The 72,089-nt window shown below is 34.8% G+C and overlaps 6 protein-coding genes across 6 annotated transcripts in view; 5 read left to right on the top strand and 1 right to left on the bottom strand.

The window, feature by feature from the left end:
* LOC143545119 (putative protein S-acyltransferase 4) overlaps positions 1 to 3,266 on the bottom strand; it is an 8,114-nt gene extending 4,848 nt beyond the window's left edge. Inside the window, exons 1-3 of the mRNA XM_077037059.1 lie at positions 3,207 to 3,266; positions 2,089 to 2,283; positions 1,443 to 1,751 (exon numbers count right to left, since the gene is read on the bottom strand). Coding sequence (XP_076893174.1) covers positions 1,443 to 1,751; positions 2,089 to 2,283; positions 3,207 to 3,266 — 564 coding nt within the window. The remainder of the gene's footprint in view (positions 1 to 1,442; positions 1,752 to 2,088; positions 2,284 to 3,206) is intronic.
* Positions 3,267 to 23,827: 20,561 nt separating this feature from the next.
* On the top strand, positions 23,828 to 24,599 carry LOC143545091 (uncharacterized). Its single transcript, XM_077037037.1, has 2 exons — positions 23,828 to 24,379; positions 24,447 to 24,599. Exons 1-2 carry the CDS (start codon positions 23,828 to 23,830, stop codon positions 24,597 to 24,599), a joined length of 705 nt encoding a protein of 234 aa, XP_076893152.1.
* A 3,074-nt stretch (positions 24,600 to 27,673) lies between these two features.
* LOC143545121 (uncharacterized) lies at positions 27,674 to 32,753 on the top strand. The gene is made up of 2 exons (XM_077037061.1): positions 27,674 to 27,714; positions 30,535 to 32,753. The coding sequence occupies exons 1-2, from the start codon at positions 27,708 to 27,710 to the stop codon at positions 32,610 to 32,612; spliced, it is 2,085 nt and encodes a 694-aa protein (XP_076893176.1). The 5' UTR covers positions 27,674 to 27,707; the 3' UTR covers positions 32,613 to 32,753.
* Positions 32,754 to 34,171: 1,418 nt separating this feature from the next.
* LOC143545123 (magnesium-protoporphyrin IX monomethyl ester [oxidative] cyclase, chloroplastic-like) lies at positions 34,172 to 37,430 on the top strand. The gene is made up of 5 exons (XM_077037062.1): positions 34,172 to 34,630; positions 35,304 to 35,368; positions 35,725 to 36,052; positions 36,549 to 36,647; positions 37,040 to 37,430. Exons 1-5 carry the CDS (start codon positions 34,172 to 34,174, stop codon positions 37,301 to 37,303), a joined length of 1,215 nt encoding a protein of 404 aa, XP_076893177.1. The 3' UTR covers positions 37,304 to 37,430.
* An 8,112-nt stretch (positions 37,431 to 45,542) lies between these two features.
* On the top strand, positions 45,543 to 47,120 carry LOC143545109 (uncharacterized). Its single transcript, XM_077037050.1, has 3 exons — positions 45,543 to 45,870; positions 46,527 to 46,756; positions 46,842 to 47,120. Exons 1-3 carry the CDS (start codon positions 45,543 to 45,545, stop codon positions 47,118 to 47,120), a joined length of 837 nt encoding a protein of 278 aa, XP_076893165.1.
* A 4,960-nt stretch (positions 47,121 to 52,080) lies between these two features.
* Positions 52,081 to 55,471, top strand: LOC143545110 (glycosyltransferase BC10-like). Its single transcript, XM_077037051.1, has 10 exons — positions 52,081 to 52,508; positions 53,024 to 53,122; positions 53,210 to 53,310; positions 53,432 to 53,503; positions 53,595 to 53,688; positions 53,791 to 53,871; positions 53,973 to 54,032; positions 54,125 to 54,247; positions 54,438 to 54,476; positions 55,209 to 55,471. Exons 1-10 carry the CDS (start codon positions 52,143 to 52,145, stop codon positions 55,335 to 55,337), a joined length of 1,164 nt encoding a protein of 387 aa, XP_076893166.1. The 5' UTR covers positions 52,081 to 52,142; the 3' UTR covers positions 55,338 to 55,471.
* Positions 55,472 to 72,089: the final 16,618 nt, after the last annotated feature.

Genomic DNA, 72,089 nt, shown 5'->3' on the forward strand with positions numbered 1-72,089 from the left:
TCAGAATGCAACAGTTCAAAACAAGAACTGACTCGATTGGGCACCCTAGGGGGATAGGGACGCCTGGTATGTTTACCAAGTTGACACGACTCACAATGAAAATTAAAAGACGAAAGTGGTAAATCTGGTCGCATTTGCCTCAGAACCGCTGTAGAGGGATGACCTAACTGACAGTGAGCCTCCCTGACAGCGGAATCACATAAGTTTGCTACAGGATGCCAAAACGGGGATATACGATAGAGACCTCCTGATTCAAAACCAGTACCAATTACCCGGTTTGTTCCTAGTTCATGAAAAACGTAGTGAGTTGGGTAAAAGGTCACAGAACAGTTGTTTTGTTTGGTAATCTGACTCACTGAACAAAGACTGGTAGGAAATTTAGGAACAAATAGGATAGAAGACAGTTTTAGGTTTTCCGAGTTACTGATGGATCCTATGCCGAGAACGGGACATGAAGATCCATCGGCAAGACGTACCGGTGCATGGGAAACATTTTGAAGACTAGAAAAAATACCCCGATTCCCAGTCATGTGATGTGTGGCTCCAGAATCAATCACCCATGATAAGTCAAGGCTAGAAGGTTTACCTGAATGTGCCGAGCTGGTTTGAGGATGAGGCAACTGGGAGGTAAGAAACCGTTGAATAAGATCATGCTCCTCTTTAGTAAATGTATACATGTATGTATTTTCGCCCATAGTGATACACAAAACTGAAAATTGACTGTGAACAGTAACAAGTGCGGGTGGAGGGCGGGGAACAGATTCCGGCGTAAACAGTTAATCGTCGTGAACAGTTAATCCCGGCAGCGAACAGTAATTCTGGCAGCGAACAGTAACTTTCCGGCAGTGAACAGAAATTCCGGCAAACGAACAGTAACTTCCGGCAGTGAACAGTGATTTCCGGCATGAACAGTAATTTCCGGCATGAAGAGTAATTTCCGGCGTGAACAGGCTCGTCGGTGAACAGTACTTTCACGGTCGGAAAAAAAAAGATTTCGTGACAGGACAGAACAACAAGGCAGGGGCTTGTTTCAGATCTGAAGGCTGCTGGTGACGGCTGGTCAGACTCGGGTTCGGGTCAGATCGCGGCTAGGGTTTGGATCGAGAGCCGTAGCTCTGATACCATGTAAAGAAGATGGTTGTAGTGAAAGTAATGTTTTTTACTTGAAGGTGTGAGAAATACATAAACAACTACATCTATTTATACACAAATAAACCCTAGCTATCAACCCATAAAAGGCCCATGGGCTTTAGCCAACTATATGGGCTAAAACCCTAATTATAACTAAATACAACTAACAAAATGCAAAAACACACTTTGACCAAGTTTTGACCCGCTCAACCCGCTTTCATTTTAGTTAAATATTTTGGCGTTACCCATTTTGGCCCGTTATGATAAAACATAACCAAAATCTATCTAACTGTTAGATTTAATCAACTTACTAGGCCAATGCATTGACCGACCCACGGACAATGATGGTCAAACTTTTGAACACAGTTGTTGCAGATGGAGCAATGTGAGGCCCGAGGTGCACGATAAAGCATGCACGTGTCACAATATTTGACATTGACCGGATGACCGTTCACAATCACTTCTTTAGTTTTTGGTAATCTCAAATGAGGAGTTCGGTCATTGATCCACTCCATTGAAGGTGTGTTCATATCAAATGCTTCATCAGATTCAGGTGGCTTTGTGTTTCGTGGGATTATTCCTGGATCTCTACTTGATGTCAAGAAAAGAAATAACACATCCTGTATTATTTAGAAAAGTAATTCAATAAAATACATAGATTTATAAAATCCGTTCTAATATGTTACCTCTTAGCAATAACCTTTTATAAATTTTGTATTAACTTTTATAAAAAATACAGTTATCATCTAAAACTTCTATAATTATCTTTTACATATTGTTAAAAACAAGAAATGTAGATTGAAAGTATTAAAAACACTGTAAAAATGAGGGTTAGATAAGAATTATTTATTTTCTCATAAAACATGTGTTTTCTTGCAACTATTAAGCAACTGAATATTTGAGAAAATCATATAATCATTTCATATATTAAGTTTAAAAAAATAAGATTTTGCTTACCAAACAAGTGAGAAGTGCTGCCACAAACAGTACAATGTACCAGTAAAAACTATCTTTACTATCTTTCTCATTCACACTAATGGTGTGATAAACTTTAATACAAAAGGATAAAGCAGGTCCTCCAATCATGACTGTGGTCAAAAATATAGAAGACACATCAGGACCGAAGATCAACCGTCCCCCGCAAAAGAATCTCTGAGATCATTATAATATAAAAGACTAGTTAAGTTTCAGATAACAGAAAACGTGATGCCATTATTTCAAACTATCAATTAAAAGATCCAGTAATGAATCTAGAATCAAATCAAATGACTTTCAATATTGTAAAATGATATATTTTGTGCAAAAATAAGATCTTGAAATCTTACATGATGTATCAAATTTACTTGAAAAGTATCCGGCTTTATATCACTTTTGAAGTTGAGATTTCTATTGAAAGGTACAAGCTTTTCTTGTTTAGAATCTGGGAAACCTTTGGTTTAGCTAAAAATGATTTAGGAACACTTGATTTATTATACAATATTTCTTGAATGATTTTATCAAAATTATCTTGAAAAGTATTTGGCTTGATTTCAAAATTTGAAGTTGAGATTTTCTTTAAAAATGTACAAACTTTTCTTGTATAGATTCTGAGAAAACTTTGGTTTAGCTAAAAAGGATTTAGGAACATTTGATTTGCACAATATATCTTGAACCATACCAATTATCTTGAAAAGTAAAGGCTTTATTTCAAATTTGAAGTTAAAACTTTCTTTAAAAAAAGGTACAAGCTTTTCTTGTACAGATTTTGAGAAAACTTCAGTTTAGTTAAAAAAATAATTTAGGAACACTAGATATGTACAACATTTCTTGAAATCATACATACATGATGTTATCATATTATCTTGAAATATAAAGGCAAGTTGATTTTCTCAATAACTAGAAGCTCAAATAAAAAGATTTATCAATTACCCTTTTGCAATCACATCATTTCCATTCAATTAAATCAAAATAATTGATGTTAGATAATTTGACTAAATAATTTTATAATAATAATAATAATAAATCACACTTGAAAAGACAGAATTTCTAATACCTGCAGTGTTCCAGATAATTTCAAAATCAAAAAAGCAACTTACATTGGTTCCTTTCCAGGTTTGATACAATCTTTTGGGCTTATGATTCCCATGTTCCGCCATCAGACCACAAATTAAGGTTTTTGTTTTTGGTTACAGAGTGTAAAAACTTGTGATTGTTGAAATTAAGTGAGAAGCCATGTGGGAGAGATGAAAGAAATCATGGGTTTTATTGAATTGAAAGATGAACGGAGAAACCCAGAAACAGGGTGGTGGTGGTGTTACTTTACTTGAATGGAATGGAATGTTGAATAATTTATTACAGCTGTAGAAGCAGAAACATCTTCAATTCATTACCTGCACTCACAATATTATTCTCATTCTCTCTCTCTTTGATTCGGCGGGCGGATGTTACAACTTTGTAGCGACATCCCCGCGGTATCCTTTCTGCTTTTTTATTATCTTTTATTACTTTAGTCCACGGAGGCTTTACCAACAATAATATTATTATTATTATTATTATTATTGAAAATCTTTTTATGAATTTAACGGGTTGGGTTCAGAAATGGTGTAACTGGTTGTATCAAGTGGTTCAATCGGTTTAACTATTTGCACTATAAAACTTTATAAAAATATAACTTTTAAATAAAAAGTAATTCAAAACTACATGAATTCATAGTATAGAAAAGGTCATTGGGTTAAAGCTTTTCATTTGAGGTAAGTATGAGTTGCTAACACTCTTTGGTCTTTGGTATAAAGTTTAAACAAGAAAATTTACCTTGGACTTAAACTGGTACGACAGTATAAACTGGTAATGCCAGGGGTTCCAAGTACAAATCGTTCACCCAATTATTGGGCCAAAACATACTGGCCACTTGCCCGACATCCAATATAACCGTTTTTCAAAACACATTTAATACATCAAGAAAAAAAAAATTCGAATGGTGATTCTTCCAACAAATATTATAAACATGAAATACACCTTATCATTAAAGATGAGTTATATATAGTGTGTTGGGTTTGTAGATGCTCGGGCTCAGTTTGAGTTCGGTTACTTGAAAGCACGTTTTTATAGGGTTTAATAAAGATTGAAAATATGAGAGGCTTTTTGAAACGACTATATCTCTTATTATGACTCGTTTAAGTTTTTTTACTCTATAAGATTGTAACTCTGGTTTAGTCACTATTTAAATAGTTTCTATACTTTAATTCATCATCATGAGTTGTGAGAGCAGAAATTTATGGTCGCAGCCCATGGACGTAGGTTTCACCCCGGAATCGAACTACGTAAAATCCTTATCCTGTGTTTGTTTATGTTCTACAACTTATTTGTGTGTGTGTGTGGCAAACCCGACCCTAACAATAGTGTATGCATAGTAATTTAGATGAGACACATGTGTATTGCTATAGAGTAAAAGAGATGATGAGCATATTGCAAGTAGCTCCTTGAACAATTGCAATGCGTTTTAAAAAAAGCTTAGGGGCTGTTTGATAATCTTGTGTTAAACCATTAAAGGTCTGACTGATTAAGATGTAGCATATATATTTAAATGAACTAAGCACACTCTACCTTTAACCAATTTAAAGATAGGCTATTAATTGAATCATTAGGATACCATTTCCAAACAACCTCTTAGTGTTAAGTAAATAACATGCTATGTTGTTGTGTTCAGTAGTTACATCCAGATACCAAAATGAGATAAAAACAGACTTTGGGGCAAGAAAATGTAATTAAAGTTTTATAATAAATGAGACCCACAACTTTATATAGGTGACAGTCTTGGTGATTATATATGCACACTACTCTTATTTATATGTTTGGATTGTTTGATACTATTAAATTATTCATTCCGTCTTTTTTCCTTTTTTATTTCAAAATGAGAAAGAAGAAGCATCCGATCGTGAGGGCACAAAGTGTCCCTACAAATTTAATAATAAATTAGTAAATCACCATTCCGTGCGTCCCCTGCAGCCAACGCCTTTTAATTTAACTTTAACTTTATATAATGTGTGTCTATATATATATATATATATATATAGGGTAAGGTTAAAATAAAAACCCATTTGAGTTATGAAAACTCTAGAAACTCATTCTCAATCACATGTCTTTAATTAAAGATTAAATCTTGTGGTCCACAATTAAAGTGAATAAAAAATGTAAATATAAATATAATTTCTTCTCTCTCTTGAAAACATATATAAAAATTAGTAAAAAAATGTTAAAAAATAGCAAAACATTTTTTTTTGATGTTTCGATATTTCGTATTAAATGTTACAATACATATTACATGTGACAAAAAAAAACGATGTTACATAGGATTTTCACACAGTGGCGGATCCAGGAATTTTTCCCGGGGGGTGCACAGTTGTTAGATGCTCTAATTTCATATAGTTGAATATAAAAAAATTCGGGTCGGTTTAACGATTCAGGTAAGGTTCATCACATGCTATTTCTTTATGCTAAAAATTCATTATATATTTTTGCATCTATACTAAAGCTAACTCTAAGATCAGGGCCTTTTCATGATATTATAAATAGTTTCTCAACAATTAATTCATTGCCTTTATCTTAGTCTAATCCTGGTATGGGTCAAATTGTGCAAATAATAAAAACAATTACATAAAACATATTTACAAATTGAGTCAAGTCGTGCTTCATAGCCGAAAAACTGTCTGTGTTCTTGAGAAAATCTCATTGTGTTTGTGCCCATGTCATGTAGAAAATTGCACAAAATGCTAAAGGTTTGAATGAGATAAGATGGAATTATCAAAAATCAAAGTAACAAAATATAAAAAAAATGATATGATAAATGCTTACTTTGCGACTTCTACCTTTTCTTATATGCAAAGTGCCAAGGTGCAATAGAAAGACAGAAAAAATAAGCTCAAATCGTTCTTTTAACATTCTTTCAAGTAGTGTGAGGATATTAGTATAAGATTAACTGCATAAGTGTAAGATGTTAGTGTGAGGATATTAGTATAAGATTAACTGCATAAGTGTAAGCTCAAATCGTTCTTTTAACATTCTTAGTTTCTTGCATGTATTTAGGTTAACCGGTTTTTGACCGTTATAAAACGGCCATATGACCGTTTGGGTCCTTTTTTGCCCGTTTTTTCTTGATTTCTAGCCGTTTTTTAAACATTTTACCCCCACAAACAACTATATATAGTTTAGGTTGGGTAGGTTAGCTCACACTCGATTATACAACTCTACTAGCTCTAAACGTTTATTTCATACGCGATTATTTTGTTATCTCACACTCAATTATACCACATTACCACTCCATACGCTCTTATTTCGTAGTCGTTTATTTCATACTCGTACTCGTTTATTTCATACTCGATTATACGCTCTTATTATCATGGCCTCCCAAAGTGCTGCTTCATCCGTCAACATGGGTGCCTCGAACACAGACACACTCAACCAATGACCGATGAAGAAGCCGCGTACGACGATTACCTAAGAAATAGCTCGGGATCGGGTAGCGAAGAAAATTAGTTAAAGAAACAGCAAACATGGAGGCAAATCATGAGTAAGAAACAGCAAGTTGTTCATGTAATCGTGTCTAAGCATTCTTTTTCCTAATATGTGCTCTTATTTACTTGTTGATTTGGATTTTTCTAATTTAGTTAAAGAAACAGCAAACATGGAGGCAAATCATGAACAAACTGCGATTGGGAACAACAGGAGCATCTGCTAGTTCACGATTTAATGTTTGTATTTTTGAGTTAAATCATGAACAACAGTTCTTGGCAGAGATTTCTTCAGTGTTAATGATTTAATGTTTGTATTTTTGAGTTACGAATATGCGATAACGATTTAATGTTTGTATTTTTAATGTAAAAACTATAAATGAAAGTTATGTGTTTTTAATCTTTGGTTTGTTGAAAACACATTCACCAACACACACTCATACTCATCTTCCAAGCAAAGAACCCTAACAACGAAAGCAAAGAATGGCTTCGGTCAGTCCGTTTTGCCTTGTAGTTACCGGTTTGTTTATACTGTGAAAAAATAATGGTCTTCATTAAGTACAAAATATAAAAAACAAATATTCGTATTTGAAACCGCGAAATTTAAAAAAAAAAAAAAAAAAAAAAACCGGTTAATAAAAAAACCGGTTTATTAACCGGTTCTAACCGGTTTCTAAACCGGTCCTAACCGGTTAGACCGGTTAGGGTTTTGACAGAAAAAAACCTGTTATTAACCGGTCCGGTTATTAACCGAACCGGTTTTTTTCCGGGCAAAAAAAAAACCGGTCCGGTTAATAACCGAACCGGTTTTTTTAAAAAAACCGGTTTGTGCACCTCTAATTCATACCCTCACATAAAGATTATAAACCAAGTATTGAAGTGAACAAACCGTGGAATGGAGGAGAGGAGGCGACTGCTACGGGCTGTGTTTGAACCCTAAAAATATTAAAACAAATCTTAGACCATGTTAACAAAAAGTAAAATAAATTAAAAGCCAAACAAAACGTCCAGCAATAGAATCGAACATGAGACATCTGTGTTAACATCCAGCGTCTTAACCACCCCACCAATCCTCTAGCTTGTTTAGGGTGGTGCACTTCAATTTTATAAGGGGTGCCCTCCAGATTTTATATATAACATTACACTATAATTTCGGAACTCGGGGGGTTCCCGTGCACCCCCAAACTTCAATGTAAGTCCGCCCCTATTTTCACGGGTTTTCACAACTCAAGTGGGTTTTCATTCTATACTTTGCTTATATATATATATAGGGGTGAGTTATAGTAAAAAAAGATAGTTTTATAGGAAGAATAAGAATAAATCTAGGCCATTGGATCTAGGATCTAGTGGTTAAGATTCGTAGTTTCAAAAATACTAAGTAGTTTCCTAGGATCTAGAATTTAGCCTACATAGTTCCCTAAATAGACTTATATAGTTTCCTAACTCTAAATTTTATATTCTTCATACTCGTCATACAAACTATTTATTTTTATTTTAACCCTTTTATATATATATATATGTGTGTGTGTGTGTGTGTGTGTGTGTGTGTGTGAGGGGGGGAAGTGAATATGAGGCTATTAAGCACCTAACCTTAGATGCGAAACCATCAAAACTACGTAGTTTTGAATAAAAATCAATTTAATCTTAATTTATACCTATTTTTATGTCCAATAAAATCGCTGTGATACATACACAAGGTTTTAATCTTCGATCCTATAGTTAAAATTCTGTTGATACGAGTGTTTAGTGCGCTGTCCATTCATTCTTCATAAATAAATCAAAGGATAGCCATTAATATTAAAAAAAAAATAATCAAAGTACCCCTTAATATATATATATATATATATATATATATATTGTGCTTTCTAGAGGAGTTACATGTCAATAAGTTTTCTTTTTAAATGACAAATTTCGTATGCTTTTCGGGACTCGAGCTCAGAGTCTTTAGGTGTTTAAGAGACTCTAGCTAAGACCAACCTCTGGACAGTTACAAGATCAATAAGTAACGTGTGAAAAAGTTTTAGAAGGTTGGCTGATGCATTAATACCCAACCCTACCCAAATTCCTTCATCTTGAGCCTTTCCTAACTCGTATATTTTTTTTTTCGTTTTAGCACTATTGTAAAAACGTGGGGTATTTGATTGAATAATTTACACATTTTATTTAGTAAATCACTTTGTTCAAACATATGGCCTCACATATCACTATTATTGTCTGCTTTGACCTCACTGGATTGTCGGTTGCCTCGGTGAAGACTTCTTAGGAAATCATCCATCATAGGACTACTCTCAATTAAGCACGGTTAATTATGGAGTTTTCATTACACAAACGTGTTGACGATATTTTAGGCAATGTATTCTTTATGAAACATGAATCTCTCATGTGGGATTTGCTGATAATACTACATGAGCAGTAGTTACCGTAAGAGGAGCTAGCGTTCTAAAAATGTATATACATTTTACAACTTTATTAATCATTACCAAAAATGTGATTAAGATAAAGATTATAACGTTCTAATAAAATATAATAAAAATAATAATAAAAGAAAACTTATGGGTCTACATCTAACACCATTACAAATCTGTCTACATATTCTAATAAAGTAAAATAATTGTGGATACTTGTCATCTTTTGGTTAACTCTTACAATTTTTTCCCTCGACTATAAGATTGGTGGTTAGACGTAACGACCTAGTATAGTTTAGGCTTTAGGGTCCTTATACGTGATGCTTATACGTGTTTACCCTACTTGATTGTTTATTGCACTTATTTATTTATAAACTTGATTAAAATTCATTTTTAAATCATAAATGTACACATACACACACTTTCATAGTATTCTAAGGTATCCTTACCTTAAAACGCAAAACATTAGTTTTTTTTTATTATGTTTTATGGATCACAAGCTTAACTTGGATTCCGTTGTTTAAAATCTCCTTAAAGATCGGCTCTATAATATTCGTTGCGATGACCGTAGGGACTGAACACTTGGAAGCGGCCTTTTGACAAAAAGATTCCAAGAATCGAAGGTGATATACTTACCTGGGAAGGTCGAGTTTAAGTGTTCTTTTCTAGGCCAAACGACTTACGTTATATGAGACGACAACTTTAAGTAGCCGAATGCAAGCGTTCCGGTTGCCTCCATATTTTGGTGTTGAAAACATGAAAGCCACGGTGATACGTGGACTAGTGTTTTTGACATCTCGTTGTATCTCCGTTTTATTATATGTTATTATCGCAATTTGAGTCAACGACATAAAAGACGCGGTGATACGTGCATATGTTCGACTCCATATATATATTACATTTATATACAAATTTTATTGTCGTGATATCAAATCATGGTGGTTCATGTACGACTTTCCCGACTATATGTAAATTTCTATACTTCAAAACCTCCCAATTTTTAAACTCCAAAACTTTGAAACATATACTTATACACATTTTATCATTTGGTTTATGTACAAACTAAAATAAATAAATAAATAAATTTTTCTTACTAACATCTCATCCTCACTAACTCTAGGAATTCACAATCAAAACTTGAAATTTTATTTTATCTTTATACACCCTCATAATTATTTCCAATTTCTTCAAACTCATTCTATTTTCTTTATAAAATTTTTTTAGAATGCCTCCACTACGACGTCAACCACGCAAGAACTCCAACCGGCGTATGGCATCTTTCGTCGTCAAGTAAATGGCCGCTGTGATTCCCGAACTACTATCCGAACTTCAAGCTATCCAACCTCCTCCCGTTGAACCCAAACCCGCATCCTATACTTATAAACAATTTACCGGTGCTAACCCAACCAAATTCGTCGGCACGAACTGTGCAACTACCTTGTTGCAATGGTTTGAGAAAATGGAGAGTGTGTTCCGACACAGCGAATGCCCCGAAGCGAAGAAAACTAATTTCGCTTCAAGCATGTTTGAGGAAACTGCTCTTACATAGTGGGGTAGTGTTATGCATCTCCAAGGGGCGGAAATTGCCATGGCGCTTCCATGGACCGAACTTAAGGAACTCATGATGAAGAAGTTTTGTCCCAAACACGAGCTCCAAAAGCTTGAAGCCGAATTTTGGGAATTGAAACAAGAAAGTGGTGATAATGCCGCTTACTCGCTCCATTTCCATGAATTAAGCACCCTTGTACCTCATTTGGTTACCCCGCTCGAACGTAAAATCGACAAATACATCGGGGGTTTACCCATGCTAATTCGGGACTCAGTCATGAGTAGCAAACCCGAGAACCTTGAGGATGCAATTACTCTAGCCTGTGCGCTATCGGAGAACCATGTTAAGGCGGGTACCCTAACCATCAAGAAGAAAAGTGATAAAAGCAAAACCGAACCCGCACCTCAAGCCAAAGTTGACCCACCACCTCAAGCCATCAACTACTCAAACTCTTCCTGCCACAACAACAAAAAGAAACCCAAACAAAACCACCGAAACTATGCCGTTACCCAACCGCAACCGCAACAACAATCCCAAGCTCCCCCACAAAATCGAAAACCCTATACCGGTACTTTTCCACTATGCAACAATTGTCAACTTCATCACCCATCTCACTTACCTTGCCGCCATTGCACCATTTGTAACCGTTTTGGCCATCTAAATAACACATGTCGTTCCGCACAACGTACTCAACCCAACCAACCAAGAACCACTCCACAAAACACCCAAAACCGCTTTGCACCTTATCCACAAAACCCTCCTCAACAACCCCGAGCTTGCTTTAACTGTGGTGACCCAAATCATTTACGCAACAATTGCCCACGACTCACTCTTGCAAACCAAGCCCAAACCGTAACCATACCCTACTATCAAACCCAAGCCTACCAAGTCCAAACCTACCAACCTCAACTTCCCCAACTCAATGCACCACTCATCCAACCCATGCAAGCCATCCAAGCACCTCCTCCTCCACCACCTTATGCACCTCAAGGAAATCCCGGTAACCAAGGACGAGCTTTTATGATGAATGCTAATCAAGCTCAAGTGGCAAACGATGTTGTGAATGGTATGTTTTTAGTGAACGAGCATTTGGCTTCTATATTATTTGATACGGGTGCCGATAGAAGTTTTATTTCATTAAAGTTTGAATCTACTCTTGCCGTACCTCGCACTAAGCTTTCTCGACCCTTTTCTGTCGAAGTCGCCAATGGAAATTCTATCACCATAAACTCAGTCCTTCGTAATTGTTCTCTCACTCTTTGTAAGCGTAAATTCTCCATCGATCTCATTCCGATGCAAATGGGAAGTTTCGATGTCATAGTAGGCATGGATTGGTTATCTTTGCACCGTGCCGAAGTCGTTTGTTATGATAAATTCATTCGGATTCCGCTTGTCAACGGTAAAACTCTCAAGGTCTACGGCAAAATGTTTCCTAAAAGGCTCAATCTCATGTCGTGTTTTCAATCGCAAAAATACTTACGCCAAAAGTATGTTCCGTTCTTAGCCCAAGCGGTGGTAAAAGACCACAAGGAAAGAAAAATCCAAGATATCTCCATTGTTTGTGATTTCCTCGACGTCTTTCCATATGATGTTACCGGTCTTCCACCCATTCGTCCGGTTGAATTAAGAATCGATCTTGTGCCCGGCGCAATGCCCGTGGCCAAGGCTCCTTACCGTTTAGCCCCGTCGGAAATGCAAGAGTTATCAAACCAACTCGAAGAACTTTCCGATAAAGGTTTCATTCGTCCAAGCTCTTCTCCTTGGGGCGCTCCCGTCCTCTTCGTGACAAAGAAAGATGGCTCGTTTCGCATGTGCATCGATTATCGCGAACTCAATAAACTTACTATCAAAAATCGTTATCCTTTGCCACGAATCGACGACATCTTCGATCAACTCCAAGGCGCAACGTGTTTCTCCAAAATCGATCTTCGATCGGGATATCATCAGTTGCGTGTTCGCAAAGAAGACATTCCAAAAACCGCATTCCGTACTCGATATGGACATTTCGAATTTTTGGTCATGCCCTTCGGGTTAACCAATGCACCCGCGGTATTTATGGATCTCATGAACCGCGTTTGCAAACCGTTTCTAGATAAATTCGTTATTGTCTTTATTGATGACATTCTCATCTTCTCTAAATCCAAAGCCGAGCATGAGCATCACTTGCGTTCCATTCTTGAACTTTTAAGGCAAGAACAACTTTATGCCAAATTCTCCAAATGCGAATTTTGGTTGGAAGAAGTTCAATTTTTGGGACATATCGTAAACGACAAAGGTATTCATGTTGATCCCGCTAAAATTAAGGCCGTTAAGGATTGGAAGACTCCATCAACTACCATGGAAATTCGATCCTTCCTCGGTTTGGCCGGATATTATCGGCGTTTCATTCGAAATTTTTCCAAGGTCTCTTTACCCCTCACCTCCCTAACTCATAAAGGAAAACCATTCGATTGGGGATCCAAACAAGAAGAAGCCTTCCCGACGGAAACGATGGAAATTTTTCACACTCTCAAGGACATGCTTTGCAATGCTCCCGTTCTAACACTTCCCGACGGAAACGACGATTTTGTTGTATTTTGCGATGCTTCTCATCAAGGTCTCGGTTGTGTTCTCATGCAACGAGGACAAGTCATCGCTTACGCATCGAGGCAACTAAAGGTCAACGAGAAGAACTACACGACTCATGATCTCGAACTGGGTGCTGTTGTTTTTGCTCTTAAAATCTGGAGACATTACCTTTACGGTACGAAATGTGTTATGTTTACCGATCACAAAAGCCTTCAACATATTTTTGACCAAAAAGATCTCAACATGAGACAACGACGTTGGGCCGAATTACTTAGTGACTACGATTGCGAAATTCGCTACCATCCCGGTAAAGCAAATGTTGTCGCCGATGCCCTTAGTCGAAAGGTTAATGTCAAATCCGTTTTGCTCCTTTGCGTCATTATTCAAACCGATCTTCAAATTCGTATATTTCAAGCTCAGCGTACCTCCGTTGAAGAAGGCAACATGTATGATGAAATGTCGTGTGGAGCCGAACTGCAACTTGAAACCAAACCCGATGGTCTTTTGTACTCTCTCAATCGTTTGTGGGTTCCCGATCGCGATGACCTTCGTACTTGTATACTCGACGAAGCTCACAAGTCGCGGTATTCTGTTCATCCCGGTGCGGATAAGATGTACTTTGATCTTCGTGCTACCTTTTGGTGGCCGGGTATGAAAAAGGACGTAGCCTTGCATGTATCTAAATGTCTTACTTGCTCAAAAGTCAAAGCCGAACATCAAAGACCTTTTGGTTTACTCGAGCAACCACCGATTCCCGTTTGGAAATGGGAAGACATTGCTATGGACTTTATCACTAAACTACCCAACACCCAAAAAGGAAACGATAGCATTTGGGTGATTATCGATCGTTTAACCAAATCTGCTCATTTCATTCCGATCCGCGAGAAGCATTATGTCGAGCAGCTTGCTCAAATCTATGTTCGGGAAATTGTGTGCCGACACGGTTTACCATTGACTATCATTTCCGATCGCGATGCTCGTTTTACTTCTCATTTTTGGCGATCTCTTCAAGAAACCTTGGGAACACGTCTTGATCTTAGCACCGCTTATCGTCCTCAAACAGATGGACAATCCGAACGTATGATTCAAACACTCGAGGATATGCTACAAACGTGTGTTCTTGATTTCGGTGGGAATTGGGATTCCCACATCCCTTTTATTGAGTTTTCTTACAATAATAGTTTCCACTCTAGCATTGGCATGGCTCCCTTCGAAGCCCTCTACGGTCGTAAATGCCGTTCCCCGATTTGTTGGAACAAGATTGGGGAAGCTCAAATCACTGGTCCCGAACTGGTTCAAGAAACCACTGACCGTATCGATCAAATCCGTAAAAATCTTCTGGCCGCTAGAAGTCGTCAAAAGAGTTACGCCGACAAACGACGGAAACCTATTGAGTTTAATGTTGACGACCTTGTCCTTCTCAAAGTATCTCCTTGGAAGGGGGTAGTTCGTTTTGGAAAGAAGGGAAAACTAGCTCCTCGATTCGTTGGTCCTTTTAAAATTCTTGAACGGGTTGGAAAGGTGGCTTATCGACTCGAATTACCGGAAGAGCTTACCGGTGTTCATCCAACTTTTCATGTTTCGAATCTCAAAAAGTGCTTAGCCGAAGGTAATCTCCATATACCTCTCGACAAAGTACAAGTCGATGAAACGATGATCATGGATGAAAGACCTGTCGAAATCGTGGATCGAAACGAAAAGAAAACCAAACGTAGTCGCATCCGGTTAGTTAACGCTCGATGGGAATCACGGCGTGGCGCAGAGTTTACATGGGAACGAGAAGACGCAATGAAAGAGAAGTATCCACATCTATTTGCCTCATCATCATCATCATAATTTCGGGACGAAAATTCCTAAAGTAGGGGATACTGTGACAATCCTCGATTTCGGGTCAAATTGTATTTATTTTGTATTTGTTTTTATGTTGTAAATCGACCCGATTTATATCCCGAACATTTCAAATATATAAAATCTTGGATTTTATGTTACTAAAACATTCCCGCTTGTCTAATTTGAAAAACCCCTTTTACGGATTCGAAAACGGACTTAAAACGCTCAAGATACATCAAAAACGAACTTCCGGACGCGAACCGACGTGCTAGCCAGCAGCAGACCAGCAACCCATTTTTTATTTTTTTGTTGTTGTTTTGTGACTTGTCTTGACCCCTCTTGCATGCAAACCTTGATATCACACCCCTTGCTTGACCCTTTCAACCCACTCTATATATACACCCCTATCCCCTTCATTAATCCTTGCTCATTCATCTCTTTCTCTTCCAATTCTCAAGCATTCAAAGGTGTTCTTCATATTTTTTTTGGCAGTTTGACTTTCCAAAGTCAAACTAACCATAGTCTTACATTATAATCAACTTGTTAACACTTATTTATACTTGAAGATTGTTATACAACATATATATAATAGCACCCTTTGTACCTTCGGTGGGCATTTCTCCGGTCTCGGTTGGTTAAGTGTCCGGCCCATAAGACAAAGCTACATGGAGGACTCGTAGTAGTCCTTGATTATATATATTTTCCGCATCTAACTATCAAACTAGTTATACTTGTTTAACTTCTGCTCATCTTAGTTTTATTTTACATTTTGAGTTCCATGGTTATGGGTTTGTAGAGACTAGCCTCGGTTATTCCGTAAATAGCTCCAAACCGGAAGCCGAACTCTTGTTTACTAGTTTGTTTAAATAGTTGTATAAACATGTTTTATGTAAGATTTGAGTTTCTAAAATCATTTTAATTAGTTCCATGGTTATGGGTTTGTAGAATCTAACCTCGGTCTTATCCTGAAACAAGATCCGAACCGGAAACCGAACTTTTGTTTAAAGACTTTGTTGTTGACTTTTTGTATGTAAAACTTTGGTATTATTATTTATAAATTATTTTACAAGTTCTATGATGTTTGGACATGCGGTAACCATTCTTGGCCTTATTCCAAGATAAAAAAAAAACGAACCAAACCGAACTAAACCAAGTTTACTCGCTTAAGACACACAAGTGTGTTTTTTAACCATTAAAGCTTATATATTTCTTTAAAAATACTTTATAAACTGATTTTAATTATTTTCACAAAGTACTCGGAATGTTGAATCCAACTTGATCCTATAACAAAGTTTGGACCGACTAAACCGAACACTCGATTAACGGACGTTGTTAGTTCTAAAACAATATAACTACATACTTGGTTAAGTCTCTTTAAGATTTATTGAGTTCTCATACATTTATTATTTTGGGAAAGTTGACTTTGGGTTTGGTCAAGTCACCAAGACCCGAACCGACCACCCAAACACTCGTTAAAACCCGTTTTAGTATCTATATTATAAGGGGACTTGTTTTCTTGCATTTTTACCCACCTTATTACTTAACATAGGTTGAGTAAAATTAAGGGCTAGATACTTTAACCCGGTTTCGAGCAAACTTACATTTTTAAATGACTATTATTATAATTTCTTAAATATTTACATTTTAAACCTTAAACTTTAAATTGTTTATATTTCTTATCATTTATTTTCATTTAAAGACTTCAAAGACAACTTTTCTAATACAAGACTTCTTCTCCTTTAGGCTTCGTTCGTTAAACTCATCGTTCCGGTTAATCTCCAAATCATCAGATCTTTCAAGTTTATTACTTGAATGTGAGTACTTTCATCCCCCGTTTTCATTCTTTTATATTTTGGGGGTGACATTGCAAACTTATTCAAATCCAAATGATTTATACTTGAGTCTTAAACTACAAACTTTATTGTATACTTCACTTAAATAAATGCTCGATTTGGTGATTATATGCTTATATGCTTAAGTGCTAATGTGTTTACCGCTTTTGGATGGTTGATTCATAAATCCGAGTATATCTGGCATCCCCTTATAGAAAGGTGTCGTTAATGTATTCTTTTTAACGATTTCATACAAAATCCGAGTATATTTGGCATCCCCTTATAGAAAGGTGTCGTTAATGTATTCTTATTAACGATTTCATTTATCTAAATTGTTGCTATTATTTATTATTTGATATACAAGTTGTGGAATTTCATATTATATATCTATTGTTCAAAAACTATGAAATTGCTCACCAACCTTTGTGTTGACAAAATCTATTTATGCAATGTTACAGGTTTGACTTTAGGTTGACTCAAGGACTTGAAGAGAAAAAAACGTTATCGAGACTATTAGGATATTAGCAAAACGAACAATATATTATTTACTATGATTTGAATTCGGTTATTGTATGAACAAGTTATGTGACTCTTTGTGTTTTTATGAATTTAAATGAGTTGATTAAATATTGTCACTTAATAGTGTCGTGTGCGATGAACAATCGGTTGCGCCCCGACGTTTCCGTCATGGTCGGAGTGTGACACTATGCTACAATGAAACAAAATATTCACAAAATTGAATGAGTTAACATGTTATTTTTTATGTTGTCATTGTGATAAAGTCGAGAAGCCCTCTAAAACTTAACAAAATCTTTTTCATGGTGTAGCTTAGAAAAACATAGTTCTTGAAGAACATCGGTCGTTACAATTTAATGTTCTCATTTCCTTTGATGGGTGGTAAATTGATAAATATATCAATAAAGGTAACGCTCATTTTGTATTTAGGTTGAGTGGTTAGAGCTACTATCGTATGAGAAGTTTTATTTCCGAAATTGGTTCATAACCAAAATTCTTTCAGTTATACATATATGGCACTTTTCAATAGAAAGAAGCATTCTTGGGTACGTTTTTGCACGGACATTTTTTTATTAAGTTTATTTAAAAAAATCGTTTTGTGATATAAATAAAATCAATTTATGTACACATAGTATAGATACAAGCATAGATGTAATACATTTTTTTCATTTATGCTATGTAATTATTTGCTTTATTTCTAATTTTATAATTTGAATTATCCCGTGTGTGACACGGGCTCTAAAACTAGTTGAATTATATTTTCGAATACATGATCAACTGTTTTTAAATAGGCACTAACTTAATTATTTATTTGTGTATAATATGTGATGTTTTTGACATTAAAAAAATCACAACGTTAGAAGAATATTTATAAATGATTATTATTATTACTAGCAAAGAGCCCGCGCTTTGCAGCGGGGTTTTATGAGGATGTTGAAGATGGCATTTGTTAGCTGGTACATCCATAGTAGCAGTCAGATTATTCGAACCCAACTCAGGAACTGGATAATTTACAAATATTTATTTATTATTTAGTATAGAAATTAATACTGATGAACCGTTAAATAATACCATAACTTTATTTATAGTAAAAGTAATTGAAAGTAACATTACTCGCGTGCTGTAACGGAGTACATCAAGTTCATAACATGTTTGGATAATTTTTTGAATAGTAAGTGTAATTTATTAAGGAGAGAATTTTACGAATGGTCCCCGTGGTTTGAACCAAATTATATGCAGCGTCCCTAATGTTGGACCGTAACCTCCAACTTTGGTTTTATTGTTGGTCCAAAAAGATAACTCAGTTAACTTTTGTTATTAAATGCTGCACGTGAAGGGGTAGTTTGGTCCCTAATCTTTTCTACTTTTCCTGGTTGTGCATAACCCCTTACAAGTGAACAAAGTGTCACATAGTTTGGCTTTATCCTCTCGGATTACATTAATGTAAACAAAAAGTCCATTTGGGTCATATCCCCAGCCTGCCCAAATGCATCAATGACAATATTGTAAGTTGCAAGTGTTCATAAAAAATGGTATTTCTGCATGTACTCCATTACAGCAATCATCTTCTTATATTTCCGTGTTTTACCGTATGAATCCAAGAGTATGTTAAAGGTTTTAACATTCATAGCATTTTTCTAATGTTCTATTTGGCCACTGCCATCAAACGCTCTAAGTGTTGAATTCATGGTCCATACATCGGGTTTACATTCCCTTTGTCTCAGTATTTCCACCGGTGTTGATTCCATGTCCACAAATGTGTTTGCAAAACTTAATAAGAATAATGATATGTTTGTTCACATAATAGCGTGCAGTGAGTTGTTAGTTCCATATATTGTTAAACTATTACAAGTAAAGCTTGAACTTTCAACTAATTAAGAATTCAAATACAAATTACAACTTAAATTTCGGTGAAGATTTGGGAGTTGGGACACAAACGAATTAAACGAATCATTGATGGTAGTAAATGAAACAAACGAACACGGATGGGGCATGCTCGTGTGCGTTCATTTAATTTTAACCAAACAAACAAGCGAATTAAAGATAAAACATAACATGGATCAACGAGCTTTTAAGTAAACGGGTTACCTTTTTGCTTTCCGTATGCATCAATAAGAATATTATAAGTAACCGTATTGGGCTTAATTTCTTGTGAGGTCATTTCAGAAAGCAAAGATTGCACCTTGTCAAATTCATGAAAATGAAGACATGATTTTATGAGGATTGAATATGTGTATACATCAGGGTGACTGTTAGGAGTTTCCCTCATTTCTTCAAGTTTTGGAAATGGTTTTCTAAATAGACCACTTCGATTGTAAGCAGTGTAGGATTCTTGCTTCACGATATAACCTTCATCAATCATATACTGCAGGATAAGACTTGTACCAAGCCTGCTCATGCAGTAGGTCAAAAACATGTAAACAAGAAGTAAATACATTAAATTATAAAACATTTAATAACTATAAGAATTGTTATGGGTGAACAATAATTGAAAAGAAAAAAAAACCTGATATTAACCGAAATTCAGTTACGGTTATTTTTGTGCATCCTCGGTTAACCGAACTAACCAAAACCAAACCATTCATATTTAAGATGCATTACATGTTCGGATAATTTATTAAGTGTGTAAGTTTCTCATTAAACCAAAATACAACAACCGCTGTTAGTTGACTTGGTCACTGGTTCGATCGTTGCCACCTGGTCCTGAACATGGATTAAAAGTTTCCTTTAAAACCCACTTTAAGGATCCATTTTGTTGGTCCCACATCGCCTTTCAACATAAAATTAGAGGGTTGGGTTCACTTGTTGATCTGATCCCATGAATCCACTCTAGTTTGCTCTATAAATGCCAAAATAACTACAAACCCACGAATTCGATTCAATCAGTGACCCAAAATCAGGTATGATCAGATTAAAAATCGGCCGGTTTCTATAAAAGCGGGTTATATAGTGCAAACTGGACCGTCATGAACATCGATTTCCAGACCGGTCCGGGTTTCAAAACATTACCCATTGGGAAGGATGACGCATAGAACTTGGATCAATTTCAAACTGATTTACGTTAAAAATATGGCCAGTGTGAGTATTAGATAACAGATGAATTTTTAGTTTAAAATCAAAACGATCAAAACCTACTTTGGTTCTGTCATTAAATCGATCACTAGTAGTTTTAGTCTTTCACCTGCTTCTAATCAGTCACTTAGCTTGCTTCTAATTGATCACATAAGTTGCCTTCACCATGTAGATATTAAATCATTTTGCTTCTAGTCAGTTTGGCGCCTTATGAAACTTCATGTTTACCATTTACTTTTTTTCAAAAGGTAAGCATTAAGCAAAAGTAGAACCAACACTCCCAAAATGTGTTGACCCAAAAATAAAATATGGCAACAACTATACAAGCCATACAAATTATTATATATAACGGCAGTATCTAGGTATAATAAAGGTTATTTAAAGTTTTTTCATGTTTACCTTTAATAGCTGAATAAAAGAGGGAAGTGTCTGCCTTGAGTCAGGTGCTTCATAATGTGAACACTCTGTGAAATTCTTAAGCAAGTCTATTTTCTTCTGGAACCTGAAAAAAAAAAGAAATTAATAATTACCAACTAAAACATGATTTATATTGAATGATATACAACAAATTTATGCGCATCAAGATCAACATGACCTTCAAAGCTGTTGAAGGCGCTCAGTTTGATCTTTACTCTAAATATGGTCATAACTTTTTAAGAAGTCCATGAACATCTTAATGACCGATTAAATGTAGACGCCAGGTTAAGACTCTGGCCATTGAACGGTGTCCCACATTCATCATTGCCCTAATTCTCTACATCATCTCTCTCTCTGTGCTGCATAACTATACTTGATGATATCTGCTTTGGAAGGAACTGGTGTCAGTAATTGGCTAATACATGTAGTGAAATCTGATTATGATTGCACATCACAAATTGATCTTTCAGTTTCATCTAATTTTGTAATTAACTAATTTTGCAGTTCAATATCCCTAATCTTCGTGTCAGTACACTCAATTCGCTTTTAGCCCTAAGGGATGATCTATGTGAAAGAGATACTTGTTTTAGATCCAAAGATGGAACTTGGTCAATTAAAACCTTCACGTATGAAAGTATTAGAATTTATTTAGAATGTTAAAATATAAAATAAAATCGTCAATAGGGAAAAAAAGGGAGGGGGGGGGGGGTTAGATTAATACCAATTACTACTAATTGTTCTTGAATCATTTGTGCTATTGATAATTGATTATTTTAAATCTATAGTGTAAAGAAATAATTACATGGCATATAAGGTCTCCAACAAAAGTCAACGTGCAGATGCTACAGCCTTTGTCCACATGGAATATGCCTCAAGACTCAAGCACCTGTGATTATTTGAAACTGAGTTTGACTAATTAGAGGTCGCACAATCAATTTAAGAATAGCCACAACAAACGAATTTTGGTATAACAGTTTTTATTCTAAAATTAGTTTGTGCATGACACTATAAAAAGGGTGCATCAGATGAGAACAGCCTATTGTATATCGCATGTACATCATAGTTAATGTAATAGATATAACTATTTATACGATTCTTGATTTCTTGTACTTCTTAACTTAAAATTGTGTTAAAATTGTATTTGTATTAAACAATCGTTTATATATATTACATATTATTTAATTTTAGAGGCAGATGTTAAATTTAAACAACATTGACAATTCGCTAAATATGTTATTGATTTATAAGTTTATAACAACCACACAAGTAAAAACTATGCATGGTTCATTGACTTTATTCCAAGTTATATAAACGTGCTGTCACAACTTTTAGTTAGTTTTAAATGAAATTGATTTAAAAGCTTTGTCTCTATTTTCCATAATTCTCATCTAAATAATTCATTGTTTATTTTGTTTGATTAAGTTATCATTTCTCCATATCTCATTAAAGTATTTGTCGTGATATATCTGCTCTTCTAAACACTAATGGTATAAGACAATATGTCGTTTTTAGTGGACATGGCAATATGGCATATTTTTGCATTTGTTTTTTAGGCAAAATCATACAATAAATATCTTTTTATACATTTTAATTATAACTATATATAAATGTCCTCATTTTGTTTTGATAGTTGTAAGTTTTTACACAGCCCTGTTATGCTAATTGAAAATCTTTTGTTCGTATTTGAATTTGATGATTAAATGCCGTTCAAATTTATTTTTTTGATAATTAAATATTTTTTTTTCTCCTTGCCTGTCTATTATATCTTATTATAGTTTCGTATTTTAATTGTCAAAACGTAAGCCCCTCGTAGTTAAATTACATGTTTGGAACTTTCATTTGGAACCATGATACGCAAAGGAATTACATAAAACACATTATGAACATTTGGTACAAAAGAAAACATGTTATATTGTGTTGGCTCTCCATTGTTGCTTTCTTTCGACCATAAGGGCACGCTCGTTTCATATAATGTAATGAAATTGGAATTGGAATTTGCATTGGATTTGGAAGTGGAATGAATTGGAATTTGAAGGAATTGAAATCCAATTTCATTCTTGGTGTGTTCGTTTGACAAATTAATTGGAATTGAGTTTTTTTTTTACGAGGATAACGGCAAAAACATTTTAGTTTTTTTAGGTTTTTTTGTTTTTATTTATATTTTATATAATTTTTTTATTTTTTTGACAGAATTACAAATTTTGTCCTTTAAAAAAAGCCAAATTACGGTTCGTGTCCTTTTCTAAGTTTCCTTGCAGGCGGTGTACTTTAAACTTTTTTTTTCTACACGTTATGTCCTTTACGCTAACTGGGTTAGAAAAACTCAGTTAAATGCCCTCACGTGAGGCGCATGTGAGGGCATTTTTGTCTTTTCACCTGTACCTGCAACTTCTTCTTCCTCTTTCTTCTTCATTTTTGTTCTTTCATCAAACACCTGGCAGACCTTTCAATCTCCATTGCTACCAATAACCCCAAATCCTACCAACACACTCTTATAACAATCAAACCCACAAATTACACAAACCCCTCAATCTCCATTGCAATTCTCACATACCTTTCATCCTCTTGAATCACCTCATTAAAGAGAACCAACGCCTGCATCTTCATCTCAACTCGCCCAATTTTAAACCGACACAGCAAATCATTAACATAAAACCTAATATCGTCTCTTGACGCACCAATCCCAGGTTTCGAAACCCTGTTATGCAATTTCATACGGTTTTTGCCTCCAGATTATGCAATTTCATACGCAGATGCATTTGCCTAGGGTTTTGAAGTTATAATCCGTACGATTGCGTGTTATTAAGCCATTAAAATGATGTGATAATCGATTGTGACGTAAATAAAGCCAACTGTTGCTGTATTCGATTGATGAACCGAGTGTTGTTGATGAATCATTGAATCCTAGGGTTTGTTAAGAGTATAAATCGGCAGAATTAGGTTGTTGGCGGTTAATTGTTGTTCATTAATCTGATTATCAACAATTTGATGCATATGAGGCTTCAATTTCCAAGTCTGCTAATGTGCATCTTCTGGTGGCCACTTGTTGAGTCTCAACTATCTAATCCTCTACCAAAGCCTGCAAGAGCTCTTGATGCAACCTTACAGGACTATGCGTATCGCGCTTTTGTTCATCCGAAAACCGGTGTTCCATTCAAAGGTACTGTGCCATCGTATTTGACCGGGATTGAGATATCGGCGATGAGGCTTAGAAGCGGTAGTTTGTATCGGAGAGGCGTTGAAACGTTTAGGGAATTTGTGATTCCAGTTGGGTTAAGAGGGCAACCGTATGTTGAGAGACTTGTTCTGGTGTATCAGAATTTAGGAAACTGGTCCACAACTTATTACTCTTTACCTGGTTACATTTATCTAGCTCCGGTATTAGGTCTTCTTGCTTACAATGGTTCGGATTTATCGGCTTCTAATCTACCAGAACTTGATTTTTGGGCTTCTGAGGATGCCATTACAGTTAAATTTGGAAGCATTGGGCCTATACCGGACGGTTCAGTTGCAAAGTGTGCTTGGTTTGATCTTCATGGTCAGGTTAACTTCACAAACTTGTTATCTGGCAATGTATGTTCAACAACTGAACAGGGTCATTTCTCCATTGTAGCTGAATTAGCTATTGCACCTGTTCCAGTACGATATTAGGTTTTATGTTAATGATTTGCTGTGTCGGTTTAAAATTGGGCGAGTTGAGATGAAGATGCAGGCGTTGGTTCTCTTTAATGAGGTGATTCAAGAGGATGAAAGGTATGTGAGAATTGCAATGGAGATTGAGGGGTTTGTGTAATTTGTGGGTTTGATTGTTATAAGAGTGTGTTGGTAGGATTTGGGGTTATTGGTAGTAATGGAGATTGAAAGGTCTGCCAGGTGTTTGATGAAAGAACAAAAATGAAGAAGAAAGAGGAAGAAGAAGTTGCAGGTACAGGTGAAAAGACAAAAATGCCCTCACATGCGCCTCACGTGAGGGCATTTAACTGAGTTTTTCTAACCCAGTTAGCGTAAAGGACATAACGTGTAGAAAAAAAAAGTTTAAAGTACACCGCCTGCAAGGAAACTTAGAAAATGACACGAACCGTAATTTGGCTTTTTTTAAAGGACAAAATTTGTAATTCTGTCTATTTTTTTTGAATTTTTTAGAGGTTTTCTATTAAGGCCAAAAAACCTCTCAAAAAAATATTCAAAAATAATAATATAAAAAATTCATAACTCAAAATATAAATCGAAACAAAAAAGTAAAAAAATCAAAATATTTTATTTGTTGTTCTCGTTAAAAAAAACTCGAGAAAAAATTCCAATAAATTCACTTGAAATCCTCTACATTTTAGGATGATTTAGAATCCCTTTATTTAAAGGAATTTGAAGGAATTGAATTCCAATTACTTGACAACCGAACGCACCAAAAGGAAATTAAAATTCCAATTCCAACGAAACGAACACGCAATGCCATAGGATTTTAATTCCAAATCCTTTGAAATCCCACGAATTCTGTGAAACGAGCGCGTCATAAGTTCTTGAAGGAGTCAAGAGCATGGCTCGTGCAGATTGAGTTCTACCCTAAGAGAGTAACAAACAAGATGTTTTGGTTTATTGTTAAGATTTGTGGAATCCATCTTAACGCCACTCAAACTCTTATAGAAATTGCAAAAACAGCTAAGTAAAATAAGAACAATTTACCTTCGAGCTCAACTGTACATAACACCCAAACTTGAAAAGGTACAAAGGAATACTTGACTAGGATCAATAATGACCGTTGATCCTAGAGCTTAGAATCAATGCAAATCATTGACTTTAAGCATAAAGTTAACCATAAATATCTATTGCTATTGGTTTACAAAAACGAACAAATTAGGACAATACCGGCAATAAGAACTTTCGTTACTATACAATGCATACTTGAGCATCTTGTCATGTAGTGTATCATGGGCGGCACGTTACATTAGGAGTGACATAAAATCTTCGACACTTAATCTGAAATTTAGCCTTTAGAACTATACATTATTGACCATAATTAACTTATTGTTAAGGATCAACATTGTGCATCAAAACCAATCTTGGACTTCATTACTAAACATGTACATTTAGAATTAAACAAAACCTTAGTTGCTCTTCAAACTTTAACATCATCTTCAATATTACAAATGACTTGTCTTCGGAGCTGTAACATACTTAGCATATTAGCGAGTATCAGCCTCAAATGATCTTAAAGCAATAATTTATGGTTACTTTTGTACTCATTTCAATGTGCGTTGAGTAAGGTTTAACGTAAATACAGTTTAATATTGTACACCAAACTTTAATGTCTTACAAATTTTCAGTTGCACTTAATATATTCAAGAAAACTTGATGTATAGTTTAGTAGCTTGATGGCAGAGATTTTTAAGTCACGAAGGAACTTGTGTAAGTGTTTAGGCTAGTATAGTTGTTTTGATATGAATTTAATGAGTGGTTAAAGGTCATCCTGGTTTCCATCTATCTTGATATACAAATGGGGTTTGTTTGATGATGTAGCATATATTACAAATATAAATATTACTAAACAATTTTCTCACAGTTTGAATAGTTTTTTATTTAATTTATCAGAAATTGATGCTCCATTGCGTATCTTATTCAATTTCGGGTTTAGAATGAGTACTATAATATAAGATGATATACTATGACTTGGAGCTAAGATGCATAAAAGAGTTATAAGAAGATAATTGCAGCAGAAGGTTATATTGTCAGCATGAGAGATACAATCCATATTCATAGCATCACAAAATAGTTGACTACTGATAGCTGATGACCATAAGGGCCGACATGGTTCAAAAAACAATAGAAGGTTGAGGATAACTTTGGAGGGTTTTGGGAACATAACTGAAGACTTTTGAAATTGAGTGAAGACAAACAAGGTTAATGTGTGTGTTACCCCACTTGGTTTAACATTAGGTCTCTCTCTCTCTCTCTCATTAGTAATTGACATGGTTAAGTTTACTTTATTTTTCACTATGAGTAGCTAAACTTCTGTAATCATCTAGGTTTAGATGATTCTTTATATGGTTTGATTTTTTTATTTGGCATGTGCTTATGAACAGGTGTTTAGTAAAACTTTGATTATTTTTCGAAAAGGAAACACTTTCATGATTACTCCGTGACACCCTTAACCCAAATACGCACCGTTTGTCGAATTTACATGTCACATATAGAGTTGAAGGCTTTCAAAGCATTACTCTGGTCCATTACAATCTAAAACTTTAACAAAAACATGATTCTTATCTAATCATGAAAACAAAGAAGACAAAACTATGATTACAAGAAAACCATAAACCAAAAAAGATGAAACCTTACATATAAACAAAAAAGAAAACGAATCAACAATCATCATACCATTACCACATGCAACCCTCACTAAAGAGAGACTCTTTTCAGGATGTCTTGGAAGAACGATAACTACATGAAAACTATGAGGCAAGAGAATATAAAGAAATAGATTTAGATTTTTTCTTTCTTTTCAATTTTTTTTATCTTTATTAAGTGGGACATAATATTCATTTTTATTCAAATTTAACATAACTTCTAAGTAAAAAAGAAATAAATAGTAAATATAAATTCTTCTAAAAAAGTAAAAACCAAAAGAAATAATCAATTTGACAACGCAACCATATCTTCATCTCATCTCATCTCATCTCATCTCATCTCATCTCATAAATACATATACATACAAAAAAAGAAAGAAAGAAAGAAAAATAATAATAATATTAACGGAGGAGCAGACGAGAGATGGTAGCAGTGCGATCTTGATGGTGGACCGATACTAGACTTAGACTTCCATTCAAGTAATGCTGCTGCATTTTCTTCATCTTCACACACCATCATCTGCTGCAGCTGCCAATCAACTCAATTCCCAATTTATTACATCATGGAAGGTACACCATTTATTATTACCCACTTTCTTCAGTCTTTACACACCCAATTGACTTCGAGATTCTCTAAAGCTCTTTAATTTCTTCTCAATTTCTGCTTCTTGTTCGAAATTGGGGTTGCCCTTTTGCTCGATTTACATTTGGGTTGACCTAATTTGACAAGCTGAATTGTTTCTATTGATTTTGTTTAGAGTTAATAGAAATTGGGCTTCTTTGTCTTCTGCAAGTGTTCTTGGTTCCATGTGTAAGAAAACATAGATCCATAATTTAGGTTTACCCTGTTGAATAGAGTAGAGGTAAATTGTTTCATGGTTATTATTTATAAAACATAAGAGCAAATCTTGACCTAGACCGAATAGTTTGCTTTGAAAGAGCCTGACACTTTATAGGACATGAAATAGATGTTGCAATCTGTGTGCAGTATACCTGCACTGTTTCGTACGAATTATTGCAGAAATTGTTAGGATTAAAGTACGCACGAACCGAACAAAAGCACGAAAGCAAATAAATGACCACGAGATTGAACGTGGTTCAGTCTAAACTTACCCACGTCCACGGGTGGCAACCAGGTATTCTTTTATTAAGTGATAATAAAACTAGCTACTGTGATTCCAAACAAAACTCGGCCTAACCAAGGCCTATGAACCCAACAGAAATAGCATCTTATTAGGCTGTGTATACCTTATGTTTGCTGTAAACTAGCTACTGTGGTTAGAAAGTTAGCACCACAGGAACAGAAAAACCACATCAGACTCTTATAGAAGCTTACACGTTCTTGATAAGTGAACAATCAAACTCATACTGAAGTTCTTCTAGGTCTTATGACGGCCAGCAACTGTCATACTATCAAAAGAGAATAAAAAGTGGCCATTTTTTGAGTGTGTTGTACCTTTATGGTCATGTCAACAGTTTCACGCATATAGGCATGCGATATGCAAATCTTTGGTTCTGTATCAGCTTTTACATCCGATAATAATACCGAAAGTCATATTCTATGTGAATCAAATTCAAGTATTTGCCTTTTGTACTCATGTATCCCTGAGTTATACTTATGCCTTTTCATATCCCATGGTAAATGATATGCAAACAAGATCTGTGTTGAGTAACTCATGGTTTATGTACAATTTTTGGACTAAAAATGATATGGGGGTAAAGATAGATAAACGGATATAAAGTCACGCATGTCGTAGCTATAGATGTGAGTTTGTTTTGACATGACTATGGAGGTACAACACACTTAGAAAAAAATGCTTACGCTCGTGATTTTCTCTAATATTAGCACCCCAGTTTTCATAGGCATATCTTAATTGAAACAAACCTTGATAATAATAACAAGACATAATTAAAATTCTACAACTCGAGTTTGGAGAAAGCTCAACCTTGAGTTCAAAGGATGTGACAAAATACTTTACAAGTAACTTACTCTATTTAAAGACAATTTGCTGCTACTTTAGGCCAAACATGATTTGCAACTCTATGGTGATGAAAAATTGCACCAGTTTTGTACTTTGTGTTGCTTATTTTGTGTTTTCTCCCTTGTTTGTGAATCAGATTAATATGCTACTAGAGTTGGCTCATTTATAACCTTGATATGTTATTAGGACTCACTCCACTAAATTATCAGGAATGATATTAGGGCTCGCCAACTCGGCTCGTGAACAAGATCAACCGTGCCTTTTGGAAGTACTCTGGGCTTGCTAGAAAACTTAACACATGGTCTTAATAGATTACCTAAGTCGCAATTAATGAAATTTTGAGCTCTATTTCTAAAGATCGAGCTCGAGTCGTGAGTAGGTTTTCAAGCTCGACCTTGGCTAGGGCTCAGCTCGTTGATTATTTATTAGTTAATTTATATACTTTCTTTTATGTATATTAATAGTTATAGTTTTAAATATTTATATAGCATAGTATATCATTTAGTTATCTTATCAATTATATATATAATACTAGTTATTATATATATTTGAAGTATTTAATAAAAACAATATAAATAATAGGCTCATTTAAGCTCGCGAGCCAGCTCGAGCTCGATAAGCGAAGCTTGGACTCATTTATTAAACAAGCTTATCTTTAAGCCCGGGCCTGTTTAAGCTCGGATCGAATCGAGATTTTAGCGAGCCAAGCGCCCTGACTCGTTTACACCTCTAAGCACTATGCTATGGTCTCCTCATAATTACAAAATAGAATTTTGAGATTGATGGCCATACTGAAACTAGGTCGTTAGGAGAGCTGAAGGTTGCCATGGAAGTTGTAAACCTAGATTTGGCCCATGTCTCATGAAACAAAAAAAAAGCCCCATCGCCTTTCGCAAGTATTAGGGTATCATTTTTCTCACCCGTGTCTCATATGCTCACTTGTGTAAAGTATAAGATGTTTAATAGTCCAAGGTGGCCCTGGGATATGCCTGTTATTTTGATTTCCTGTTACTAATCATCTTTTATGGCTTATCACAAAAATCAATTTTCTGATGAACTAAATTGAAACATTCTGACCTTTATTTTACGGCTCGAGGCCTGACTCATTTTTCTTGCAACAAATCCCGAAGCTCCCATCAAATTTGTTTGCTCTGATTAGTGAATGTTGTTGATTATTTTGAAATCAATACATTATAGATTCTTTATGTTTTGCCTCATAGAGGTTAACCTCCAACCAAACGAAAATCTGAGGTCAACTGCTAAATGAGGTTAGGTTTAGGCCCATATTTTTTTGGTCATGTTGTGGGTGTTTCTGATGATTTTGAGGTTAACCAAAGTCTTTTGGAAAATGATATTCTATAAGCAAAAAGTCAAAATGTGAAAATTTGACCATGCCTCTCCTATGCAGGTGGGTCAACGGACCATGAATCAGTAGTCTCGGGGACGGAAAAGTCAAGTGTTTCTTCAGGTGGTAGAGCTCGGGAACAATTCCTCCATAGATTCACCGACTGTCAGATCTTTTCTGCAAATCTTGAAGACTGGTTTCAAACTTTATCAGAAAACTCGTATGACTTTGATGTTCCTTTTGACCTAATCAATCTTCAAAAGTTTTATTATGCATTAGAAAGCGTTTCTTTTCAGCAGCTAATTCGAATGCCCAATGCTGCTTACACATCACCATCAAGCACCATAGAAGCCACTGCGTTTCTTGCATTAGAAGATTTCCTACACGCGAGTGTAAAAGCCTTATGGGATGCATTTTGGGACCCAAATGAACCCATGCCATTAAATGTTGCAAGTCTTTATGATGCAAATTTCAAATTCTATCAAGCCGAAAAAGCCATTGCTAATGGAAAACTTGGCGGTCTTTGTGCCACTGCAGTCATGGTCAACAACCCGAGACACCCACATGGTAAATGGCATGATATTCTTGAAGTAGCACTTTTAAGGCCCGATATCGGAAGCCTTACAACGGAAGGCGAAATTACATTTCCGTCCCTGTCTGCCTTGGGTGAAGCTCTGTTTTACGGATTACGGATATTGTTATCGAGAAGTCTTCGAAGATCGAGAAACCCTCCGGTTTTGGATTCGGTTTTTGTATTTCTAACCGATTGTCAGTATGGTGGTGTTGTGAAAATCGAAGGGGATTTGACAAAGTTTGACTTTGACGTTAGTAATATTTATCAGTGTGCTGCTGAATGGATCATGAATTATTCACGGATTTCGGTGACCCCGTTTGATAGAATCTGGAATAAGCTCGGGAATGCGAATTGGGGGGATATTGGTGCGTTACAGGTGCTTTTTGCTACTTTTAACACAATGGTGCAATACGTGGGAATGCCCCGAAACTCGATTGAAGATTTAGCTGCTGATCATAGTTCCCGTCTTCAAGCAAGAAGAACCGAAAGACGGTTGGGAGAATTGGAGATTGGAACAAACGGGAACGGATTATTTAAACTCCAACAACAGCGTGTTTCATCAGAAATTGTTGAAGTACAAGATGAACCCGCTAACACCGGGCCTAGAAAGCCGGTTAAACTAGAAGTGGGGTCCGTTTTGTCAGTCGAAGATTCACATTATCAAAAAAGCTATCAGATTATTGAAGTTTTAAGCGACAGTGAAACACCGTACTATGTCGTTTCTCTAATCGAAGACCCGGGAAAAAGTTTGTTTTTATATGTCGGCTCACACCCGTCTCAGATTGAACCCGCGTGGGAAGATATGAAATTATGGTATCAAGTACAAAGACAAACTAAAGTATTTTCGGTTATGAAACAAAACGGTTTATCGAGCAAGTATTTACCACAAATAATCATGTCGGGTAAGATTATTCACCCGGGACCGTGCCGAAAACTGAGTCCGAACGGTAACTGTGAGAACCCGTGGTGCGGGACGCCGGTGCTCGTCACGAGCCCAGTTGGGAAAACCGTAGCCGACATGGTCCGGTTGGGTCAGTTCGGGTCAGACGAAGCGATTAAATGCTGCCACGATTGCTTATCGGCTCTGTTGGCCGCTGGCACTGCCGGCATTCGACACGGGGATATCAGACCCGAGAATATTATTTATGTGACATCGGGCATGTCCCATCAGCCTTACTTTGTGTTAGTCGGGTGGGGCCACGCGATTTTGGAGGAACGGGACCGGCCCGCTATGAATCTTCATTTTTCATCCACATACGCGCTTCAAGAAGGAAAGCTATGTTCTGCATCGGATGCAGAAAGTCTTGTTTATTTGCTTTATTATTCGTCGGGTGGTGAGTTACCCGAATTGGATTCGGTTGAAGGGGCGTTGGAGTGGAGAGATAGTTTCTGGTCAAAACGGGTGATTCAGCAAAAGCTCGGGGACATATCTGCGGTTTTGAAAGCGTTTGCTGATTATGTGGATAGTTTATGTGGGACCCCTTACCCTATGGATTATGAGATTTGGATCCAAAGGTTGAAAAGACATCTCCAAGAGAACGGGAAGGAGGCGGTCTCATCGGGCTAGACGGGTGGTGAAAGTAAGTAGAAAATGGTAATAATTGAATGGTGAAATGAATCATCAACAAAAGATTAAATTTTGTGTGGTATATTTGTTGAGAACATAGGTATATATACATCATCAAATTTAGCTTTTGTTGTGGGTCTAGTGGGGATGAGTTTGTTAATTTATTATTGTATCAACCAACTGTGATTGAATTTAGGTTAAATATTTCAGGACATATTAAATCTGTTTTAATGAGTTGTATTTGCTATGATAATGTTTGTTTATTTGTTTGTAATGTAAAGATAGGAGGTGGTGTTTTTTGGTTTGAGTTGAGTTGTGTATAAACGGATGATGATCTTGTGATTTAATTGTTTGTTATATGATTCTGAAATCTGTTTTGGCGTGACAATGAAAGCAATACAAATACAACATCCATGTTTGGCAAGCATGAACATTGGACTATGATTTGAGTGCTTGCCAGTTGCCACTTTTGTCTTTTGAATACATGTGATCAATAACTCATATTTGTTTCATACATTATTTCTCATTTTTAATTGTTCCATATAATTACGTAAATGGTATTCCACACACATATTTACATAAGGTACCCCAACTTTAATTTAGTTACACAATTAACTCACACAACTATATGATACCTCATAACTTTCATATAGTTACACAATTAGCTCAAGAACTTTTTAATACAATATACCTCAAGTTTCATTAAGTTACATAAACAACCTCCAAGTTTTTAATACTGTACAAACCAAGACGATACTAATCGAGTTTCCATCACATCTAGGGGTGCAAACGATCCGAGCCGATCCCGAGTTTGGCTCGTTTAACTTACACGAAGCTTAAGCTCGGCTTGTTTCGAGCTCTATTTTCAAAGCTCAAGCTCAACTCGTGAATAGATTTTCAAGCTCGAGCTTGGCTCGCGCTCGGCTCGGCTCGTTTACTATTATTGTTTTTTATATATCTATAATCATTTTTATATATTTTTTAGTTAAAATTTTATGAATAAAATAAAATACATTATTTAGTTATTTCTAGTTTTTCATAACATTATATATATTATTAATAATTATTAAATATGTATATATATATATATATTAAGAAGTTATATAAATGACAGGTTCGTTTAGGCTCGCAAGCCGGCTCGAGCTCGATAAGTAAAGCTTGGGCTTGAGCTCGTTTATTAAACGAGTTTACTTTTACACGAGCCAATCTCGAATAGCTTATGAACGACTCGACTCATTTGCACTCCCTCCATAACGTGCGGCCGCTGGTTTTATGTGCCAAAGAAATAAACAATGGGCCATGAAAAATAACTGAATACTTCTCAGCCGCATAAATAACATAATATTATTAAATTTACAAATTTATTTGAAGCCAAAGAACAAGTAATAATCTCAGGTCCATCTGGATCCATCCAACGTGTCACCTTTCCATTCATAACCCTGGATTTCATTGGATGAGATTCCATATCACCTGCACTTTCACTTCCTTCATATATTTTCATAATTTTCATATTATCATATTCACATTCACACTACCATCAAACCCACCATTAACCACCAATGGCAGCCGAGATGTCACTACTCAAGCCCACCTACTACACCACCATCTCCACCACCCGCACCACCATCCCGCGGCGGCTCACCACCACCACCATCCGCATGTCCGCCGCCACCACCAGCACACCCACCAAGAAAAGCAGCGGCGGCGGGAAGAACAAGAAGGCCATCAAGGAAACCCTTTTGGCGCCAAGGTTCTACACCACTGATTTCGATGAAATGGAGCAGCTGTTTAATGTTGAGATGAACAAGAACTTGAACGAAGCTGAGTTTGAGGCTCTGTTGCAGGAGTTTAAGACTGATTATAACCAGACTCATTTTGTCAGAAATAAGGAGTTTAAAGAAGCTGCTGATGAGATTCAAGGTCCTCTCAGGCAAATTTTTGTTGAGTTTCTTGAAAGGTCTTGTACTGCTGAGTTTTCTGGCTTCTTGCTTTACAAGGAGCTTGGTAGAAGACTTAAGGTACTTATTTTGACTTTTTTTTTAGCTATTTTGACTTTTCAAAATTATTGGGATTTTGGTGATTTTGGTTTGGAAAGTTTGATGCATGTGCTGATATTTGGAAAAATGAGTATGGATTGCTAAATGTAGGAGGTGAAAATAGGATAAAGTTTATAGCTTTAAGGTTAAAGACTGTTGTTGACCTCATGGCTTATGGGTTGACTTTAAAATTATTGGAATTTATGTTACTGTTTTGGAAAAATTGATGCATTGATTTGTGGAACAAAGAGTATGGATTGCTAGATATAGGAGGTGAAGATAATATAAAGTTTATAACTTTAGGGTTAAAGACTGTAGTTGACCATAATTAACCTCATGGCTTATAGATCTACTTCAAAATTGTTGAAAATTTTGTTATTGTTTTGTAAAATTTGATGCATGCATTGATTTGTGGAACAATGAGTATGGATTGCTAGATGAAGGAAATGAAAATGGCATGAAGTTTATAGCTTTAGGGTTTAAGAGTGTTAAAGTGTAGTTGATTCATGGTTTGTGTGTTGATTGGTGTCTAAGGTAGTCAAGTTTTGTTGTTTGTGATTGTGTGTTCGAAGACTTTGAACGGGTTATTTGGGTTTTGTTTTTTCTCTAACCGGTTGATCTCAGACTCGCAGTGAATTCTTGTTTTGATATGCAGAAAACGAACCCAGTGGTTGCAGAGATCTTCTCCCTCATGTCAAGAGATGAAGCCCGTCATGCCGGGTATGTAAACGTGGATAAAAAGTTGAAAACTTTATGTTGCAGTTTCGACACGTGTACCTATAAACGAGCTATTTGGGGTTTTCTTTATCTCAAACGGGTTGATTAAACACCTTTAGCTAAAAGGGACCGGTCAAAATGGTTTTTTGACCCACTGAAAGTTAACTAAAGTCAATTGTTAACCGTAAACAACCTTTACATCAGTTTTATTCTAAGATTTAGATTATTACTAGCGCAATTTTCTTGTAAACACAGTTAACATGTTATTGAAAATGTACAGAAAAGTGTTTACGGGCCAACCAAACCCAACTTGGCTCGTTTTAAGATTTGATATAAACTAAATGTACAAACTGTTGCAGATTTCTGAACAAGGGATTATCAGACTTCAACCTGGCATTGGACTTAGGGTTCTTGACAAAAGCAAGAAAATACACCTTTTTCAAGCCCAAGTTCATATTCTACGCGACATATCTGTCAGAAAAGATTGGATACTGGAGATACATTACAATATACAGGCACCTAAAAGCCAACCCTGAGTACCAATGCTACCCTATTTTCAAGTACTTTGAGAACTGGTGTCAAGATGAAAACAGACACGGTGACTTCTTTTCTGCACTCATGAAGGCCCAGCCTCAGTTTCTCAATGACTGGAAAGCTAAACTTTGGGCCAGATTCTTCTGCTTATCTGTATACCCTTTTCTTTATTTGGTTTTATACTTTTATATTTTAGCCCTGCTTGCGGTGCGCACATATGATGTATATATGTGTGAACCCTCGGGTGGGCAAAAGTGAAATTGCACTAATTTTGACGTTATTTTACTACTCTCGTGAAAATAACGTTAAAAGTGACGGACGGTTAATCAGGCATCATGTAGTGGCGTTGATAGCTGAAAGATAAGGGTACATGCACCGATCAGTTGGTGTCCCGATGATTGAGTGCTATGTGCCTTATGTCCAAGGCTTGATGCAAAACTACTATCGAGCCGGGGGTCTCACCGGAAGCAGCCTCTCTATCCCAATGGGGTAGAGGTAAGGCTGCCTACATCTTACCCTCCTCAGACCCTACCATAGCTTTGCTATTGGTGGGATATACTGAGTACGATGATGATGATGATGATGTTTTATACTTTTATATAAGAAAGCCTGAGAGCATTTTGTTATTGATTTTGTGTTGGGGTTGCAGGTGTATGTTACCATGTATCTTAATGATACACAGAGAACTGCCTTCTATGAAGGTATTGGGCTGGACACAAAGGAATTTGACATGCATGTCATCATTGAGGTTTGTGTTTACTGCAGCATTGTTATCTTGAAAATCGAGTCTATCAAATTGACCCGTTTGGATAAACGGGTCAACCTGAAACATTGTAATCTTGAAACTTGAGTCTATCCAAATTGACCCATCTGGATAAACGGGTCAATCTGCAACATTGTAATCTTGAAACATGCGTATATCCAAGTTGGCCCGTTTGGGTAAACGGGTCAACCTGAAACATTGTACTCTCGAAACATGAATCTATGCAAATTGACCCGTTTGGTTAAACAGGTCAATTGGTCAAACCTGAAACATTGTAATCTTGAAAGCTGAAACACGAGTCTATCCAAATTGGCCCGTTTGGGTACACGAGTTATTGGGCTGTTTCAGGGTCTTACATTTTGGTTGTGGCATTGCAGACAAACCGTACGACAGCAAGGATCTTCCCAGCTGTACTGGATGTAGAGAACCCTGAGTTTAAGAGGAAACTGGACCGAATGGCTGATATTAACTCCAAGATTATAGCAATTGGTGAGACTGATGACATTCCATTGGTGAAGAATTTGAAGAGAGTTCCACATATTGCTGCTTTGGTCTCAGAGCTGTTGGCTGCGTACCTGATGAAACCGATAGAATCGGGATCAGTTGATATTGCAGAGTTGGATCCTCAGCTTGTTTACTAGATGATACCATGATTTTGTAGAGAAGTGAATTGAAGTGATGGTGTTTTGATTGAGCATGATTGTTGTGTAAAAAGAAACACTGATAGTTCATGTTCTAATATTATTTGATAGCTATCTATCTCCATCCTCCAGTTGATCTAAAAAGAAAATAATATATTTTTTTTTGGAACTTTTTAATTGTCAAAAGCAATTTTAGTATATAACATAATGATAAGTCTAATGAAATGTTTGGATCATTATCATGTCCATGGTACCCATATTATAAGGGCATTCGTAGTGGAGTGACTGACAAAATGGGAAAGCCTCAGTCTTGTCGATGTTACGTGGGTGGCAGGCTTTTTTCACGTCAATGTTACTTGGGTGGTAGGCTTTTTTTCACTTAGATGCGTTGTACTTTCAATTGATAATAAAAGAATGACAGAATTACAAATTTTGTTCTTTAAAAAAAGCCAAATTACGGTTCGTGTCCTTTGTTAAGTTTCCTTGCAGGCGGTGTACTTTAAACATTTTTTTCCTACACGTTATGTCCTTTACGCTAACTGGGTTAGAAAAACTCAGTTAAGTATGACATGTGCCAGACATGTGATGGGCATAATTGTAATTTTAGTGTATCTTTAAATTAAAAAAAAAAAAAGAAAATATATATAATCCCCTCCTTTCTCTCTTCTTTCTCTCTAAGCCACCACCATCACCATAAACTCCGGCCACCATAAATTCCGGCCACCGCAAACGATCCCTATCACCCGAACCCGACCCATCCTTTTCCAAAACCCGTATCCCTATCACCCGAACCCGACCCATCCTTTTCCAAAACTCCGGCTACCATCCTTTTATATTATAGATAATATAAAATTATAAATACGTTAAAAAAAATAATAATTCACCCAACCACCCTGCCGGAAGGCCACCCACCACCTGTCACCCACCCGCCGGTAGACCACAACCAGTCACCCACTTCATCGGAATGCCATCATCTGCTGCTACATCGCTGACGGGAGATCACAAACGTCGGTCGATTTTCGCTTCAAATTGGCTTCGACCATCGGCAAATTATCCACGAGTTGCAGGTTTCCGGTAGTCGATGTCCACGCCGGAAAAAACGGGTATGTATAATACGATATGCCATCGCCGCCAACAACCCTCACTGTCTAATTTGTTTAAAAACTAAACCTTTCAATTATTGAAAACATCAAAATTAAATTATTTATAAATATTCTTTATCCAAACCCTACCTTCCATCTTCCATTTGTTCCTTCACCGCCACTACACGTTCATCTCCGGCGAGTCGCCACCACCGTCTACTCCGGTGAGCCACCACCACTGCAACTGAAAGTCACCACTACAGCTGGCTCACCACCGCAACTAGCTCACCCCATCTTCAAATCCCAGAAACCCTAAACCACCGCAGGAAGTCCATCCTCTTCGACACCAAGCAACCCAAACTTAAACCTTAAAATCAAAAAGAGGGGAAAAAGGAAAACCTGCAACATCGCCGGTGTTTATGGAGGTCATAGATCTGGGTTTTCGTCATCATCTATCGCCGGAAAAACGAAAGAGACGGTGAGGGTTGTTGGCGGCGATGGCATATCGTATTATACATACCCGTTTTTCCGGCGTGGACATCGACTACCGAAAACCTGCAACTCGTGGATAATTTGCCGATGGTCGAAGCCAATTTGAAGCGAAAATCGACCGACGTTTGTGATCTCCCGTCAGCGATGTAGCAGCAGATGATGGCATTCCGATGAAGTGGGTGACTGGTTGTGGTCTACCGGCGGGTGGGTGACAGGTGGTGGGTGGCCTTCCGGCAGGGTGGGTGGCCTGTGGGCTGTGGTTGGAGATCGGATGGTTGTGGTTTTTTGGTGGTGGTGGTGGTGGTGTTCATGGCTGTTGGTGGTGGATGGAAAGGGAGATTAAAGAAACACTTGGAAAGAGGAAGAAGAAGTTGCAGGGTAGACGAAAAGACAAAAATGCCCTCAAATGCGCCTCACGTGAGGGCATTTAACTGACTTTTTCTAACTCAGTTAGCGTAAAGGACAAAACTTGTAGGAAAAAAAAGTTTAAAGTACACCGCCTGCAAGGAAACTTAGAAAAGGACACGAACCGTAATTTGGTTTTTTTTAAAGGACAAAATTTGTAATTCTGTCTAAAAGAATAGTTACAACTTACTTTATAGCATGATTTTGTGTAAAAAACAACACTAAAAGACAGTTGCATCTGGAATATGCCATATCATAGTTCTTACATGTCTTATTTTTAGGATAAAATGGCAAAAGACGTCCTTTACGTTTGACCTGATTTTCATTAGACGTTCTTTAATGAAAGAAATAGCAAAAGGCATACATCATGTTTCAAATTTCTTTCATGTTACGTCTTTTGGCACTAACCAAGTTAATTTTTTTCGTTAAATCCGATTATGTGCCTTGCACATGAGGGTATTTTTGTAATTTTATATATAATTTATTTTATAATTAAAAGTCACAAATAATAAAATGCATAAAGGACAAAACTCTCTCTCTCTCTCTCATACGTTTCACTCCCTAGCCGCCACCACCACCGGATCCGCCACCACCACCTGATTCAATTTCACGGCGGCCATCGCCATCGTTCTCCAACGCCCCATCCCCATCGCCATCGCCATCGTTCTCCAATGCTAGCACACGACCGCCACTCTGAGCCACCACCATCTCTCTCTACAATCCATCCACCAACCAAACAACAACCACAACTTGCTGCCGATTGTTCCTGCCACCACCACCTAATAACCAATCAAACACCCTCCACCACCACAACTTCCCCGCTGCCGCCATTAGCACCAGCCAAAATTCAAACCCTAAAACGGAACTAAGGTTTGAAATTTGGGGCTTTTTTTCTGGCGAGATTGTATGGCTCCGGGTTGTTAGATGCTGGTAAAAAAAGAAAGGAAAGAGTAAATGGTGAGAAGATAACAAAGTCCACACAAGAAGGTTGAAAAAACCCACCAAGAACCGCTGTCTCCGTTGCCAGCGCCGCCTCTCCCACAGCCCCGAGACAATTGAACTGAAGCTTCACGAATCTGGATCTATGCGGGTGGTTGTGATAGGTGTGGTGGCGGTGATAGGCGTAGATGGTGGTGGTTGCTGGAGGTTGGTTGGTGGCAAAACGAGGTGGTGGCGATGGTGGGATCTTTGTTGCCGGAAATCTAGTCTAATCCTCCAATAAAACAATCGGGTTTCGGGAACCACCGTAGTTGGTGTTTGCAGGTGTGGTGGTGCGACGGTGGTCCGGTGGAATCTATGGGGTAGAGAGGGAAAGAAAGGGAATAGAGAGAGAGGGAGAAAGAAGAGAGAGAGTGTGTGTGTGTGTGTGTTCGGGAGAATTATCTTTTATTTTTAAATATATTATTTTCCTCTTAAGTATTAAATAATTTGTAAATTACAATACTACCCTCACATGCCCTGCACATGTCTAGATTTAACAAGAAAAATTAACTTGGTTCGTGCCAAAGAACGTAACGTGAAAGAATTTGAAACATGATGTATGTCTTTTGCTATTTCTTTCATTAAAGGACGTCTAATGAAAATCAGGTCAAACGTAAATGACGTCTTTTGTCATTTTGTCTATTTCTAAACTTCATAAGTATGTAGTCATAATGCTCCTCTCTAGGGCATTTTGCGTCATGTGACGCCCAATCACCTTTTCTAGTTTTTGCAAAAATGGTGTGTAGTCAAAATGCCCCTTATCTAGGCATTTTGCGGCACATGCACTCAATCAGTTTTATCACTTTTTGTCACACCCCGACCAATGAAGGCGAAAACATCGAGGCGCGACATGATTGCTCATTGCACAATGACACTATAAAGTTACAATATTTAAACAACTCATTTAAATCCATATCATCATAAATAACACAACAATTGTTCATACAAAATGCCAAATAGATAGATAAACAAATAACTTGTTCTTTTATTTTCTAATATCCTAAAGTCAAGATAATAAGTTTCTTCAAGTAACCCAATCAAGCTAACATCAAACCTGTAACATTGCATAAAATAGAGTTTGTCAACACGAAGGTTGGTGAGCAATTTTCATAGTTTTGGACAATAAGTATATAGTATGAAATCCACAACTAGTATATGAAAACAATAAATAATAACAACAATTTAGATAATAAAACCGTCAATAAGAATACATTAACGACAATAATGAAATCGTCAATAAGAATACATTGACGACACCTTTCTATATGGGGATACCATATATACTCGGAATTAACGTATGATCATACTTTGATGAGGCTACCCGCCTTTGCATTCAAGAGGCTACCCGCCTTAGCATTCAAGAATTTGCACATAATCATGTAAAGCATATAACACCAAATCGAGCATTTATTTAAGTAAACATATACAATACGTGTTGTGGTTTAAGACTCAAGTATAAATCATTTGAATTTGAATAAGTATGCAATGCCACCCTCAAAATGAAAGATGGAAAACGGGGGATGAAAAAGTACTCACATTAACAAGTAACTTGAAAGATAGTGTCGTGAATAATCGGAGAGATCGGTTTAACGAGCAAGACCTATATTAAACGGGTCTTGTGTTAGTAGGTAGTCTTGGAAGGGTTTAAAATAAAATACATGACAAATAAAGTAAATAAATAAAGTTTAGGATTTAAAATGTAAATATTTGAGAAATTAAAGAAACGAGTTTTGTAAAATAAGTTTACTCAAAACCGGGTCTCGGTATTCTATTCATTAGTTTTTTTCTTTTTTTACTCAACCTATGTTAAGTAATAATGTGGGTTAAAATGCGATATTGCAAAACCCTTGGTTGTAAGAATACCCAAAACAAGGTTTAAACGAGTGTTCGGGTTTGTCGGTTTGAGACTTGATAATTGACCAAGCTCACAGTTAACTTCCCAAAATAATAAATGTTATGAGATAACTCAATAAAATCAAAATAGACTTAACCAAGTATGTAGTTCTATTGTGAAGAACCTTAACGTTCATTAAGCGAGTATACGACCTTATCGGTTCGAACTTGTTATAAAATCAAGTTGGTTACCGACATGCCAAGTATGTTTAGAAACTAACTAAAATTGATTTAAAATATAATCTTGAAGAAAAATATGAGTTTTGGTGGCTAAAATCACACTTGTGTGTCTTAAGCGAGTGAACTCGGTTTAGTTCGGTTTTTGGTTCGGTCCTTGACTCGGAATAAGACCGAGGATGGTTACCACATACCCAGTTACCATGGAACTTGTAAAATAACTTATAAATAATAATACTCAAGTTTTACATTCAAAAAGTTAACAATAAAGCTTTTAAACAAAAGTTCGGTTTTTGGTTCGGTCCTTGACTCGGAATAAGACCGAGGATGGTTACCACATACCCAATTACCATGGAACTTGTAAAATAACTTATAAATAATAATACTCAAGTTTTACATTAAAAAAGTTAACAATAATGCTTTTAAACAAAAGTTCGGTTTTTGGTTCGGTTCTCAACTCGGGATGAAACCGAGGCTAGTCACCACATACCCAATACCATGGAACTTGACAAATATGAACAATAAACTAAAATATGTAGAAGTTAAGCAAGTATAACAAGTTATATGGTTAGGTTTGTTAAATATATAAACAAGGACTACAAAGTCCTCCATGTAACCTTACCTTACTAGCCCGACATTTCAACTGGCCGAGACCGGAGAAATGAAAGACCGAAGGTAAACAAGGAGTGTATATTATATATATGTTGTAACATCAAGCTTTAAGTGTTGAGAAGTTAGTTATAATGAAAGATTAGCTTATGAAGAACAACCTTAGAATTCAAGAATTTGAGAGAGAAATGAAGAAATGAGCAAGCACAAATGAAGAAGATGGGTGTGTATATATAGAGTAAGTTGAATGGGTCTTTCATAAAGGGTGTTTCATGAAAATGGGTTGGTTATAGACCCAAGAAGCACAAACTACAAATGGGTCCTTCAAGTCTCCATTTTGGTAGTTTTAGTCCCTGGAGTTCGTTTTGAGCGTTTTCGGGGAATTTTAAGAACCGAAAAGGGTGTTTTTTTTATCCAACAACTATAAAACAAATATTTAACATACAATTCATCATTTTGATAATATCGAAAGGTTCGGGATACAAAACGGGTCGGGTTTACATTAAGAATACAAGTATAAAATAACCCGAAATTAACAAATGTCACACTTTTGTTTTTTTATTTTTTTTAATTAAAACTTAACAAACAATAATTCGATTAAAATAAAAAAAACTACTTTAAAAATTAAAAATAGGAAGTAAGATTAAAAAAATATATATAAAATTACTTAAAACAAATAAAAACTACTCAAGGACGTATTTTTTTGTAAATTTCATTTATTCTCTTTTCGGCTAGGCGCTGGATTCTCGGGCCAGATTCGGGGAGATCTCCTTAAAACCTCGAGAACGGTGTCAATTTGCCTCACTAAAAAAACATTCGCGACCTTTTTATTGACTTGAAGACGTTACCAAGGTCGCGTATATCTTGTTGTCGACGGTTCGTTTCTTCGAGCTGTCCTGCCATCTCGGCACCAGCACTCGCCGACGATGACCCGACCCCTTTCCCTTGCTTCTTCTGCCCCCCCCCCCCCCGATCGAGAAATCTCAAAGACATCTTCAACAACATGCTCGACATCATCATCGTTTAAGTTAAAGTTACTAGCATCGGACGTCGGTGTCTCTGGATCAACCGAAGGCGAGGTCATAGACCTTTTTTATGGCCTCTGACTTCTGGAGGCGGCGGTGATTATGGAGGCACCACTTACGGTGAAACTTCAGACGATTCCAACCGCTCATGTAGCTGAATCTCCCCGACTTGCTTTGATACTCTATCAACGACTTTTTAATGGTCTTCGCATCACCGGCGCCACTACCCCACGCCTCTCTATTCCGACCGTAAACTGAATGAACAAGTTCATTTCAAGTTTATGTCGGCCCATTTTCACATTATTGAGTCTTTTCTCCGGCGTGACTTTCCTTCAATTTCTTTGAAGATCTCCAAAAATTATTTCCAAAAAATGTCGGACGCTTGATAGTTGGCTACAAAAAATAGTTAAAAAAATATTACTACAAATTTAATATTATTTTTCAACAAAAAATAATAAAATAAAACAATAAGAATGATTTTCAACTCTTACAACATTCGGGATCTTCTGATACCGCTAGCCATGCCCATGAAAGGTATTCACACTCGTATGATGTCCATGCTATAATTTCCTTTTTTATCCCGAGGTCCGCCGGGAGGTTTCTTGTGTGTTTTCTCTCACGTGCGCCTCATTGGGTCGTGTCTCCGGCACCATCTCTTCTTCCTCTTGTTCTAAACCGACCATCGTGTTCGGGAATGGAAAACCGGAACCAAGTAATTGCATGTATGCCCTCATGCTCAGGTCATGATTAACACCGACTGGGTACGGATATTGCGGGACACGTTGGGTGGGTTCGGTTGTGGATTATTTGGGTCGGGATTGTTTGAGTTGGACCGAAACTGAGCTTAGAATTGTTTAATGGATTCGTATTTGTCGGGTACTAAATAAAAGTGAATAAGAAGGTATAAAAAGATGGTGAAGTTGATTGTTTATATAATAAAAAAAAGTTTTTTTTTTTAATATTACCGTTAAACCAACAATTATTTAAAAAAAAAACTCGTGTCATACGAACATTATATAGGAAATGCTAGGGAAAATAATTCACCCAAAACGCCGGGAGGGGGTGTGCCCTGACATTTTTGGCCTCAAAACGCCACCCAAAACACAGCCACTACGGGTGGTCTAAGAACTATAGATGCATCACTAAGTATATGCCATAATATTTTTATATAACTTTATACTTTTTTTTTAGTATCAGATAGTGGAAAAAGATACAAATAAAAGTAACATATTCTAAATGTACAAGTACCTAGAAAAATCACGATTATTTTATAATTTTGAACTAAAATAATAACACTAAAAAATTGAAGCCGATAATAACAATTATTACTCTAGTTAAACCTTTACAAAGAATATAACCATGAATAAAAATGTAAAACCATAAAAGAAAAGAGAAAAGCCACCAACCAAACATGCATTTGTCTTGTACGAATAATCTAACAATATCTTTAACTTTCTCCCATTAGCCCACAAACACTGACTAAAGTCAATAACCCATCTCTTCTCTAATCTATTCAAACAAGACTGCTCAAGTATATAAAACCACCACCTCCAAACCCACTTCCTCACACTAACCATGACGACCCAAGCCGAGACCATTCTTGAGCCATGGCACGATCTCACCGGCAAAGTGGTCTTTGTCACCGGAGCATCGTCCGGCATCGGCAAAGAGTTCTGTCTTGACTTAGCCAAAGCTGGCTGTAAGGTCATTGCGTCAGCTCGGAGAATTGAGTTGCTGAAATCACTGTGTGATGAGATTAACGGATCCGGGTCGGATCCGGTACGGGCTTTTGCGGTGCAGCTGGATGTTAGCGCCGATGAGAAGACTATTGAAGCTGCTGCAGACAAGGCGTGGGAGGCTTTTGGACATATTGATGCTTTGATTAATAATGCTGGCCTTTCAGGTAATATGTTTGCTTAGGAAATAATAATACATTTTAGGCAACTTTAGACTTGTTTCCTTTATTATTACTATTGATATTGATATTGATTTTATTAATCTTAATCTTAAATATCTAAAGTATCTCAAAGCCCTGAATTCACATGTATGGTTTCACCAAACCCAAATAGCTTTAAAGGGTTATAACATGTTATTATATTAAAAATTAATCTTATCAGATATTTGATACGAAAATCCTATAAAGTAGAGATATAATAAAAATTAATATCCAATTTTTTTAAAAGATATATTTTATAATTAAGAAACAATTTTATAATAAAGACAATAAATGGGTAATGGGTATCCCCAAACCTAGATAGCTTTTAAACCGAATTATAACATCTAATTTATTTGTAAAACCATTTTATCATCAAACCTCAAGTATACTAATTATTAAATTTCTTATAATAAATAAAATTAAAATCCAAAAAAATATATAAATATTAGAAACGAATAATGTAAAACAACCTCCATAACGGGGAATAAAATCTGGTTAACCAATAAATGACACTCCATAATGACCCTTTTTTCATTTCATGTGAATAACACTTAATTAATCTTATTATAGTCAAACTCAAAAACACCTAAATTAATTTCAAAGTAATGATATTTGTAATGTAGGTAAACCCAAAAACCCCTTGGACTATGAAGAGAAAGACTGGGAATACATGTTCCGGACAAACCTAACCGGATCATGGCTGCTTGCAAAACATGTTGGTAGACGTATGCGCAAAGCCAAACAAGGCGGCTCAATCATTAACATTTCATCAATTACCGGCACTAATCGCGTTTATCTCCCGGGAGGGGTTGCTTATGCTTCTTCAAAGGCGGCAGTTAATACTATGACTAAGGTACTATATTATCTTATTAAATAAAGATAATAGATCTTTATTTTGTGTGTTTACATGATGTATTAACTTAATTTATTGGATACAGGTGATGGCAATGGAATTGGGAGTAAACAACATAAGAGTAAACTGCATAAATCCTGGGATTTTCAGAACTGAGATTACTCAAGGATTAGTAGACAAGGAGTGGTTTAATAATGTGACACTGAGGACAATTCCTTTGAAGACACTAGGCACGATAAATCCTTCACTGACAGCTCTTGTGCGGTATTTGATTCATGATTCTTCGGTGTATGTGACGGGAAGTTGTTTTATTGCTGATGCCGGTACAAGCTTGGTAACAATTCCTATTTTCTCTTCTCTATAAGATTCATCAAATTTGCTGCAATGAAACATTTATTAAGGGCGTTCTTGTTGTTATTGTATATCTTTACGCACATGAATTGAGCAATTTGTAAGGACTATTTTGGACATGGATTGTTGGTATGCTGGTTAATCCTTTTTGCTTGTCGTCCGAAATAGATATTGCTTTGTTAAAAGATTGTAAGTTTGTAACGACTAATAGACGAGCTTACAAGTCATGTTTGATATGAAAATAACTAATCTCCACTGGTTTTAGTTGTTGGCTAAGGCTTAGCATGCGCTTTTTGCCGTCGGCTAACGGGTACCTCCGACTTTTAACTGTCAGCTAAGATTTAATCTTTGCTTTACGTATGTAGTATTTTGATTGGTTGTTTTCGTGTACTCCATTGTATTTTTGAGGTTTTTTTGCCGGTTATATTCTAGCTTTCTTAGCTAGCACGTCTCTTGGTTTAGCTTAGCTCGTACATGCGATATTTAGTGTATCTCTGCCCAAAAAAAAAAAAAACTTTTATAAAATGATTATTTAAGTTTCTTAAACTTTGTGCTATTGGATCGTTGATGAAGAAAATTTATAGTATTTGTTTGAGTTTCTAAATAATTTTTAAAACCATAGTACAAAAACCAAGAAGATGAAATACATTTAATTCCTCATCAAACAAAAAAAACAAAGAAAAAGAAAATAAAAATAAGAAAAGGAATCATATATATATATATATATTATTTATTGTTATAATATTACCATAATTATAACAAGATTGAATATATTTAAAGAAACTTTAGGATGGTATTCTAAATTCATCAATGCAATTTACTCTTACATTTTATCTACTACATATGCATTATAATGATTTACTATTGGGGCTTTGGGGGAACATGAACATTAAATGCAAGTTGAAAATTTTTATCCATACATCAAACATGTTTATAATTCTCCAACACGTTTATAACATTTATTTTAAAGTAGAACAAATTTAATTTTATTCTTTATAACTCGTGCCTTAAACCAAGAAAACTGCCAAAATCAAAGCAAACCATTTAGTTCAATAAGTTTAAGATTTATACGGTTTGAAAAATCAGGATGATCAACTATTCAGTTCATAATTTTCTTAGAATGTATCATCTCATCTAAAGATAAGAGTAAACCAAGGCATGTTGAAAGACTTTGCAACCGTGATCACAACTCGTACAACCAAGGGTGTTAATAAGATCTCACATCTAATTCACAATCATCTTGAATTACATCATTAGAAAAATGTGTGATGAAAAAAGTTGTGATTTTCGGAACATATATAAACAACTCAACATACATGTTTAATAAATAATAATATAACTTTAGGCATGCAACTAATTTTCACAATAACATGAAAATCACTAGGCTTTATATGCTTATTTATTGGGAAATTTTCCAAACTAGCTAATTTTAACTCATTTTTTCCAGTTTTAGCCCAAGATCAAAATAATTTCAAAAATACCCAAACTAATCCATCGGATCCGATGGAAACCGTTTCTAATCCGACGAATTATTGACCCTATCAGACGCGCCACGAAGCATACTATTCCGTCGGATCCAACTGTTTACAGTTTTATCCGACGGATTAATGAAAAACCGACGTAATAATAAACAATCGGATATGATGGTTCGGCATGCTTCCGTGGATTCGACTGCTTAATTTGTCTGACGAATCCTAATTTTTCAATTCAGGGGTTTTTCATTTTGAGTTCTAGAGCAAAATTGAACACCATGGTTGTATTCTCCTCGAAAAACTAAGCGATTTGCACTATTGATTTGCTTGATTTTGTGGAGAAACAAGAAAGATGGAGATGAAGGTTGGCTATGGAGGTTTAGGATTTGAGAAGTAGAAGATAAGAATTCCGTCGGACTCACTAAAATTCCGTTAGATCTGACCGAATTTTAAGAAATTCCGTCAGATCGATTAATACGTTGACACGTGCCTCGAATTAAAGGTCCAAAAACTACATCGGACGATATTAAAATCCCGTCAGATCTGATATAAAAAATGACTATTTTAAGGATTTTTTGTAAACCTACACTATCTTTAAAAAAATTTAATCAAATAAGACTATTTTAAGAAATTTCCCTTATTTATAAATCTACCACCCATGGGAGTCCCCATATGTCACAACATAGACAATCACAATTCACAAATACGTTACCAACATGAATTGATTAAACATCTCACCCAACCTAGTTAAGTGCATGCCATGTTACCGTGCTGCATTGCCTTATAACCAGCATGATTTTATGCCAACCACTCGATAGCATCACGCTCGGCTCCAAGTTGTTCTTTGATGATTAAAACAAACAAAAGCTTTTCACAAATACCATCATCACGTTCTGTCAATCAAGACGTGACACAATGTGATGCCTTTATTGTTTTAGTCCGGCTCTTTATCAAACACAACAATACCTAAGCTCAAAAACGTGTCAAATCAATCTAGCTAATCTATCATATCATCAAACAATAATTAATCAAAAGTTTTTTATTACATCAAAACAGAAGGCAAGAAGGCAACAAACTGTGCCGCTACCCATTTTTAAATTGCAAAACCCAATATTAAACCTACATGTCCAAACATAAAATTGTATATATCCCTAACCATGTAGGCAATTACAACACAATATAATCCATCCATTTAGTATCATTTAATTTCCAGGTCAAGTTATCAACGAAAAACCAAAAAGATGAAACATAAAATAATCAATACTTTTCAAACTTTGATCTGTAACGTTTGCCACATATGACATAAGTCACTATTTTCTATCTAGAACCCTCTTTTATCTATCTAGAAACGATCGGTGTTTGGTAAAATGACTCATGTCTGATTTTCTTATCTCGCTTAGTCATTCTCTAGTTTCGGACCTCTAAGATGTCATATTTGCAGCAATGGTCCTTCAAATTAAATGAAAACACTCAATAGCCCTTTTAGTTCACAATTTATAAACAAGTTAACACCAAGATTAAAGTCACTCAATATTAGGCTAGTAAACGAACTAAACAAACATGATATGGGTTTGTTTGTTTGTTTCATTTTAACCGAACAAATAAACACGAATGAATAACTTTTCCTGCTCATGTTTGTTAAGCAAATGAACATGTTTGTATTCATGTATGCTAGCTCATTCGTTAATATTATAAATGAATACAAACATACACCAATTCAAGGTAAATTATATGTATCCAAATTAAAGTCTAAATATAATCATCATCAGATGATTCACCAACACCCAAGTTTATTTTTTTTAAATACAAGAATATACAAGTTTTAATATACAACAATGATATTCGATAAAATTTGAATATCAAATGGTTTAAAATCGAAATGGAGTAATGGACACTAGTAAGTTAATGGGTCACGATGACCTGCTCTCTTAAACATAAAATCAATTTGGTTTAAAAGTAGTAATAGTATTCAATAAATTTGAATACACAAACGAGCGAACATACATAAATGAACCAAAACTAGCATGGTTTTTTATATTCATGTTCGCCCGTTGCATTTATGACCCACATAACACATATTCTTAGTCAAATAGTTACAAGGAAAATCAAACATTTGTTATAATTTGAAGGGTGAAAATGGTATCTTATGTAATAACCAGAAAGGTAAGCAAGTTGCAAACTCTTCCTCATCCGGCTGCTCATAAAAGTCAGCCACTTTAACAAAACACATTTCAATTTTTCAATTTCTTGTCCTAAAAACCCACGCCTCAAATAGATACCATCACTCACTCACTCTTCCATTCGATCTGTCAACTCATTTCTGCAGCTGCCGTTGACGACGACTCACCACCGCGTCGCCACCGCAGCTGTCACCACCACATACGTATGTTCATTAACCGTCTACACTCTTCTTCTTCTTCTCACTAATATCATTATTGTTATTATTATTATGTGCATTAGATCAGACGTGATTTGAATTTAACGCAAATTCGGATCTTCGTGTTTTCTAATTACAGATCTCTTGATTCGAAGCTCATATTCAATAACCGTACTGTCTCAGCTACAAGAGGATCTTTGAATATTCGAGTTCGGTGTAGGTTTTTTATTTCAATTTCTATTTTCGATTTTGACTTTTTTAATTCACGGTCAAACCTGTTACTTACGGATCTGATTTTATACGTTTCATTTGAATATATACAATATGATCATGTGATCTGTAAGATTTAGGTTTAGATTTGATCTTGTATAAGCTGAAGAACTGTACTTACAAATGCACACTTAGTTATGTTAAGTACTGATTAATAATTATATTGAAATGACTAATCTGGTTATTTAAGGAACTATCAGGTAGATTGATTAGAATGAATATTATTAGGAAAATAGGAGTCCTTTGTTAACAATTGGTAAATAGTTGATGCTTTTTTAGCCTTTAAATAATCAGTTTTGTTTCAACCAGTTCAAAATAATCAGATTGTCATAAGCTGAATTTGTTAATTCAAACACCACGTCCTTAGAATGTACAAGGAAAAGAGCCGGTTCAGCTTATCATTAGTGGCAACTTTCAGGTTTTAGGACACTTGTTTTAACTTCTTTGGGATAGTGACATCACTGTCACACGGTTGCGTCTTGAGATATATCGACCGACTAACCGAAAAAGTAGGTTGCATGATGTATACTTTTCAATACGGTTATCCTTTTTTATGCATGGTTATGAAAACATATACTTTGATATTTTGTAAACATTCTTAAGTTTTCCCGAATAAACAAGTAACATGTTCACATGTTCTGACAGTGTTTGGTGGTGCAAAGGTACCTAAGGGCCTACAAGGAAGTGTAATATATGCCTTTCAAACTAAGGTATAGAACTATAGATTGTATGGTAGACATCAAGTGGTTGTATTTCAGTTGTTAACATCAACATATTGAAAACTTACTCAAGCGCAATAACTTGATTATTTTTATGTGCCTTTCAGATGCGGGCGTGACTTTGGCTTCACGAGTTCTAAATAAATAGTGACTTTTTATAATATTATCACGCGTGTGATGCGTTCATAGTATACTAAATGAAGACAGCTAGAGCATGGCGTGGAAGCTTAAAAGACTATGTTCGACAACGACCAAATTTGAAAGGGCCAAACTGGGTCTTTATATTAGTATGCTTAGTCAGCATATTCTTAATCGGAGTATATGTATACCAGCCTAGGAACACTGCAGCCTGCTATATCTTTTTGTCCCGTAGCTGTCCCGATTATGGCAACGCTCCACAAGTTCCTTCCAGACAATTAACAGATGAAGAAACTGCAGCTCGGGTGGTTATTACAGAAATCTTGAAATCATCTCCTCCTGCTCCAAAGAACCCGAAAGTTGCTTTCATGTTTTTGACCCCGGGCCCGCTACCATTTGAAATGCTCTGGGACAAGTTCTTTGAAGTGAGATTCTTTCTTTTATTTGTCTAGGATTGTTAACTGTACCAAATATTGTTACAAAGTTATGTTACTTCTATGATAACTTGCTATTATATGTTAAAAGGATTATGTATAGGGGTCATTTGATGTTGCAATCACATGAAATTGAATAATAAGAGTCAATGGCTATATCACAACCGATTAATAGTCAATAATGCTTACATGAATATGCCTAAAATGCTTGGACTAGTTGTACTTATTTTAGTTGTATACTGTGCATAATTATATGCTACCACTTAATAGTCTTGTTTAATTTTGTAACTTATAAGACTTTATGGATGGAACCAACTAACTTGCTTTCAAACTTAAACTAAGAAAAAGTGCTTCCTTTCAAGTCAATAGAGAGAAAAAGTTAATGTTGCTTATAATGATAGTTATGTTTAATGACTTAAGTATTTAACTTGCATGTTGAACAGATGCAGTTAATGTTTGTATTAGTTTTCCAGTAAAAACTTTATATTTTTAAAAACCGTTTGCAGGGTCATGATGGTAGATTCAGCGTTTATGTGCATGCCTCGAGAGAACAACCACCTCACGCTAGTCCATACTTCAATGGTAGAAATATTAGAAGCGAAAAGGTATCTATTCCTTTTTAAAATAATTATAGTAATAGAAAAGCAATGATTTTGATCTTATATCGGCTGATTCTATTATGCGATTTTTAGGTTGATTGGGGAAAAATATCCATGGTTGATGCAGAGAGAAGGCTATTAATGAATGCACTTCAAGATCCAGATAATCAACAATTTGTATTGCTATCTGACAGGTATACAAATAATTAGATTTATTTCATACAACCTCCTAAATTGTATTATGTAACATACATTATGATTAAAATTTACAATGATATTGTTTTTTGTACTCAAACTGTTTAATTTCTTTTGCAGCTGTGTACCATTGCATAGCTTTGATTTTGTGTACAACTACCTAATCTTCACAAATCTTAGTTTCATTGACTGGTAAGAACATTATACTTTCTAAAGCACATATACTTTCTTTTACTTTTGTTAAAAAAACATTTTACCAAATATCTGTTCGTGTTGTTTGTAGCTATGATGATCCGGGCCCACACGGAGCAGGTGGTAGGTATTCAGAACATATGTTACCAGAAATCGAATTCAAGGATTTTCGTAAGGGTTCACAGGTATTAAATATTAATCATGCATAATATTGTTTTTACTATAAGACCCATGGTTTACGAGATCTTTATTTAAATGAAGTAATTTTTTTGTATGCACATTTGTAGTGGTTCACTATGACTCGAAAGCACGCTTTAATAATAATGGCTGATAGTCTTTACTATAGAAAGTTCCGGCTTTACTGCAGGGTAAGTATAAATATACTTATAAGTTGTAACTAATTTGCTTCAAAAAATAATAAAATTTAAGACTTAATCATGAAGTGATAGTTTTTTTTTAAATTCAACAGCCAGGTTTCGAGGGTCGCAATTGCTATGCGGATGAACATTACTTCCAAACGCTTTTCTATGTTAGTACTTATTAATAATTATAACCAGTTGTTTTTTTCTTTTATAACTTATAATTTTATTTGTAGTTGCTGAAAGATTTTTTCCTTTTTAGATGATAGATCCAGCTGGCATTGCAAATTGGTCTGTAACATTTGTAGATTGGTCAGAAAGAAAGTGGCACCCGAGGTCATATAAACCTCAAGATATTACTCCCAAGCTTCTTAAAAACCTCACGGTACGCTTAATTTTGTTTTCTCATATACTTGCAAACACTTGTTCTGTTAAAAAAAAAATAAAAAAGAAAAGTTGTATGAATGATTAATGCATTAGTTATAACTAAAAAATATAATTTTGAAATTTTTTTAGCCACTAGGCTAACTTCTTGTTATTCTTGAGTAACCAATTAACCTATTTTTGTACTGCAGTCCTTTGATACCAGCCTGCATTTCACAAGCGATGAAAAGGTAAAGAATTTGTCACTTTTTCCACTTCATCATGATACTTTTTATTGGGTCGAGACTTTTAACTTTTTGAATTCAAGTTCGCTAGGCTCGGCTCGTTCAACTTACGAGAGCTAGAGCTAGGCTTGTTTCTAGCTCTATTTCTAACGCTCAGCTTGTTTATAATTATATATTACTGCATTTATATTATATATTATTGAAGTTAATTTTATCATAATTTTATATAAACTTAACATTATTATAAAATATATATTTAATATATGAAATAAAAATTATATAAATATGTATTTGCTATATAAAATAAAAAATTATATAAATAATAGGCTTGTTCAGGCTCGTTTATTAAACAAGCGTTATATTATTTAGTTATATTTATCACAGTTTTATATATACTGATAATTGTTATAAAATATATATATGTTTAATATCTGAAATAAAGATTATATTAATATATTAAAAAAGATTTATATAATTAATAGACTTTCAAACTCGTCAGCCATCTCAAGCTTGATAATTGAATCTTGGGCCCTGACTCATTTATTAAACAAGCTTATTTTTAGGCTCGAGCTCGTTTTAAGCTTGGCTCGATTCAAGCTTTTAGCGAATGGACCTTGAGTAGCTCACGAGCGGCTTGGCTCATTTACAATGATTCCACAAGTTTCAAAATTAAGATCTATATAGCGCTACTGCTTCTCATAATGGATACTGATTCATCACATCTTGTTGACTTTGCAGAAAACCGTGTTGACTACACCCTGCATATGGAACGGAATGAGGCGGCCCTGCTTCCTGTTTGCAAGGAAGTTCTTTCCAGAAACACTGGATAATTTGCTGCAACTTTTCTCGAATTCTACGTCAGTTTGAAGATAACTTGAACATTGTCATTTATGGGTGGATTCACAACAGAATCTAACCGTTTTCTTCCCATTGATTCCTGTATAATAACTTGTGATGCCCCATGTTGATGAGGCTTGATTAAGTTTATGGATTTTGTTTTTAATTGTATTTAGATTGTTAAAAGTTTTCACCTTGATAATGCTTGTGCCTTTATCTATTTCTTAACTGGCCCAGATTGGCTTTTACTTTTTAACTAATTTTTATATTGTATTTTGATTACTGTTTTAGATAGTCTTCTGGATCTATCACTAATATATATGCATCTTTATCATTGTAGAGTGATGTTCAATAGCTTCAAGTAAAATTGTTAGAACAAATAAGCGCTTATACCTTTGCTTTAAAACTTTGATGTATAAAATGCTTTTTTAGCTGACTCTCTCTCTCTCTCTCTCTCATTGTATAATCCATGCATTATAAAGATATACCGTTCTCATAGTCCTTTACTTAAAATTATTCTTGCAATTATTCAAATTATTTGTATTGAATGTTTAGTGTAAAATTAAAAGATTATTATTATTATTATTATTATTTGTTGTAAGCAACTTTTATGTTTTAGAGAGAATTAAAATTTTGCAAGTTTAATGTTGCAAAATCTACACATAAAGCCATCGGATTACTTTCTCACTAGCAATTGATCATAATAATTATCAGTAATATGAATGCATCATCTGTCAGGCTCTGGCATTGCGTGCAAGTATGCATACATATTGCATTGATGGTTTTGTGTAATTATGATGGCTTATATCTCGTTATATTTTACACAACCATCCGTATATGCGTAGTTTTGTGTCATTATGATGTTTTTTTTAACGACAAATATTACTCATACTTTATCCTAGTATAAAGGTGCACAAACCGGGTAGTCTTAGGAACCGGAACCGGGTATAGTCAACAAAAGTCAAAACCGGGTTTGGGTATTTGACCGCGTTTTGACCGTTTCCATCGGGTTTTTTCGGGTTTCGGGTAGAGTACGGCCGGGTTTTGACTGGGTATTGGCGGAACTGATTACACCGGGTCCGGGTCGGTTCCGGTTCCGGATACAGTTTCAGAGGGAAACCCAAAACCCGGTCCATACCCGCGGGTAGGGTAGGGTCCCCAAAACCTGGTCCATACCTGCGGATAGGGTAGGATCGGGTCGGTTCCGAGTAGGAACCACCGAGTCGGATCCAGAGCCGGTTATTTTATGCACCTCTACCCCATTAATTATAGAATCCTCTTTTGTTCAAGTTTGAACCTCAGCCCCAGTCAGCCCAATATATTCTCAAACTCAAAACTATGAATTTTACCATATTTTTTTAATTGCTAAAAATAATTTATTATACTTCATATAAAAAACTAATTTTAAGTATAGCTATAAATAATTTTATTGGAATTTCCTAGAATAGTAACCAACTTTCAAAAGTATTTCAATTAGGTCACTCAACTTTAAAAAGTGTTCTAATCAAGTCACTCAACTTTCATGTTTGATTAAATTAAAAGTTTTAACATGTTTTTTTAGCCTTTTTCTTTTATGTTTCACATAGGAAATGTTTTTATCTCTTTTTTGAAGTTGACGTTGACTGGTGACGTGAATTTTATTTTTTATTTTTAAATTTTAGTATAATTAACGTTTTTTAATTTTTTAAAATTTTAACTACATATATTGCAAATTTCGACCCCCACATCTTTCCTTCATTTCTTTCTTGATGCACAAAAAAATCAGTGAGACTTGATTTAAAGATTTAATGACCCGATTTAAAAAAAACATGCATCAGTGACCTAATTGGAACACTTTTAAAAGTAAATTACTATTCTATTCTACGAGATTTTCCCATAATTTCACAACAATATTACTCGACTTACAAAAATAATTGATGTTATGTTTGGAGAATATTTGGAAAGCAACAGGAAGCAGTCCGTATACGACCCTCCGTTATTATTATTATTATTTTATTATATTATATTATATTTAAATTAAAATAAGGATATTAATGGCTCCGGCCACCGGCACCGGTAACGACACCGGCTCACGCTACGCCGACGTCATTCCAATTCCACTTTGTATTGTATTATACAACAAAATGATATTCATATTTCGTCTAGAGAATGAATGTTCCAGGAGAACCTGATCGCTAAACAGATTTTAGGTACATATTCGTTGATCCACGATTCTGATAGATAGATATAATAAATCATACATTAGGTTTCCAAATTGTTTCATGCATACAATATCTGCAGCAGTTCATAATTCGTTATTGATATAAACCACGCATTACGTATCAAAATTGTTTGGTATATAATTGTGCAGCAGCAGCAGCTCATAATCTGTTGATTGATTCTGATACAGCTCGTATAACTCTTACTCTCGTTTTCGAAACTGTTTGATACATATAATATCTGCAGCAGCAGCTCATAATTCGTTGGTTGATTCTGATATTATAAATAAATCATGCATTAGGTTTTGAAATTGTTTAATACATCTATATTTCTGCAGCAGCATCTCATAATTCCTTGATAGATTCTGATATAAATCATACTTAGGTTTTCAAAATTGTTTGGTCCCCGCCGTGTAGCTCAGTTTCTTAAGACTTGGAACAATAATTCGTTTACCGATTCTGATATAAATCATTATACATTAGGTCTTGGAATTGTCTGATACATATAATCTTAGCAGTAGTTCAACTGAAATCGCAAATTAGGTTTAGAAGTTGTTTGATGCATACATATTTTTGCAGCAACTCATAATTCATTGACCGATTCTGATACAAATCATGCATCATGTTTCGAAATTGTTTGATACATATACATATCTGCAGCAGTTCAGGATTCCGTGATCGATTCTGCTATAAATTATGCTTTCATTTTCGAAATAGTTTGATACATATAGTATCTGCAGCAGTTCATAATATGTGGACTGATTCTGATGTAAGTCATACTTCCGTTTTCAAAATTATGTGATACATATTTGCATATGTCTGCAGCAGTTCGTAATAGGCTAAATTAGAAGCTAAAAGGGGGTGGATTTTGGAAGTTATAATGGGGGTTGACTATGTGAGAAAGCGTGTTATCATTGCATTCAGAAACTGTTTTAGAGCAGCTTCAAGGCATCCATTGTTGGCGTTCATGGCTTGTGTTTTGTTTTCGACACACCAACTGTTTCCTGCTTTGTTTTCTCTTCTGGTATATGCTTCTCCAGTTTTCGCATCCACTCTTATTCTCCTTGGAACTCTATTATTTTACGGTCATAAAAATGCACCTCAAATCCAAAAGGAAGCAACATCACACCATCATGAAATCCATAATCTTGTATTTGGAGGTATGGGAAACAATGAAAGTGATCATCAAACTTATCTTGTTCATAATGTTAATATCAATGATGGTCATAAATTTGGAAGCTTCATTAAACAAGAAGCAAGCAGTGGATTGAGCAACCGAAAGCCCGTTATGGTGACTCGTGGTGGTCGGTTTCAGTCGTTTGGGACTGGAAATGTTAGATTAAAAAGTAATGATGGATCAAGAAGGAGTTCATTTGATCATCCACATTCTGTTCTAAGGCATTTAGAGGATGATAGTAAAGGATGGGAAACAGGATCTTCTGCAAGTACTTCAGTGACTGATATGTTTCCCATGCTTGGTGAAATTCATCCACTGATGCAATCAGATGACGATGTTGATGATGTTCATTATGATCATGAAGGTATAGAAGTTAAAGATGATCATGACGACGACGACGACGATGAATCTGATATTACATGGTCAGGAAACCACAGGAATATGATGAATTTGGAGGCATTAGAAGTACAGAGAAACCAAAGACTGGAGTCTCTTATTGCTAGACAAAAAGCAATAAAAAACATGAGAATGATGGCTGAAAAAAATATGGTAAACGTTATTGACACTCATATTTCAGCTGCTAGAAACTCTCCATTTGATCTTCCTAATAATATTATACCAAGAAGAAACTCTATAGATATTCCTTACGACCCACGACCGGGCCCCACTTTACAAACAAACCACACATCGGGCTATCGCCAAAGGCGTTCGGATATTGGGATTGCGGGCCACACAACTATAGACCCGTACCCGGTACCTAAAAGGATTCGCTCTGAAACAATATCAATTGGTTCAACTCATACTTCTGGTTTTAATGAGCATATTATTCCAAGAAGACGGGTTTCTGAGAATGATGATATTGTGAAGGTTCATCAGGCTGCAAAAGGAGATGACAGAAGTAATGTGGTTAAAACTGTTAGAAATTCATTTTATAAAATAATAAATTATGCTTTTCATCTTTTAGGTATATAGCAAGTTTTTCAGGTTTCGTCTTTAAACTAAGGAAATAGCAAGAATTGTCATTTATATTCAAATTCATTTACACATCCCGTTTTTTCCACTAGCAGGCGTTTGTTTTTTCCGTCAAGTCATGTGCATTGCACATGAGGGAAAATGGGTCATTTAAGATTTTTTTCATTAAAAAGGGTAAAATGACCGAATTGCCTTCATGTGCATTGCAAATGAGGGCAATTTGGTCATTTAAAACTTTGTTTCATTAAAAAGGGTAAAATGACCAAATTGCCTTCATGTGCAATGCAAATGACTTGGCGTAACGGAAACAAACTAACGCCCAATAGTGCAAAGGACGGAATGTGTGAACGCATTTGAACATAAAGGACAATTCTTGTTATTTCTGTAGTTTTAAATACAAAATCTGAAATTTGCTGTATAACTAAAGGATAAAAAAGTGCAATTTTTTTTTAAATTAATAGTGTAACTAAAAGAGCTAATGAAACACATTAATGATTTACATTCAGGTTATGAAGAAAAAACTAGCGATAAATCGAGCTCGTCATCATTTTGTGATGTAACTGATGACATGCACGATGAGGAAGAAGAGTTTGGGTCTGTAGAAAACTCACCGACAGCAAAGTCAATAGATCTGCAGGTAAGCATTTATAATAACTGTTGACTGTTTTATGTTTCTTGTTAACTCTTCTTTTCGTCTAACATAAGTTACATAACTCACCATATGTTGATGGAATTGATGATCAGGTAAACATTTGTGTTCTTTAACATACTCATGTTGTAATCATCTCAGTTGGCACCAAAAAACTTAAAACTAAAATACAGGAAAGTTTAAAATTTTCCTGGTAATTTATCCTGGTTCACTTTTAACTGTTTAATTTTTTGCCATTAGTAACTATTTCTTGAAACTAATCACTTATGAGACGCAAAATCGGACACATTGGGTAGCAAGCCAAAAAGAGTCGAGTCAAATAACACGTTTTTGCTATTTATGTAACTCTATAAAATAATTAGTGCATTAAATATGGTTAAAGATATATAATTATGTAGTTATAGAGTATAGACTACATAATTATAGACTACAAATGTCATCACTAACAATCCCATAGCCCAGTTACATGCATATATAAAAAATATATATAATTTGAGCTTTGGTAAAGTGGAGGCCCAAAGCCGTTGCTTTATTTCATTCCCCCTTAAGAAGCCCTGCATATTGATCTATTGTAACCTGGTCAACTTTATCACCTATCAGGATTTGGAGAATACAGGAGATACGGATACCGACACTGATAGTGATTCTGACACTGAGTCCAGCACTGAGGAAGCTGGAGGATTGTCCCAAAGGCTAAAATCATGGTTTGGATGGAAGGCATGAAGGTCATCCATGCTAAGGTCTAGTTTGTGCTCCCACCTTTTTCTATTTATTTTTTTTTGTTTTTACTTATTCTTTCCTGAGTAAATTTTGAAAGCATTTTATGTTCTAAGCACGATTGTTTAACAATAATAAAAAAAAATAGTAAAGTGTATGTAAAGAATGTATTTTTTTGTAAAAATAAATAAGTGATGATTTAATGTATTTCTTCTATTAGAGGGATTTTTTTTGGCTTCAGTTTGTATTTATTCCTCATTATAACAGGATGAGATGAGTATTTTAAGGGGGTCTTTATTTTGAGGGATAGTGTTGGGATTGTAGGAATTAAAACATTATTAAGTTTTTGTTTTGAATATATGTTTAAATAATGTGTTATTGGAGTTTAGTTATACCAACTTTCACGGGATTAATCCAAACTGAATAAATGTTTTTTGATAGTCCTAGCTTTACAACCTATTTTCCTCCGACAATCTTATACTAATTGAAAAGTAACTTGTTAGCTTTTGATGACATGTAAAATGCGTATAAGATAAATGGGTTGATTCTTCTTACATATATTTTCCTGAATGGCAAATACTTAACTTCTCTAAGAATGAACCTTATATAAAGATATATTTAGATATCCATTTAGTGGTTTAAATTAATGCATTATCTAAATGGTTATCAAATTTACAACTTGAATTTTATGCGATTTTTGGCTTACGTAATGAGATAGAAAACATATTCTTCCAAGGTATCATATTTAGTTTGGTAATAAGGTGAACTTAGTTCCTAAATTATTAATGACTATTGGAATAACCGAATAAGTGTTGAACATCATATATCTTGTGTTTATACAGAGATTGCTTTTATTGAGACTATCGGTGAACATCTATTAAAGAAATATAAAAATCTTATTCTAGAAGTAACATAGTTAATTGCAATTGATACATCGATGTTTCTCGCTAGTTATATGCGGACAGCAAATGATAAATTGATCGTGCCCAATGATGAGACAATAAAATATCGTAAACAAATATATTGATATCCTTAACATATGAAAGACATAGGTTTATACTTTCCTAACTCATCAAGACAAGTTTAGTTAATCTTGTAGATGCAAGGATTGTAACACACCATTGTCTACAAAGTTTTGAACAACTTTCATAGAAAATCAACACCAATTGCTTAAAGGATACATACTAACACGACATGAATACCATGCACATTGGACTTTTTTCCCTTCACTAAGTTTTGTTTCATTATGGTTTTTTATAAGGTTTCCAATGAGCCAATATAACTGATCAAGAAGTACCAATGGAATAAAATACACATAACACTATTTTCCCTTTAGTTATAGTTTGGTCCTACTGAGTTTTTCTAACAACGTTTTTAACAATAAAACATCATTTCAGCAATAAAGCCGATAACCAAAGGTGTTATAAATATACAGTACAGTGGTTATCAACAACTGTATTGATATACTTTATTATATAATAGATATACTTTACCGTTGTATTCAAATGATTGTTAGAGCCATAAGCTGATTAGTCTTTGTACGCCTGTTGTGTGTGCATCACATTTATATCTCATTTATTTGACACTTGATCAATGAAATAATACGTATCTCTTTTCAATACATTCGTCCCATACCCTTTGTCAATTAGGCTAGCTTCATAACATATAAAAATATTCATTAATCAGTCAAATAAAAGTGTTCACCTTAATCCTTACCTAATCTCTATAAAAAAATTAAAATGTTTTATATGATGAGATAATAAAAGAAATAAATGTGCATATAAAATGGCCATTAAAAAAGACATAATATTTGGTTGAATATAAAAGAATTGTGAAAATAAAACATGGGCATAAAAGAAGTAAAAAGAAGTCAAACATAGAAGGTAGAATTATCTATAAACGAATATAAAATATAGAGTTGTATATAAAAAATATCTAAAATGAAACAAATCATTGAGACATTGACTACTGTAAGTACATTAAAGGTTAAGAAATATATAAAAGTAAGATGAATTATTAAGCTATAAATATATATAAAAAAAAGTACGATAATGAAATGACAAATGAAATATATAATATCAGCCACAAGAGATAGTGGAGATAACCATGAATTGTTGTTCCTGATTTACGGTGAGAGTGTGTTGATACACATTAAGCAGCGTACTGCAATGAGACGTTAATAAACATAAATTTACTAAAGTTTAATTTTGCATGTTATGACGGCTCTAGTGTTTATAAAACTTATATCGACATGTATATAAACTTTATGTTATAGTACTCTACACAAATTGAACCCTTAACCTCCTATTTAATAACTTAGCCATCCTATCACCCACCAAAGTATGGGAAACATATATAGAATTTAAGATGTATTTATACAAAACTAAATTTTTGTGAAGAAAACATATAAAAATTTTATAAACGACCAATGTGCTTTGGTTGTGCATTACGTGAGCTTGGTATTAAATAAAATTGATATCAAAGCGTGCGTATAAACATTGTTGTTTGTATTCAAAATTTAGCGTAACATTATGTTAAGAAAAAAGTTAAAAGTATGTTGTATATGGCCCGAATCGGTTTCGAATGAAACTTATACTGAAACTCGTTTGTATTTGAAATTTAAAGTAAAATTACGTTGTGAAAAAAAGTTAAATATATATTATATATGAGCCGGACCGGTTTCGAATTAAACTTATTCTGAAACGTAAATATTGATAAACATGTCGCAATTCGGAACTTGAAAAAACACAATATTTTCAAAAGATGAATTTATCAAATTTTAGTTATGGAAATAAAAAACATGAAAATGAATTTTATTGAATTTATGTTGCAAAAGAATTGAATATGGGCACGTGGAGTTCAACCCATAACTCTGTTTGTACCCGACTTTGGTTACCCAGTTGGGTTTTGGCTCGTCTGCCACGTTGAGCACAGGCGGAATGGGATTCCGTCACTCGATGCCTCCGAGTGGCAGACTCGTGTTCGTCTTCCTCTTCGTCTTGGTCATCCGCCTCGTTGCTGCTCAAGGACCGCCAAACAGAGTTCTGGGTTGAACTCCATATGAAAACTCCTCTTACATCCTTGCCATGAGGTTTTCCTGTTCCGCTTCCTACCATGTCATGGCACTTGGTGGTAACGGGATTTGTGGTTGTTGACGTGAGCGGAATCTAGTGCTGGCAGTTACCGTGAAATGGGGCGGAGACAAAAAAAAAACATGACCCTATTCTAACTTTAGTCAACTTAAATAATATGCACACTTAAGTTAGGCAAGAAATAAAAAAAGAAAAAAAACACGTAGTCTAACGATATTAGGGTGACAACGCTTGTATTTCTTCTCAAATGGCTGATAGTATATAGTATTACATTGGAGTATTGAACATTATTAGTGCATGTTTAAAAGTAAATTTAAAGGGTAATTGATCTAGTTATATGAAGATAAAGTAAAGAAGACAAGAGAAATAACTATGAAAAAATATTAATGGGTAGAAAAGTTAGGATTACGTGAATAAAGCGTTAATAAATTAATCAATAATAGTTTAAATATGCAAACAAGTGCTGATAAATATTTGATTTGATACATAACTAAAATATATGAAAAGGAGACACATTTATTTATTGTGCATTTATGTTGAAACATCATATTAACATCCGCTAGATTAATATAGCAATATAATTGCATTAGATGTGTTCAATACAAAAAGACAAGTTTTAGATATAAAATCGTGAAAATTGAATTGCCATTTGTATGTGACATAGTTATATATAAATAAAGGATCAGATACAATAATCTCTTATCGTACATTACCTACGCGACACCCTTAACCCTTGATTTCAAAAAACACGCGTTGGCAAATTTGTAAATTATTTCAATTCGTTTCCATCCCGGTTAACCATTGCGTCGTTTCAACCATCGCCACCGACGCCATTTGCAGACACCACTTCAATTGAATTGAACTGAAATATGCCATTTGCAGACACTCATTTGCAGAACTTTAAATGCGTTCCATATTTGTTCATGTGATGAAATCGATGATTAAATCGATGGTCGATTGATGATTTCTTGACGATTACGAGATTATATGAAGTGATTTCAGCGTTCAATTTCATGTTACAGATAGTTTAATTTCAGATCTGAGCTTCTGAACGTTTAAAGGTTTGTCTAGAACGTTAATTTGTGTATGTAATAATTAATCTATGTAGGGAAAAAATTTTGTTGTGTATGGATATGTATTGTATCAGTATGTAGATGTAGTATGTGCAGGAAAATATTTAACTTAATTAATTTATCCTACGTTTTTATAAATTTTATTAAATATTTTTTTAATTACTTAAATAACAATAAAAAGCACATTTTATGTATAAAGAAAGGCAGATTTATGTAGGATTAACTGTGTAGGCGGTCTGTAAGATTGTGTAGGTATATTATTTTTCTTACTTATAAAGACCATTAATTTGTGTATATAACAATCATTCTATGCAGGAAAATTTTTTTAGTGTATATATATGTATTATAATATGTAGTATGTGTAGGAAAATTTATAATACGTGAATGTTTATATGTGATTTGTGAATGTAGCAAAACACATTGTTTAAAGAAATTTGTTTTGGTGACAATAAGTACAAACTAGATAAACCAACATTAGTTAATGTGCGTATATATATGGATATGCTTGTGTAGGTATATGCTGCTTAATATAACAAACCAGATCAACAAAAACTAAATCAAGTTACCTGATGTCACACCCCGACTCAGGGCCTGGGTGCGACACCCGTTAGTTGGTATCCAGTTTTGAAAATATATCCGAGTTGCAGGTTTGTTTAGCGGAAGTCTTAAAATATAATATTCACTTATAAAAATGTCGGGTCAGAATACCCATTGAATACTGTATAAAATATCAGCGGAAGTCTTTTCAGATAAAATAAAATATTATTATATTGAAATCTCGGGAGTTGAATACCCGTTTGATAATTTAAATACATATATTTTGAAAATATCATTCTTTATAATATTCTAAATAAAATATATGAGCCATCAGATCACCTCTAATGACTATGTCTCCAATCTTCTATCAGTTCCTGTCTGTCAGTTCTATTCTTTACAGTTCCCTGAAATGTGGGAAAAAATACGTCAGCACAGCCGGTGAATGACGCTGACTCAATAATACCAGTGTGTAAATCAATAATAATACATTTGTGACAATACTCATTAGGCACCCAACTCAATTGGGTTACAATTACCCTAAGTACATGTACAATTAATCATATACACAATATCATTTCTCTGATCAGTCCCGTAGACTACCAGAGGCGTATTTGATGATGCATGGCCTCGGGGAAATCCGAGTCACCATGTATGTATGGATCCAGACACATGTATACTCTTAATTTGAGTATGCTCGTTTCTCATTATTGTAACACAAAGTTTTAAGGATTCGTAAATCCTATGCAAACAGTTCAGACTCTAAAAGAGTTGTAAAAGGTTAGGGCGTATTCACCTTTTATGATTGTAATCAGTTTCTAACACTGATTCCTGTATATTTGATCAGTTTCGGTTACTGACCCCTGTTTGTAAATCAGTTCTGTTACTGATTCTTGTTTCTGTTTGATTGATTTACTGTTATCTCGAACCTATAGTACGAATATAACATTTATATAAATGTCTAGATCAATGATCTAGCTTCAGACCCCGTAGTCTGTTTTGTATAGCTGTAACCTTGACAAATCGTCTGTTTGTATAAAACATGTGGACATTTAGTCCCTGTGTTTATTTATTAATTATATATCAGGTTTCTTCTTCAGGAAGAAACATTTATACCAGGTTTCTTATTCAAGAAGAAACATTACTTTGTCTATAATCTGTGAATGAACAGTATATTTCTTAATTATTAAGAAATACTATTTAATTATACATTTTGCATGAAAATGATTACGTTTCTTAATCATGAAGAAACTATAATTAACTATAACTTTTGCTTATGAAAAGCTATATTATATTTAACAGTGATCAAGGTTTGGGCTATACCCCCGACTATGGTCTAAGCTATTAAAATAATAACTTAATCAGAACCCCTACCTCGTACGGGTATTTGGAGTTAAATGCTTATGATTGATCGAGCGGCACTACTACTCTATATCGCGTAACAGAGCTTACACTGTCAAAGCTTCGAAGCTTGGCACGCTTCACGAGGTCGGTACGCCTTTCGAGGTCGGAACGCAAAACGTGTGAAAAGTGAAGTTGTTGGTGTGAGTTGGAATGTGCCGAACACCCCTCTATTTATAGTTGAAATCGTGCATCTTCGCGTATCGCGAAGCTGCTTCGCGTATCCCGAAGGTGCGCTAGCTTCGCTGAGTCATCAGTAGGGTTGCAACGTGTCACGCATGCAGAAATGCCACTTCGCGTATCGCGAAGATGCCTGGTCTTGCTTCTTCGCGTATCGCGAAGATGCTTCATGGTCGGTTCAGGTCTTTTGTCTTTTGCATAGCGCGAAGATGTTGAGGCTTGATTCTTCGCGTATCGCAAAGAATGAACTTTTCATATTTTCATTTCCAATCTTTGTACTTGTCCAAAAATACTAAAGCGGCCCTTATGCGGCTCGCGGCGATGCGAGCATGCCAAGTGCGCCATCAAAACGCCACATTACGCCCATCGCCCGAGTCCGTGTCCGTGCGCGTCGGGTGCTTCGCACCCTCCGCTAGAACTATGGAGAGTGGTTAGCCGCATTAAAACATTTCTATGGAAACTTGCTTCTTTATAAAGAGCTTCCATTTCTTTGTTTGTTTCCATGTGGGATGAGAGTATCTTTTCCTTATTTATACCCATGTGGAATGCTTCCACTTTCTTCCACATTTCCATGTGGGATGGATTTTTCTTGTTTCTTTAACATAAGATGCTTAATTTTTCCTTATTTCATTTTTCCCATTACTTGTTTTTTTGAGATTTTACTCTTTCAACATTCAAAGTTGACAACTTTAGTCCAAAATAAATATGGGTTTTTCCTAGATGTTATACCTGACTACCTTTAAAAAATATCATATAACCTAATTAGTTAAATTCATAACCTAGTTAGTTTAGAACCACTCAATGCATAATAATATGGTCATAACACAATTCAACTTCATGATGAAAATAAAATTAAAGATAAGATAAATATCAATAACTAAAAAAAAGTTCATGAGAAATAATGTACTACGTAACTTACGTTCAATTTAATTAGCATTAGTTACCAAAAAAGATCAATTCACATTTTACTCTTATACCCTTGTATTTAAATATAGAAAATAAAAGAGAAATAATGTGATTGGTTCAAATGTCTTCTTGCACTTCTCGTACTAAAAAAAACTTCTGAAATGAACCTAATCATATATATATATATATATAGGGGATGGATCATGCGAGAAGTGATATTATAGCGAGAAGTGCGAGAAGTCAATCTCAACCATTGATTGTCTCTGATTTGTTCAATGCATTAATTACTCCTAAAATATTCTTCATATTAATTATTGTAGAGAGTTACAAATTTGAATTATCTATTACCTACATATAAAAAAATGTATATGTAGGTGAATTGTATTAAATTGATCACCTACACAAGTAACATAATAATCTACACATAGCTCATATTCAATTATACAAATTGTTAGTTGTTTTTATTTTTATCAAAATGTAACTTGTATTTACCAACACAACTTATTTTCTCCTACACTAATTTTGTTTCTTTTATTTTTCACCAACACATAACTAGTATTTACCTACACATATATCGTATTCACCTACAGAGCTTGCTAGTTCATTTTGTTTTCACCTACATATAAATAATATTCATCTACACATAACTTGTACTTGCCTACACATAAAAGATAGATTATAAAATAATTAAAGTTATAAAAAAAATATGATGTGTTCTTATATTGCGAATATTTTACAAGTTTAGGTTAATACTATTAATTGTAGGTGATATCATGAACAAGGTTTAGGTTAATATTCTGATATGTGTAGGTAAATACAAATGGGTAGGCTATAACATGAAGTAAATTTGTATATGTTGGTTATTATTGTGATGTGTGTAGGTTCACATGAACTAGTTATGCGCACGTATATAAATATTGTGATATGTGTAGGTGATAACATGAAATAGTTTTGTATGTGTAGGTTAATATTATGATTTGTGTAGGTATTTGTTTTTATGATGGTTAATATATTTATATTTTTTATAGTATAAGTATAATGGTTTTGTTTTATGAATTGTTTAAAGATTAAATCAAATTAGAAAATAAAAATAAATGTATAATCATTTGTAACCTAACATTAATTAGTATTAATTACCAAAAGAAACTCCTAAATTTTTATTAATATACTTCTACAATTAAATAATCCAAAATTAAAAAGAAAACTTATGATTGGTCAGAATCTCTTCTCGCACTAAAAACACTTCTGAAATGAACCCAATCCTGTATATATATGTGTGTGTGTATATATGAGGACTTAACCCGGACACAATTAAGAAAACAATAACTTATAAACTAGTTAAGAAGCCGTTAACATGTAAAGCTAATCAAGAATCGTCAGATTGGTTCGTAAAGATTGACCTCCTAATAGCAATAATAATAATAATAATAATAATAATAATAATAATAATAATAAAGTTATGGGTTAATAAACTAATGCAATAAAGTTAACTAATATAATCGGTTTGACACGGTTATACGTTCGATTCGGTTAACTTAAAGGATAACTCCGTTAACGTAATAAAGAAACTTAAAAATAGAGAATCAATACGTGTACTTTATTAAACAGTTAGTCGAGCTCAGTTGAAGAAAGGCATTACAATTAACTCCGAGCGGAATCGACTAAAGGTGAGTTCTAGGCCCTTTTCTGCGTTATGTTTTTGGGGCTGTGTGCATACTACGATTACGATGTGTTAGATCAATACACTTACCTTAAATGGTAAGTATATATTTGTGTATGTATATGAATGCTATTGAATGATTAATTAGTATGCACGTAGTTATGAGTAATTATATTATAATTGAAGGATAAAGGCATGAAACGAACATATGTATGGTTGTATGGCGAGAATGTATGGTTTATATGGTTGAATGGTTAATAAGGGTTGCAGACCCTAATAATATATGCGAAGAGTAAAGGGTTGCAGACCAAAATAATATCTACGAAGAGTAAAGGGTTGCAGACCCAAATAATATCTGCAAAGAATAATGGGTTGCAGACCCAAATAATATATGCGACGAATAAAGGGTTGCAAACCCTAATAATATCTGCGAAGGTTATAAGGCGAAAGGATCTTTAAAACATAGAACGATCATGTATGTATTAAACTAATAAAAGTAAGATAAAGTATGAAAGTAAGAAGCGTAGGTAAGTATGTTTAATAGAAAGGTAAGCAGGTTAAGTATGTATTACGTATCTTCGGATACATATATGTAAGAATGTGAATGTAATGTAGTTACCTGATTAATTATAACTCACTCAGCGCAGCTGACTTTTAGTAGCAATAAGATGAAGACTGGCATCGTTATGAAGAAGATTCACGTGTTATTTATGTTTAATGTTAAGACTTATGTTATTTCGTTTTAAAGCAGTACTTGATGTTTGTATGAATGGTTAACGTTTATGTTCTGCGAATTGTTTTAATTAACTTTGATTTCCGAATTATGTGAATGATTAAATCCAACCCGATCAAAAGTAGGGCACCCGGGATCAGGGGCCTTACAAATCACTGCTATTTGAACATGGCTTTAAGATTAGTATACCTTTGTCATTTTCCTGGCAATTACATTCATATAAAATGAAACAAATCATTTTATTATATTTTAATTTTCAATTTTATATGTTGCCTGATTATACAATTGTTAATTGTAAAATATAAAATCAATTAAAACTTTGTTTTACACAGAATATTAATGACAAAAAATTTATCATGATCAATCAATTTTAAATTCTAAAGATTATAAGGATGATTATATCATCAAAGTTCATGTAATCTGGTTTTTGAGATAATCATGTTTTTTTGATAAACGTGACCAGATGATCTCAAATGACATCATATTAATTGATTAAAAGATATGATATCTTATTCATATGAATGTTTTTTATTAGTTTCATGGATACATTATCATTTATTTAGGGTTGATATGTATTTGAAAAACCTTATTTGCCACAAGGAAGAGTTATAAGTAGGCCTATATGTTCCTTATCAAGAATTACAAGCAGACATGGACCAAAGATTTGATTTGTGATAAATAATGTATGCCAACCAATACAATCACAAATGTTGTGTACAAGGAATGTTTTACTTATTTTTAGCATATTTGTGTAATCTTAGTTTTGTAATTTCTTTAATTTTAGTGTAAATTGTAATTGTAGTAACAATATATAATCATTCTGCTGACTGTATTTCATTTAATGAATAAAATTTAAAATTTTCATCAATTACCCGTGTAATACACGGGCCTCAAACTAGTTGTCAATATTTTGCAACGATATTTACCGCTTAACTTTTATTTATTTTTTTAATATAAATAATATATATTAAATTTAAACAATTACTCACTAATTAAAAATAAATTATAACTACAAGGCTAATTAAAAATAATATAACTTAAAACTTCATAAAATTATCACAAAAACTATTTTTAACTACCTTATATCTTATTAAAATAATCAATGGAGGTGGCTAAAGTGCTGGATATCATTAAGGTGACGGGTCAAACTTTGGGTCTTGAACTGAATATTAAGAAAACTGAGCTATTTTGGCCTTCTTGTGATGGTACGAAGTCTCGTGACGGTTTATTCCCTGTTGACATCGGGAGACCATTATTAGGGGTGAAGCTTCTTGGGGGAGCTGTTAGTAAAGACACCGGGTTTATTAAGGGTTTGGCAAAGAAGAGAGTTACTAATGCTGTTGATTCGATGCGTCTTCTCCCAAAACTTGGTGACCCGCAGAGTGAGTTACTTTTGCTTCGATCATGTATGGGTATTGTTAAACTTTTCTTCGGTTTGAGAACATGCCAACCTGTACACATGATGGAGGCAGCGGTGTTTTTTGACAAGG

Source organism: Bidens hawaiensis, unplaced genomic scaffold, assembly GCF_021521415.1.
Source record: "Bidens hawaiensis isolate Kalapana, Puna unplaced genomic scaffold, B.hawaiensis_p1.1 tig00013821_1, whole genome shotgun sequence".
NCBI lineage: Eukaryota > Viridiplantae > Streptophyta > Magnoliopsida > Asterales > Asteraceae > Bidens > Bidens hawaiensis.

What these genes read in the sequence shown, in the direction of transcription:
- LOC143545091 (XM_077037037.1), top strand. Translation starts at nt 23,828, where the DNA reads ATGTGCATCTTCTGGTGGCCACTTGTTGAGTCTCAACTATCTAATCCT. An exon ending in CAAACTTGTTATCTGGCAAT is followed by an intron (nt 24,380 to 24,446) that starts GTATGTTCAACA and finishes CACCTGTTCCAG; the next exon opens with TACGATATTAGGTTTTATGT.
- LOC143545110 (XM_077037051.1), top strand. Translation starts at nt 52,143, where the DNA reads ATGAAGACAGCTAGAGCATGGCGTGGAAGCTTAAAAGACTATGTTCGA. An exon ending in GAAATATTAGAAGCGAAAAG is followed by an intron (nt 53,123 to 53,209) that starts GTATCTATTCCT and finishes TGCGATTTTTAG; the next exon opens with GTTGATTGGGGAAAAATATC. An exon ending in TTTGTATTGCTATCTGACAG is followed by an intron (nt 53,311 to 53,431) that starts GTATACAAATAA and finishes TTTCTTTTGCAG; the next exon opens with CTGTGTACCATTGCATAGCT.
- LOC143545123 (XM_077037062.1), top strand. Translation starts at nt 34,172, where the DNA reads ATGGCAGCCGAGATGTCACTACTCAAGCCCACCTACTACACCACCATC. An exon ending in AGCTTGGTAGAAGACTTAAG is followed by an intron (nt 34,631 to 35,303) that starts GTACTTATTTTG and finishes TTTGATATGCAG; the next exon opens with AAAACGAACCCAGTGGTTGC. An exon ending in GATGAAGCCCGTCATGCCGG is followed by an intron (nt 35,369 to 35,724) that starts GTATGTAAACGT and finishes AAACTGTTGCAG; the next exon opens with ATTTCTGAACAAGGGATTAT.
- LOC143545109 (XM_077037050.1), top strand. Translation starts at nt 45,543, where the DNA reads ATGACGACCCAAGCCGAGACCATTCTTGAGCCATGGCACGATCTCACC. An exon ending in TAATAATGCTGGCCTTTCAG is followed by an intron (nt 45,871 to 46,526) that starts GTAATATGTTTG and finishes TTTGTAATGTAG; the next exon opens with GTAAACCCAAAAACCCCTTG. An exon ending in CAGTTAATACTATGACTAAG is followed by an intron (nt 46,757 to 46,841) that starts GTACTATATTAT and finishes TATTGGATACAG; the next exon opens with GTGATGGCAATGGAATTGGG.